General features: G+C 38.5%; 1 protein-coding gene across 1 annotated transcript; it reads left to right on the top strand.

Annotated features, from left to right (window-relative positions):
* Positions 1-22,907: 22,907 nt before the first annotated feature.
* LOC128739259 (uncharacterized) lies at positions 22,908-71,425 on the top strand. The gene is made up of 4 exons (XM_053834737.1): positions 22,908-23,052; positions 60,903-61,430; positions 61,498-61,863; positions 71,313-71,425. Exons 1-4 carry the CDS (start codon positions 22,908-22,910, stop codon positions 71,423-71,425), a joined length of 1,152 nt encoding a protein of 383 aa, XP_053690712.1.
* Positions 71,426-72,089: the final 664 nt, after the last annotated feature.

Raw genomic sequence — 72,089 nt, 5'->3', positions numbered from 1 at the left:
AGTCTTTTTTTATTATACGAAGAAAATTTCCGTTTCTGGACAACATTTCTCAAAATTAAACAAAAGCAACCTGAGCAATAACACTAAACACAGCAAGCTTAAATTGAAAAAGGAAAACAAAATATGATCAAAAGTTGAACGTAATAAATGAAATTGCAGAATGAGATCTGGGAAAATTAGGAATTAAAAAACTACAAGGTATACATCCATAAGGGTTGTACGAAATGGTGACATAGGACTATATCCGATGATCAAAGACTAATGTAAACTGTATTTCTGGCATATGTATGTTTATAAGAACCTGTGAGTGCCATTGCTTTGAAAATACGTGAACGGGGATTCATAAGTACAACACACAGTGGTACAAAAGGGCGAAAAGCGGAACTTTTTTCCTAGTGTCTTTTGCTTTCATTTTATCATATATGGTTTTCAGCACTTTTATTCGTATGAATATTCCTCTTAATCTTAAACTGTCAAAAGTTAGTCATTGCTTACTATAATGAAAATAAGCAAAAAACTTTTTTGTGTTAGGACATAGTTATAGACATATAGACATAGTTACTTCGGCAAAGTAATAATGTAAACACAAGCAACTTTGCTGAAGCAATAAAATTTCTATCTTTATAGTTTTTCATTCTTAGCTTTTGTTAGTTGCATTTTACAAGAACACATTGTTCTAGGCAATTATCGAAGCACTCAAAATACACGTTTTTGTAGAAAACCGCAAGTCTCTGGGACTTTTACTTTCTAAGTTATCGCAGTCGAGTACTATAAGCTTGTATGGGTTTCGCTTGTCCCCAACCACCCAAATGAGAGTACGGTAAGCATACGTTTTATGTGTTTTGCGTTCGCTATAAGCTCGATTCATGTCCATTTTTTGTGTTAGTGGATAGATACATAGTTTCTTTGGCAAAGTTATGGAAAATATAAAAGTAAACAACTTTGCTAAAGAAATGACATTTCTATCTCCAACGAGAGCAAAGCTATAGAGCATAGGGAAATTATTTAAAAATTAGTTTTTCATAGTTGGTTGAATTTTACAAGAGTATATGTTTCTAGGCAATTGTTGAAGGACTCAAAATACCGTGACCGCTCCTACTTCTGCGCATTTTTATTTATATAAGTATTTTTTAACATTGTGCATAACTATGATCATTGCGTTATTTTTTTATAAATGTCTGTTGAATATTACGCCATTATTCACAAACGGGCCATAATATTTGAGAGCGAAATAATTTAACGTTTAACTAAAAGTAATTTATATGGCAGAAAACATAGTCGTTAGCACCAACGCTAAGATTGTCCTTCTAGAAAATTAACAAATTTATGATCGAAATTCTTTGCAATGATCAAATTACCTAGCATAATTAGAAAGAATCATGTTTTAGACAAAAAGAGAAGAATGCGATGCAATAATGCGCAGATTCATGTTTATTCATGTTCCAAATTCTGCGCAGTAATGTATCCTACAAAGAAATCGCGAAAGAATACGCAACCTCACACAAATGGCTGAGGTATAGAGGCATAAAAATTTAAGCAGAATCTTTAACTTGTATTGATTGGAATCCTATGCTGTGTCTCGGGGTCCGAACCTACGAGCGCCAATTCATGAAACCATGTGTTCTATTTTTTTTAATGTCCTACCTCATGGGGCTGTCAGAGAGTGGGGAAGTAGTTTCTATATGAAAACACAATTTTTAGTATTAGTCTAAAGTGTAACGTTCAGTATGCAGAAAATCCGAATCAATTCGCCCTTCACGTTATCGAGAATAAAATATTTAAAATGAGGCAATCAAAATGATAACATTGTTCCTTTGCCACCCGGACAGCACAAGAAGGCCGGATCATGGAGTTAATTATGGTAATGGCTAATGCCGGATTTTTTGGTGTGCTTTCAGCGTATAAAGACATAAACAGCATGGTAGGAGTATTTATTTTCACTTTTTGGGTGCGCAGAATTAGGAGCAAACATGCGCAGAATTAGGAACATGGACAAGAAAGTGCGCAGAATTAGGCATCGTGGATAAGTTTACAAAACGAAAAATATACTCAATTGTTGGTCGACTTAGAATTCCCATATTTTTTACCAGATATTACAGACCGTAACACTACACGTTGCTGCTATCCACGTTGTTAATTTAAATCTAGAATACTTAGAATAGCGAAAGAATCATAAAAATGTCTTAACTGAGCAGAATATGGTACGTTCACGGTGACGGTACACATTTTTGCAGAAGACTGCAAATCTCTAAGACCTTTTCTTACAAAGTTATCGTTTTTGGCTCGTGAAGTTAGGGAAAAATAAAGCTTAAATAAATGATAACTTTGAAAGGAAAGGTCCTAGAGATTTGCAACCTTCTGCAAAAACATGAGTTTTTGAGTTCTTCAATAATCGCCTAGAACCATATACTCTTGTAAAATTAAACCAACATAAGCTAAGTATGAAAAAGTTTTTTTAAAAAATTTCCAATGAAAATGCTCTATTGCTCTGCCCTCGATAGAAATAAAAATGTCATTTCTTTAACAAAGTTATTTGCTTTTATATTTTTTATATTAACTTTGCGAAGAAACCATGTGTCTATCTACTAATACAAAAAAATGGCCGGGTATCGAGCCTATAGCGAACGCGAAACACATAAGACGTACGCTAGCCGTGCCCTCATTTGGTTGGTTGGGGACAACCGGAACCCATATATATTTATAGTACTCGACTTCAGCTTTTAGAGGAAATGCTGATTTCATAAATCCGCTTGCCCCATTTTACCCCATGGACTCGTGAAGCTATGGAAATTTAAAGTTTGAATATGCGATAACTTAGCAAGTAAAGGTCCACGAGATTTACGGTCTTCTGCAAAAACGTGTATTTTGAGCGCTTCGATAATTGTCTAGAACATTGTATTCTTGAAAAATGCAGCTAAGAAAAGCTTAGCATAAAAAAACCTACACTCAAGTACTTTTTTACACGGTTTAGTTTTTTGAGTATTAAGAACGGGGTAACTTAGAGACCATTCATTTATTTCTCAATACATTTGGGAGTAGCTCGACATTCCTCACGTAGATTATAAATAATTCCTTAGCTGCACCGTTTTCGAGTAATCGAAAAAAACAAACCGTGTAAAAAAAGACTTGAGTGTATTTTTAAAGAAGTTTTAAAGAATATGCCCTCTAGTTCAGCACTCGATGAAGATAGAAATTTTATTTCTTCAGCAAAGTTGCTTGTTTTTATATTGTTTACAACTTTGCCTTAAAAATTATGTCTATATTTCCTAGCACAAAAAAGTCATTTTTTTATTTTCATTAGGCCATTGTAAATCATTTTTAAAGTTTTTGTGAACCCCTCCCCCCCTTGGAAATTGGCTTGAAAAATCGGGGTGCAACAAAATAATTTGTAGGATACGAGTCAAATTTTTTTTATAAAATCAATTGTCTGTGGGCTCTACAGTCTGAAAACCCCGAAAAATGAGTGTACGAGTTGAGTTAACGCTTCTAGCATGAAACGGAAATGGAATTTCCGAAAATCGTCAAAAAAATTTTCCTTTGTTTTTGTCTATTGTCTTTTTTTCGTAGAATTTTGCATGGAAAATAATAACGTATATATTATAAGCAAGAATAGATTCGGTTTTCACGCTTAAACTTTAAATAAAAATGCTTAAACCCATGCTTTTTTTTTGCTCGATTAAAAAATTCACTTTGTTTTTTTTCGCCCCCCCCCCCCCTTCAGTGGCCGAACACCGGAAGGACAAAAACTTTATAAAATATTTGTAATGGTCTTATAGCAAATGATAAAATGGAAACAAAAGACACGAAGAAAAAAGAGAAAATACAAAAGTTCCACATTTCGCCTTTTTGGACTACTGTGAGCTGCTCAGTTGGTTTCGAGGTACGATACTGGTCTAACAGGCCAGTCGTTGTATGTTCGAATCTCGGCTAGGCCGTGCTGCTAGAAAGAGTCAGTAGGATTGTTGCACTAGCCACGTAACTGTCCGGCCATAGCCGGCTGTGAAATATGTCGATAAAGAAGGGTCAAGTCTTAGAAAGCCGTTTAAGCAAGGTCCTTACAGGAAGCCATTGTTTTGTGACTAGAATCGCACTTCGCTCCCCACACGCTTTTCATGAAACTGAAACTAATCCAAATTCACCTAAGCTTAGCTGGTGCGTACGCTTCACGATTACTCCCATATCCGTGGCAAGGTTCGTTGTGGGCTCGAAACAGTGTTGCGAAGCCCGCACTCGTGCGATCTAATTTTCTCACACACGCGTACTCATTCTAACGAACACACCGGCATGAACATGCCTTTAAAACTCCCGCTCTTATTTCTATATGCAGTGCAACGAGTTTTTACGCGTTTGTGTTTAGCTAACCGCTACAGTTGTCGCTCGTCGTTCGTCGTTGCAGCCCGATCTGCTGATGCCGATTACACGCGAGGGCTCGCGCTCCCCATGATTCCCCACGAGTTTTTTGCCTCGGGAATAAGTCATGCAGGAAGACGATGTGTAGATGAGCGTACGCGAGTGTGTGGGTTACAAAATATCTCGCACAGCACCGGCGGCTGTTTCTTTTTACGCCAGCGTTTGCGGCGTAAGTGTTGAATGCTATTTTTCTGATACTCTTTCGCGTGTGAGTAGGCATGGTTGTAATAAAAATGCTTTCCTGCCATACAATTCAAATATGTTATAACCATTGGCGTAACTAGGGGGGGGGGCTAGGGGGGGCTAAGCCCCCCCTAGAAGACATTTAGCCCCCCCTAGAAAAATTAAGCTGGACTTTTAAATTTAAGAAAAAACTATAGTTAGATAACTTTACATGATAAAAACTTGAGAATAATTTTTATATGCATCACAACTTAAAGTTCCTATGCATCAAAGTACATTTAATTTTAATATGCCAAGGAAATAAAATGGTCGAAAAAATGCCGGGGGCCATAGCCCCCCCCCTAGAAACGAGCGCTAGTTCCGCCAATGGTTATAACTATTTTCTCAATACTGTAAGTAGTCTACTGTTTCTTGACCAAACTTCGTGATTTTGATTTCAAAAAATATTACTATTTCTTATTGAAAGAACGCCAAAACCACCTGTTGCCACAGGCCGGAAAAATAGACGCAATCGCTTAATGGACCGAAAATACCCTCCCGTGCCTAGGGTGTCTAGGGGGAAAAAGGCATTGATTCTTTTGACGTAGGACTACGTCTTTCAGGAAGGTAGCTGGCATAGGGTGATATTCAAAAAAAATCTTTCTCGAAAAGTGGTCAGGTTTTGAACGCTAATAGCTTAGTGGTTTCCCGAACGATTTTCAATATTCTTACACCAATCGATTGGAAAATCTTCTAAGAATAGGCCCAAATGACGAAAAGTATGGATTCTTGATGTTGAACTATTGAAAAATTGAAAATAATGAACCTTGTTTTACCAGAATTCTCGCGTCGTGATTGGTTGGAAGATTCTTTACGATGATCTAAACCTATACCAATTTGATATCTGTGCTTGGGAAGTAAGCCAAAACAAGTGACAAAGTTTCCTCATTTCAACAAGATTTCTTAACACCGTGGTTAAACCTAGACCATTTTGATGTCCTTGCTTGGGAAGTACACCAGAAATAGTGACAAAGCCCCCTCGTGCCAACTAATTTCTTACGAACGCGATTAAACCTAGTCCAATTTGATGCCTGTGTTAGGGAAGTGTGTCAGAAAAAATGTCACAAGTTCGTTGTCCCAACAGATCGCAAATTCTTTACTGCGAGACGATTAAACCTAGGCGAATTTGATATCTGTGTTGGAATATGTGCTACAGCTGTAGTGTTCGGTTATAATATGACTCTGTATGAATATGCATGCTTGCCGTTTCATTAGAAATGTAGTGAAAAAATTTGCTGTTGATAAAATAGGATTGAGTTGGTAGAATCCCTTCAACGTGGGGAACCATGGGTAATAAAACAATCTTGAATTTCTGTAAGGTAGCAGGAAAGCAATAGTTTGTGTTCTTGATTTTGTTAAATTATTTCCAAATGCACATAGAAATAACTGAGGATTGAACGTATGCAATGTTACTACTTTGATAAATGTTACATACAACGCATGTAGCGGCATATATACATGAAGAATCGAATGATCACAAGCATGAATACATGCTACTATCACTACAAAGAGGCTTACGTAGTCCTGCGTCACCTATATATGCGGTCATGTCTTGTACACAACCCCTCTAATTTTTTTTAATATCCAGGTTTCGTATTCTACTAAGACGCTCCAAAAACTTAGAAACAGCCTAGAAACAGCCAGCGAAAGATACGTTATCAAACGCGCCCTCAATATCCAAAAAAGTTCCTAAGCAAGATTCCTTTTGTGAAAAAGCAACCTCAATTTTATTCACCACAACATGTAATAAAGTGGTTGTAGACTTGCCACTTTGACAGCATGTTGTGCTGAATAAAGAGAAACTTCTACTAACCTTATTTCGCGGATGTGGTTATCAACAATCCGCTCAAGTGATTTAAGCAAGAAAGACGTTAGACTGATTGCTCTAAAACTTTTTGCTTGCTCGTATGTCGCGCGTCCGCCTCTAGGAATAAACTTAATGGTTATTTTACACCATTGAGTTGGGATGTACCCAATGGCAATACTACACACAAACATCCTTCTTAGAATGTGTTTGAAGTACTCGAATCCTTTCTGCAGTAGAATAGGGTATATTCCATCTGTTCCAGGAGATTTGTATGGAGAGAAGCTGTTCACGGTCCACTCAATCGCTTCAGTTGTGACAAGTCTCCGAGCAAAAGCTCATATGAGTCTAAGCCACCTAAAACGATTTGTAGATCGTTTCGCACTTCAGGTTCCACACAGCCCGGAAAGTGACTATAAAAGAGACATTCCAGGATTTCATTGTCATTTGAACAGTATTCGCCATTCGAGCTTCGAATGTTATTACCTGATAATCTTTCGATTTGACAGTATTTTATTAAGTCGATTTGCCTCGCCGAAACTGGAAACGTTGCTGCAGAACCTGTGCCAGCTCGTGCGTGCAGAGGATCGTAGAGCCTTTGCATAGGCTTTCCGGGCCTGCTTGAAAAGCTCCACGCCATCCCTCCGACGTCTATTCCAGGCTCTCCTGCATCATTTCTTTAGTTCCGCGAGATGAGAATTCCACCATGTTGTTCCTCTAGCCGTTTTAATAGTTTTTAGCGGGCAAGCTACTTCAAAAGCTTCCGCAATAAAAGATGTTGTGACATCTACAGCCACATCCAAGTCGATCGATGACTCAATCGTCGGTTCGAATCCTTGAAATTTCGTCGCCAGTTCCTCCTCAAAGAGTTCCCAGTCAGAAAATCTCGGATTGCGAAAGGTTGCAGCGTTCAAGGAGACACCCAAATGATCAAAATATATAAAGCAGTGATCAGATATTGGTGTCTCATTTGAAACATGCCATTGTGCCAACTCATGACTGATCCTGTTAGAGCAGAGTGTTATATCTAACACTTCCTCTCTACCAGCTCGTATGAAAGTTGGACAATTGCCAATGTGGAGTATTCCAAGGTTGGTACTACTCAAATATTCCATCAAATCAGAGCCTCTCAGATTGATATCCAAACTGCCCCAAATGATGTGATGGGCATTGGTATCACTGCCTTCAATGAGCGGAAGCCCATTCGATTGGCAGTATCTCACCACATTTCTGAAATCGTCGCTGGAGACGGTTCATCGTGTGGTAAGTATGCAGAACAGTAGACATAGCGCCTATGGACATCATCCACGACGAGTTCTACTGTGACTGCACAAATATCTCGAGTAGTCAACTCAGAGATGAGGCATTGACCTATGCAACAATATGCATGCCCTGGGCATCACACGAGAATTTGTTATACCAGTTTTGCTGAAAACAGCAAAGTGCTGGTTTCCAATATCCGTCGAATGAAAGTACCCCTTGCGAAAATATGGCTCCTGAACCAGAGCCAATAAAAAGTTTTACGCATAAATAAAAATTTGCTGCCCGTTTGTGTTGAAGATTTATTTGTGCAACTCTAACTATTTGACTAGCGGAGTATATGCACAAACAATCTCCAATACAGATCAGACAGCAAATTGTAAACGAAGCCAAATTAGTTGGCCAGAACGCAATTGGTGTAATATCCATAAGGGAAATTGGGTAGGACTCCTATGTTGTTCCCACGAGACGCAAGGGACAACAAAAATCGACCGTACCAGAGCCCCGCATGGCACAGTAGGGGCAAGATGCCCAAAGCACTCCGTTCGCGACTGGCATGTTTTCACCCCTCCATGACCAGGTGCGCAACTTTGGCTGCCGTACCCCAGCCGGCCTAAAAAGCCTCATGAAGTACGAGATTTAAAAGAAATTTTTAGTAACGAAACGGAATTTAACTAGCTAGCTAGCATAGTTTTTGTACCAGAGCTAATTTAAGGTAAAACGAACCGAAAACTAAAAATGTTTAATAACTGTGTAACGATTGAGATTTTACTATATGCGTAGGAAGATTTTTTTCTTCAATTGTGATCACCTACTGAAACATCTGCACTAAGCTTCCCAACACCCTGTATAACTTTTCCAAATTTTGCTTAACTGAGACGGTACTGTGAAATAAATCAAAATTGACTCAAACTTATTTATTTTCTACCTACGACGCATTGTTTACAATCGGTTAATATTTATCGACCCTGCTTGTAGGGAAATACAAGCAAAAATCATTTTTTGGGCTATGTTATATCCGCTAATAAAGTTTCTGAAATCCCTTATAGAAAACATTATCAAATTTTTCGCCGCTTATTCATGCAAAAAGTTTGCACTTGCCATACATTTACCCTCCCATAAGCAGCAGCACTCCCATTCGCTATCGCCGGTATAAGCATATTGCCAATTGCGGCATGATAATGCCGTCCTCCGTACAACAGAAATTTAATAAAAACATTGCTGCTACTTACGCACAACAATGGCAGCAACAACATCGAAAACCCGGTCGCTGTTATCGGATTGCCAAGAACCCTCGAGCGACCGGGTGGGGTGGGATGGGGCGACGCTTTTTCCACGGAACCCGCTGAAGTGTGCTCGCTAGGGCTTCCGCATTTCGCTTTCGCGGCAGGCAGGCAAGCGAGCGAATCGAAACAAACAATCATGTGACGATACTGTCGAGAAAGAATATTAGCAAATAATATCGACGTTTCGTTCGATGATGCCGTCGTTAGCAGGGATCATCAACGGGTAGAGCAATGAAATTGCGGTTTTTAGCATATTTTCAAAGAATCGAGACGACGCATCTGCTGACCCAGAATGAGCTATATTTAGCGCGGGTAATCCCGATTCGGTGGAAAATTAGCACCTGTCCAAGCAGCAAAATGCTTCACTCACCGAAGAAACGCCGCCGGTGCTAACGATGATGATGATGATATTTACAATGAACGGAGAGTATATTGAGTGTGGTCCAGGTTTCCAGTCGATTCAAGCGAAACTGGTTCGCTGGCTGCGTACAACCGGAAAACTCACTCGGCTGTGTTTAATATTTAATATCTACAGCGGTAGAGTAGCCGGCAGTATTTCAGTCAAATGGATGACGTAATCCCATTGTAACGGTAGATAATTGGGCAAGAATCACTTACAGCGACCCTGAATGACGTGCACTTTCAATTTGATGGAAGATTTTTCCATTGAGCTTAGGAGGGATCTGCCAGAGATTTTACAATTTTCATATTTCATTATTTCTGAATTTCATCCTCTCAGTCACTTGTATGGTTGTAATTTTCAGCTAAACCTGCATGTTTCATTCAGTAAGCAAACAAAGGCTTTAATCCGAATATTTTGTGAACATTTTTGAAAGGTTTACATACTTCACGATGAGCTCGTTTAAAATCATCGCATCGAGAATTCCAATCAGCCCGAACTAAATTAGTGAATGTTCGTGAAAATTTCTTAGTCGACAATGTTTCCAAATTTCAACCCATCACGAGCTTTCCCGACACATCCGGCAGGCTAATGCAAAACCATAATATAATCCATCCACTTATGGGGCCAAAGTAGCAATTTCCGTCGTCCCTGTGCAGCACGGCGAGGCGAGTGAAGAGTCAATTTCACTGCACAAAGCTCCCGGCCCGGCCCGGCCCGGTCTTGGGTCGGCCGGCTTGGATCCGGACTTGGAAACGGCCAGCCCCAGCAATCATAGATGCAAAACAGCCGAGGGAACACGAACACGAGCGAATGACAAATATCGCCCGGCTAAGCTTTTCCGGAGAGCGAGCAAATCTTCATACCCACCTCTCCCCTCCTCCCCTTTTCACTCCCCACATCAGTTTGCCTTTTCGTCACTACTCGTTGGCCGCAATTTCCCAGCTGGATTTCGGTAACACGATGTCGTCTGCCAACGGCGACCTTTCACTCCAGCTATAGGGATAGGATGCTGCTCGGCTACACATTATGTGATGAGCATTTGCATGCATTTAAGGTGGAGGATATTGTATTCGGTATTCCATCCTGGCGAGGGTAAACATTGTTTCTGTTTTTGTGATAGCAAATCGGGTTAAACAATTATTCAGGTATTTTTAATTGCTTTCCGTGTTTTTCGACGGAACGGCACCACGTTGAGCTGTTCATTGTTGTGCTCAACTTCATCTATGTTGTGGGAATTTTTTAATATTCACCCCGAACGACATATGAATGAAGATCTTTGCAACTGTGGAATTTGTTTAGAAGCTACTGACTTACTGTAATCCCAGTAAGTGTTGTGGCAGAAAGCATCCTGGACATGATTTGATAGTTACCTCGAGCAAGATATATAAATGATATTTTTGATTACCAATGTTAAATGTGAACAATGTGAAGGGGAAAATCTTTCCAAATTACATAAAGCTTACGGGGAAGTTCTACGATAGCTTCCGTGAAAAAGTTTGTTTTAACCTTTGTCATACTATAGAACAAAGGTTTTGACTCTGGTCGAAAAATGCGAAACAGAAACGAGGCCAGGACGGTCGTCGTCGTTTCGGTTGCGTTTCGATCAAAAGTTAGAAGCGAAAATGTGAAAATTACGTGACAAGATTTCTCCGGAACCACGCAACCGATTTCAACAATTTTAGTATCAAATGAAAGGTGTTGCTACTGCAAAGTTTTTGAGGCAGTTTCGTTGTAAATCAAAAAGCAGCTCAAAAGTTCTGGTTAAAAATGTGTTTTGACTAGGTGTCAATTAGTCGACCGTTTCTCAGAGATGGCCGAACCGAATTATGCACTATTAGTCTTGTTTGAAAGGTAATATAGCCTTAAATATCACTATAGACAAGTTTCTGGAATTTATGATTTAAAATCTTGTAAAAGCACATTAACAGTTACAAAAATTTGATTTTAACCGACGTAATTCATGCTAACTATTTCAATAATTTTAGTATTAAACGAGGAATCTTAACGCTACTAATATAACAACTAAAGTTCATAACAATCAGTCCCTACTGGTCAAAAGTTATTTAAGAAAACTATTTGAGATACCGAAAAACGGTTACATAACAATTTTACATAGTTCATTTCCACATGCTGAAAAAAAATTTCAGTCAAATCGGTCTATTAAATACGGAGATATAGATATTTACCGCCAGCTGTATAAACATGGTTACAAGGAAAACGCGCCTGAAATTTCGTACAGCGATGCACTTCCACTGAGACCCCATAATGTTTGCTGTGACTTTTCAACGAGATCAGGTAGCAAAAAAATCCATTTGGCATAACATTTCTGAAGGTATAAGCCTCCCAAAAATGCAAAAGAAAAAAAATCGATTTTTTCGACTTTCCAGAATGGGGCTCCCCCTTAAAAATGCATACCCTTTGAAACACTGAATTGATTTTTATTATTTTTGGTGTCAAATGAAAGCTATTATAATGAGCTTTTCAGAAATAATGTGTGTTCTAAAGCACAAAGTTTTCAGTGATTGAGTAAACATTAAAAATGTGTGTGGTTTCGTCTTTTCACGCTGTGTAGACTAAAATAATTGTCTCAAGTTTTTGGAGCGTCTTAGTAGAATAATACGAACCTTAGAAAACAGACACTGATGAAGCCTGCATGTCGTAGGCGAAATACGTATCTGTTGCGAAGAAATATAGGAAAATGTCATCGTTGTTGGGCCATCTTTAGGTCCACAAATCTCATTTCAAAAGAAACCTTGGAAATTTAACAAAGGTCTTATAAATAGTTCGTGTTTAGACCTTTGTTAAATTTCCAAAATTTCTTTTAAAATGGAATTCATGGACCAAACGACGGCCCATCCACGACGACATTCCCCTATAGAATTTAATTGGAAAAGTTTTCTTTTTTATATCATTTCAGGTAACATAATTGTAGTACAGTGGTTTACCGATTCTATCTACCCCTCCGAAAATTTTTGATAGATATATTTGGAGAGTAGACAAATTTGGGAACAAAATTACTCTAAAATAATTTAAATAAACAAAAAATATTGTTGATATTCATCATTTTCTTCAACTATGTATTATTTCAATGTAATTTTACGCTTAGGACTCATTTTATTCATATCAGCTGTTAACTCAGCAATTTTATGAAAACAGATATATCGAAATTTAAAATTGCTTCGATTTGATTCAAATTTTGTGTACTTATTCCTTTGCAGTACATTTTAGACTCGTATTTCTATTTGGCACTGAGGGTGCTCCTTTATGATTCAGGATGGTCCCAAAAATTACCATTTTTATCCACCTTTCTCTCTTTTTCTTCCTCACAACTCCTGAAGCACTGAACCGATTTACGTGATCCCAATAACAAATGGAAAACAATTCAATGAGCTACTCACAAAAAAACACCGCACTGAGGTCCTTTATAATCGCAAAAACATTGAAAATATTTGCTTTTTGGGTTTTCATGGTGAGTAGAATACAATGGAAACGCATGGTTTCTATTTTTACTTGTCATTGAAGGGACACTTTTGGCAAAAAAATGCGTAGGTAAAAACAAAACACCATGCGAATTCAATGCATTTTCGCAACTTTATTTCTTAAAAAAGTTATCTCAAAAACTCAAAATGTTACATATCTGTTCTTTGATATTCGTCGAACCAACTACCCGCATAAACGAAAACAATTTTGAAAATGGCCATAACCATAATAATAATCTTTATAATCACCGTAAGATCAAAGGTTACAGTACATTCCAAAAGCAGAATTTTTCAACGACGATACTATTTATATTATGGTTCAACCCTTATCATTATGTTCTTCATATCCTACGCTTCAAAAAGCAGTAGGGAAAATTACTCGTTTTCGTATGGTTAACATTCTTAACGACCTATTGTTTTTTATGGTTACTTGAAGAATAACCATAGCTAATATACTTGATATTATACCAGGAAACAGTTTAGATACGGTACCCAATCATTTCATAAATGGTCTTAGATTGGAAGATAGAAGATAATATTTCTGGTTAAAGTACGGTTCCAATCAATACGGGTACCGTTTGAAGGCCCTATTAAAAAAGCAAATTAATAAATAAATTTTTTGATATCTTAGGTAAACAACTAGCCTTCCATTGAAAAGATAACGAAAACACAAAAAAACGAATATTGTGAAGCGGGTTAAGTGATTCAAGACTCCTACAAAAAATATATTTGCGATCATAAAAAAAACTGAACCTCAGTCCAACGTTTCCTCTCAAAAGGCCATCAAAATACTTTTCTCTTGGCAACAGAATAATTGAAATGGGCTCAATGGTTCAAGAGCACTAAACCTTTAAGAACCTTTAAGGCCAAACCATAGTTCCCAGCGGCAAGGGGGTGTGCCCGTTAGTCTTACGGTATAGAAAAATCTCACAAAGGATCATTATAAAATATTAAAAATCTGCATTGCAAAATAAATAGATATTACTTTACGTATTTGTTACTACCGTGACCGCTCCTAATTCTGCGCAGCTCCTAATTCTGCGTATTTTTCTTTATATAAGTATTTTTTAACATTGTGCATAACTATGATCATTGCGTTATTTTTTTATAAATGTCTGTTGAATATTACGCCATTATTCACAAAACGGGCCATAATATTTGAGAGCGAAATAATTTAACGTGAAACTAAAAGTATTTTGTATGGAAGAAAACATCGTCGTTAGCACCAACGCTAAGATTGTCCTTCTAGAAAATTAACAAATTTATGATCGAAACTCTTTTCAATGATCAAATTACCCAGTATAATTAAAAAGAATAATTAGTTTTAGTCATGTTTTAGATAAAAAGAGTGATTGCATGCATTGATTTCCTTAGAAAAATGCGATGCAATAATGCGCAGATTTAGGCACAGATTTTTTATTCATGTTCCAAATTCTGCGCAGTAATGTATCCTACGAAGAAATCGCGAAAGAATACGCAACCTCACCCCAATGGCTGAGGTATAGATGCATGAAAATTCAAGTAGAATCTTTAACTTGCATTGATTGGCATCCTGTGCTGTGTCTCGGGGTCCGAACCTACGAGCGCCAATTCATGAAACCATGTCTTCTATTTTTTTAATGTCCAACTTCATGGGACTGTCAGAGCGTGGGGAAATGGTTTCTATATGAAAACACAATTTTTAGTATTAGTCTACAGTGTAATGAAAACCCGAATCAATTCGCCTTTCACGTTATCGAGAATAAAATATTTGAAATGAGGCAATCAAAATGATAACAATGTTCCTTTGCCACCCGGACAGCACAAGAAGGCCGGATCATGGATTTAATTATGGTAATGGCTAATGCCGGATTTTTTGGTGTGCTTTCAGCGTATAAAGACATAAACAGCATGGCTGGAGTATTTATTTTCACTTTTTGGGCGCGCAGAATTAGGAGCAAACATGCGCAGAATTAGGAATATGGGCAAGAAAGTGCGCAGAATTAGGCACCGTGGATAAGTTTACAAAACGAAAAATATACTAAATTGTTGGTCGACCTATAATTCCCATATTTTTTACTAGATATTATAGACCGTACCACTACACGTTGCTGCTATCCACGTTGTTAATTTAAATCTAGAATACTTAGAATAGCGGAAGAATCATAAAAATATCTTGACTGCGCAGAATATGGTACGTTCACGGTAGTATTTTTACGCCAATTCTGTGTATAATTACACACCACAGATGCAATAAAGTTAACTATAAAGTACACAGAAACATTCTTTGTTATGCATAAATTCATGAAACCTTTAGAATATTCAGAATTTGCGCCATGGTTGAAATGAAAAAAGGTAGATAAAAACGGGTGCAAATGGTAGACAAAATCGGGGGTACCTAAAATCGGGTGTAGATTAAAACAGGTGTAGATATAATCGGTATACCACTGTAATCATCCCATTACGTTACACTCACAATAATCCACACGTTCTTCTCTACAGGGAGTTACGTGATTTCCAGTTGATTGTTTTTGGAAAAAAATACACTGAAGCAGGGCTTCAGCCGATCCTTTTTTCTAGCGCATTCACACCACAGCGCACTCAAATTCACACGTGTTTACACCGTCTGGTTAGTGGTGGAATACGAACGCTATGCATAACGCCACTACCAGCTTGCTCAGTCATGCCGCTGTTTTGAACGGTAGAACGAATGCATTTTAACGGGAAATAAGCAGTCATTAACTTTTCGTCGGAGAGCCCAATTTCGGAAGCAGTTTTTGGGTCCAAAAGCTGGATTCTCTTTATAAAAATGTAAATACTACATTCTTCTTGCCAATCTGAATACAGCGAATGTATTTTCATGTCTAAAATTTAAAACTTCAGTCATATTTTCTTAAACAGAATTTTTGTTTCAAGCAAAAAAAAAACTGCTCTTGAAATTGGCAGAATCGATGACGACTAATTTCACCTTAAGCCTTTTTGAACATTTTCGTTTCGATCAAGTTACCTTTACCGTTTGGAGCAGCGAATGACTGCAAAACAGTCAAGTGACTGGCAGTCACCACACTGACTAACTATTATGCCTATAGTCCATTATGCCTAACATCCATTACGCCTAACGTCTATTAGGCCTATCGTCCGTATGCCTAATGGGGTACTCTCCCTCTGTACCTCATTGGTTGGGCATTGTTGCGACTCGACGCTCGGCGCGACTCACGGTAGCACAGCAACCCTGCGCGCAGCACGCAAAGCAGCAGATATTTTTATGGGGCAGCTCTCGGTGGGTCACTGTCATCATAAATTCGATAAAAATTAAAGAAAAGAATCAGAAGTGCAGATGTGGTGGCGAGATAAATAATCATTATTACAGCTTATTATCTACATTAAATTAAACTTAAACTATATACAAGTGTTCCTTAAATCTAAAGTGAGCTTAAACTAGGCTGACCAGACGTCCCGGATTATGCGGGACTGTCCCAGATTTGAATGGCTTGTCCCGGATTACTAAGCGTCCCGGAAAGTGTCCCGCATTGATTATTTTTTTACTCGAAAAAGTTTCTACGGTTGAAACATAAAAAATTATGTTACATTGCATGAAAAAACCTACTGCTGACACCGCACGTCAGCAGGCGCATACCCTCCCCCGCCACGGCTCCGGCCAGCCGGCACCTCGAGCTCCTCATCTGACCAATGTCGCTGATGACTGTTCGCTTCATCTTCAGTTTTCGCTTCATTATTCCCCAGTATTTCAATACCGGGTGAACCCGGGGACAATTTGGTGCACTCAGCTCTTTTGAGATGAACTGAAGTCCATTGTCCATAGTAGCATGCATGCTGAAACTGCGGCAAAATCCGCCTGGTGGGGCACCTACCCCTGTGTATCTCCGAATTCTTATCGGTCATAAAACACTAGTTTTCACACGGACGCCAATGAAACAGATCACTTGCCATGCCATGATCTTTTATCACGAGCCCACCCCCAAAACCAATCTCGAATCTGGTCACTTCAGCTTAAACTAATACTACATCTAATTATCAGGTAGGATAAAATATTATAAACATTTGGTCTCGATTAGTTCTTACCCTAACCTTAAAATTAGATTATAAGTTGCACACTCACGACAGTGAATAGCGAGAAGGATAGATTGAAGTAAATTGAAGACGATAGTTAAAAGCAGGTGAAATTCTGAAGATAGAAAAGATAGATACAAGAGTCATCAGAAGAAAATAAAAGTTGAAAGGAATAAGTGTACAACGTAAGTAAAATACTTAGGGTGCTACTTACTTACTCTATTTAATAACTTATGTGCATTGCAAGAAATTTTTAATCCTGGTAAATAAAACTTGATTATAAATTCGGAATCTGATTTGTTCCTGGTTGGCGTTGCCAACAGGCATAATCCAGTCAATGGACAACAGCTTGCCCGAAAAATGTATTTCCAGGATTTACTTGCGAAATGCAATCTTTTGATGGAAACGACACAATTGGTACATCTTTTATGATTCAAATGATATGCAAACCATAGAAATATGTTCACGACTGACTGATCTATAAAGCGTTCAAAATCTTTCATTTTTTCATGTCACCCTAATAAAGCAAGACGTAGTCCCGCATCAAAAAGCTGATTTGTTTAGTGGCGCCCCACCCTACATAATTTGAAAACGTTCCTTCAAACTAGGGCTGGTCCATTCTTTGTGCGACTATTTTACCTATTTGATTATACCACCTTATACAAGCAAAATTTCAAAAAGTTACGTATGAAATATTCATAGATATATTTATTATCTTTTATGTTGCTGAATTACGTATTGTTTCAGCTTTCGTATTTACGGTGCATTTCTGGTTCACACCAGAACTAGGCCAAGCTGAGGCCATCCTCACGTAGGTATGAAAACCCCATCATCTTTACATGAACCTCTTCTGCACTCGTTCAATTCGTAAATTCCAGGTTAGTTGATATGGAGTCCAGATAGGACACGCGTTTTCCAATAGAGGTCTCACCAGGTAACAGAACAAAGCCTTCAAGCAGTATGGTTCCTTAAAATCTCGTCCAATTTTCGAAATTAAGCCGAGCTGCCGAGTTGCTGTAGAGATAATAGCCGAGCGATTTAGATTGAAGTTAAGTTTTGCATCGAGAAAAACGCCAAGATCATTAACATGTTCAACTCTTTCAAGTGCTTGACCATCAATGTTGTATTCGAAAATAACAGGGTTAGCAATGTGTTGGAAAGTCATAACCTTACATTTTGTAATACTAACGATCAACCAGTTCTTGCAACACCAATTCACGAAAATATCCAGCAGCTTTTGCAGAGTACGACAATCTTCAATTGACCGTACAACAAGATAACTAACTAACACTAACTTCCCAGCAAACATTTTGGTCTGTATAACTTAATTCTAAATGAGATAAACGTCAGCATATAAGGTTTATCAAATCATATATCATGCGCAGAAACGGCATATACATGCAAAAGTGGAGGCGATATACATGATTTAGTTCTTCAGAATAATTGAAATGCCGACAAAACAAAACAGTTTATACGACTGAGCCGATTGACTGGATTGCATTTCGACACAGTTACGATAATATTTCTACTCTACCCTTCGCCTTCCCCCATGTGGTAAATGGCAAGTGTCAAAAATTGCATACAGAGCAGGCTATTTATAGCTAAATATTCGCCCTGAAAGTCAATGAGACAAAAAGTGAAAAAGCTTTGCTGAAAGCTTTTTTTCATAAGCTTCCAGATATTATCGACCTGTCACAATATTTAACTTTTTTGTTTATATCATTTAAAACAAAGCTGTACTCACCTGGTTTAGAACCAAGAACCACCCGTACCGCAGTATTTGTTCATTACCTTTAAGCTACTGGTACATCAGTACCTCAATGATATTTTTGCACATCTTAAACCGAAGTCATCGTACATGTAAGCAATGAAATCCTATCTGATGCATTGAACATGTAAGTACGGATTTGATTTATTCTCATCCGACATACGAGTTTGTGTCAATTGTGACTGAATTAAAGTGTCGTAAATAAGTTTGCATTTGATCGTTAATTTTAATGATAATGCTGACTTCATGGAATGATATGCACTACCTTTGTTAGCATTCCGTGGTACAGATTGTTCTAAATATACATTAGAATACGTTATATGCATATTCATATTTGATTACATAGAAATAATATTATTAAAGCTCAAACATTTTTGTATGTTGTCTGTTATTTCAGAAGCTCTTAAAAAGAAATTAAAAGTTATTTAAAATAGAATGCTGAACATTTAGATGCTATAGGACAGCTCAAAATTTCTTACAACAATAAGCATCAAACATTATTTTTTACTGTACCAGTTTAATGCTGAATGTCTTTTTCCAATTCCACTTAGCATTTGCATTTCTTCTGAAAAGCCATAAGATGCACTGATATTAAGGCATTTAGATTAGCGGAATGGATCATAATCTAGACTTGTCCAGTTCTGAGAAATACTCTCCTTAGTAAATTTTAAGATTTCCGTTCGTTCACTTACCTATCAGAGAAATATCTAAAAAATTATGAGTTTCTATTTTTAACATTTTTAATTTTTAAAACGTTACGTTATGTGATTTTAATACGCCAAAAAACAATCAAACTCCTCAAAGAGTGCTTTTTCAAAAAGATCTTTTATTGTCTTGTCAGTATGACTTAATCATTATATGCTTGCTGCTTAATATTTAGGCGGGCTTATTTGAATTATTAACATTTTAAAATAGTTAAAAAGGTAATTGTAAAAGTTTTTCAAAACCAGATAATAGTTTTTTGAATATTCCGCCACAATAAAAATAAGTTCAATGCACCCTTACACACAAGTTTAATGCACCTAAAATCTCATGATTATCACTGCTTGTATATAAATCTAAAACGATGTCATATAAGACATTTTGCAAAACATAATCCGATGAAAACTGTAATTAAATACGATTACATCTTCATGATAGCCATTGTTGGTAACTAAATCTAAGAAATCGTCATGTGCGATATTCGCTAAGCATAACCCGATTATCTTTCGACCTATTTACGATTTTTACTATTAATTCGTATATCAATCATCGTGTGCATTACATACGATGAAATTTACACAATGTGCTTACAACATGTGTACATTTATACGAGTCCGATGTGATATCCATTTATATAAGATTAAATCTCGACATGAATATACGATATCTGGTTTGCTGGGTTACAACCGTCACCCAGAAGCAAAGCGATGTCATTGAAGTACAGAGAGAAAAGTAATGGACCCATATTGCTGCCTTGTGGTACGCCCGATTTATTTGAAAATGGGGTGGATAAACAGGAATTGAGCTGTACACGTAGAGTTCGTCCGCATAACCACTCAGTAAAGTTTTGTGATGCACCAAGTCGAGAAAGTTTTCGTAAAAGTATTCAATGGTTAATACGGTCAAACGTTGCCTTTAAATCGGTGTACACTACATCGAGTTGGACCTTCTGTTCCATGTACGAGATACAAGTCGACGTATAATCCATAAGGTTAGTGCGGGTATAAACAATGGCAGGAATCCCATCCGGACCCGCAGAAAAAGAAGCTTTCAGTTTTTTTAGCGGCCTGCATAATCATTTCGGGAGTAACTTCGAAGGTGGTCAAATCAATCAGATCAAGCGGTAAAAAAGTCATCAAATACTCACTCAATCTCCTATAGTACAAGCAAATGTTACACGATTATATACGACTAAAGTTTTCGGAGCGTCTTAGTAGAATACGAAACCTGAAATTCAATAAAAAGAAAACTTAGCTTTAGTTCGAAAACAGACACTGATAAAACCTGCAAGCCGTAGGCGAAATACGTATCTGTCGTGAATAAATATGCATAGTACAATTTAATTGGAAAGTTTTCTTTTTTATTTAATTCCAGGATTACATTCGCTTTAGCAAAACGTTGTCATTGTCTGGATTTAATACACCTAAATGTGTATACTGCATTGTATTAATTACTAGCTGAGTGCCCAATCTTACTCTTACTTACTGTTCCACATACATTATAATATGGGTTCAAATATAGAATTTGAAATTTTGATCCTTTGGTTTGCAAGTGCGTGGAATGTGTTTAAAGAAAGCACTGCATGCAATCACTTTTTTTTATCTAAAACATGACTAAAACTAATTATTCTTACTATTATATTATATCTTTATATTATTTCGCTGTCAAATATTATGGCCCTTTTGTGAATAATGGCGTAATATTCAACAGACATTTGAACAGACATAACCCAACCCACCAGATGGTGGAGTTTGCAGGTACATCGCGCGCTTAATAAGAGGGGTTGTGCAGTCTCCTTCTATCCAGCGCCTCTGTGATTCAAAGGAACATTAGTACCGGCGAGCCACATGCCCTGCCCGGTGTTGTGGGTTCGAATCCGGTTATAATCTCAGATTATAGCTTGGTTCGACCCATGCACCTTCCAGCATTGGACCAAAGGTAGCAGTCACGTCGACTACTTGTTAAGCGCAGCTACTAATAACCCCCCCTCCCCCTCTCACCTTTCCGCTCTTTCTCTTTCACTCTAAAATCTCATTACTTCCTTCTACCGTCCCTTCGTCAATTGTCAAAGAACTACTGTTTCGAAAAATATTTGAGCCGTTCCGAATTATAATGGTCTATTGACCATTTTTATCAAAAAAGCGATGTTTGCATAAATCGACAAATCGTACCTTTTTCCATCTAAATTTCTGCAAATCTCAAACAAATTTTGCGCATATTGGAATGCTCATTTTACCATGAAGAACTGGCACTGCCAAAATGATGATTTTTATGCATCTATAAGTATGGTAATAGCACTGCGCAGGGATGTTTGGATCACTTTGACACAATTTTGATTCATTCGATAGTACCGTCTCAACCGAGCAAAGTTTGACAAAGTTATGTATAAGACATTTGTAGAACTAGTTATTATCTACAATTTTGCTAAATAAAGTTTTGCTGTATCTTTTGTAGTTACGCTGCTACAATGCCAGTAGCCCATCAGTATCTAAGTGAACGTTCACCTTGCGCCTCTCAGAGCAATACGGTTCGTGGATACTGATCTAGATATAAAACCATATTGAACTTTCTGTACTCAAATAAAATTAGCTTACTTACGGTCAGGGAATGTAAATTCTTTTGAGCCTAACCATATCCCTAACTATCAGCCATGAGAAAACCATAACCGTACAAAACCAAGAAAGCTTCCAGCCAAATAAGCGAAACCAGCTGGCCGAGAGAAAGAGGGATAGAATTTTTTTAACGAATAGTATAAAGGATATTATGATTACATTTCATCGCTGCACCGCCTCGGGATGGGCTGCCGGCGGCAGCTATCACTGATCTGCACCAACGTTTCACCGACTAGACGAGACGAGACGAGACGACCGCTCGAAGCAGCAAGGGGACACAATTTGATTAGCCATCGTTATTCCCGGTTGTTTCTGGTTTCGAAATTCCGGCACCGACCACACAAGCACACTGCGTTCCGAGACAGAAACGGGTGGAAACAAATTTGCGATTATAAGTTGGCGGAAAATTGAAATTCTTCCTCGATCGGATCTCGTTGTAACGAAAACAATTTAAATGCGAGATTATGATCTCTCTTTTTTCTGCTTTCTTTCCGACGAGTAATTTTAATCATTGTCCTCTTGTTGCTAACCTGTTGCTTTTTATTAGGTTACGTTTCTGATGAAATTCCCTGCCCGCATTCACCACCCACCGTCATCATCAACGTCTAAATCAGTGTAAGCGATATCGAAGTGAACAATAAAACCAAAACAGATTGTGATAACATCGACATCGCATCGCCCCGAACGGTAGCAGTTCTCCAGGAGCACATACGTATACCAGAGCAGACATATATCAAAAGTGACATCACAGTGAAAGCAAAGCGAGCTCAAAGAAGCCCGAGAAATAACCGAGAGTTTAGTGCCAGTGTAGTGTGCCGGGCTGGGACGCCTGGTGAGTAACTGCCGTGGGCGGTAACCGGGAGACGCCCGCCGAGTGGCAGCGAGCCGCTGTGGATGCAAAATTTAATTTAATGCCGAACAAAGCGAAGAAACTTCATCCTCGCCGGCGTCGTCAGCGTGGCTGTCCCGGTTCACAGCAAACGTTTCGAAGTCAAGCCGGCGGAATAACGATGAGGAGCTTCATCGGAATGCTTTTGGGATTACTTACAATATCAGGTAATTTGAGAAATGCTTTTGTCTACTATTGTCAGGGGTGGTACACGGGAATGGGCGCTGGCGCAAGGCAGACGGGCAGAAAAGGTGCTCTGACAATTCATATTGTTTATTGGCCGCTAGGAGCTATTTGATGTCATGAGGAGGGAAATTTACAACATCGCAGAAGTAAGGTGGTAGACCCGAGCGAAGGGAAGGGTAGCTTACAAAATTGATGCTATAATCAAACAGTGGGACACTCTGGGCAAACGTCAAAAGGTGGTTACCGCGGCAGGCAGCCGTAACGGAATGGAACGGAACACGACACGGAATCGGATCTTGTTGCGAATTTCCACGACGAACGCCTTGTGGAATTGAAATTTTAGCATTAATTCTTCACTCGATGTGAGATCCGTTTCAGTTACAGAGCTTCACTATGAAATATGTGGGAGCATTCTCTGGTTGTTTGCCGGTACAAGCACTTGTTTTAAGGCTTTTGGAATTGCCTAAAGCGGAACGCTTTCCATATTTCGAAAACTGAACTATTTACTGGTAATTGAGAGATTTACTGACTAAATCTACTATTGGGAAATGATTATTTTAGATCATGATTTCAGACTGGAAAAACAACCATGCGCTTCCTTCTCTTTGAATCCAATGGAGGCGCCCAGTTTATCACCAGCTAACACGTACTACTTCATCGCAGTAACCTTGGTGCAAGTGGCACTTCCAATGAGTTCATAAAAAACAGCTTTATCTCATACTCTTTAATGAATAGTCTCTTCGACTAGTGTTATATACTAAATTTCGGGTTCCAGCTAAAACTGCCATCAACTTGTGTACGTTTCCCTCGTAATATTTATGAAGATAACTAAAAGTAACAAAATCGTTCCACCCACAAACGCTAGCCACAAACCAGGGAAATCCCTTCAAACGAACAAACAAACACAATCAACTAACTTTTACAGCAGCACACACTCACCATACGTTACCGCCACTTAGGTTACCCGCCATCAATCCGATTTACTGCTCATCAGGACAGTTCCGTAGGAGCAACTTATAGCAAAATACCTTTACTTTTTATTATAAAAAGCGCGCCTGTCGCTCGACGCACCCCGCGGCATCAGCAGAGCGGCTGCAGCGCGGGAAAAAACAGCGAAAACTTTTGCACCATGCAGCGATAAAACTGCCAATCTCAAATGCCATTATCCGATATTCTTCACCGTACTTACTCTTTAGTCAGTTGGTGCAACATCCTGTACCCGACCGAGGGTTCTGCACTTCTACGGCGAATGTGAACCGTACGTACCCCATCGAAATTGTCATAAAGAGGCTCCCATGGATGTGGATGAGAGCCAGCAGCAAAACACAGATTGTAAGCCGTCGTCTCCGGCTGGCGTAGGTACCATATAAGCTCCTCTCGAGTCTGATAACTCGTTAAGCGAGTGCACTCTGGAAGTTTTCTGCTTACCGCTTCCAGCTTTACTAATTTTTGCGATTCCCTTCAACCAACCGGTCCAGGACTGAGGAGGCAACACCTGACAGCCGTCCGTCTGACTGCGGTAGAAACGAGCACCAGCCAGCAGAGCGTTCGTTCGTTGGTCGGCCACCGTATGACACTGTTGCGACTCGTGACTGACATCCTGCCATCATCCTGCGGATGTACCGCCATCCCATAATAGGACAGGCAGGGGTGGAATGGTGGATATTTGTCGACCACATCGCTTGCGATAAACGTTATTAAATGTTTGCAACGTGTGTGCCACTACGTGTGTCATAACATAACAATTTTAGCGACGTGCCGCGGACAGGTATTTAATGCCTATTTTCCGACCACTTTCGTAAGCTTTTGTGTAATTTTGTGGTTTACTTTTTGGAGTGGTATTTTTTTGTGCCTTTTGCCTTATTTGTTATTCCTGACATTCCTGTGTAGGGTCATTTGCATTGTTGCATTTTTATCTCTCCCGCTTTTTGAATCTTCTCAACACTTCAAATATTTCACGCGAGTTTACAAACCGATTCGGAACAAACGTCCCCGATTGATGTTTGAGAATATAAATATTTACCTACTGCGAAAAATAAAAAAACTTATGGCTTATAGCTTATCTAAAAAATTCAAGACTTTTCAACTGAACTTTAAACTTTCTTACAGAAAATGTACGTGTTTGTGGAATTGTTTAGAAAGCGTCAAACGGTGAACAAAAAAACAATCAAAGAAAAGTAGAAGACAACATTTTTGTTATGAGAACAAACAGGACTAGAGATGATGAAAAGATAACGAAGAAAAGGTAGTAAAATAACACCGAAAAGACGACCGAAAATAAGCCACAAAATGCCAAAAACAGACTTCAAAAAACGACGAAAGTACGATAAAGAGACAACAGAAACACGACAGAGAGATGACAAAGAGATGACCTATACGAAGCAAAGGCAACAAGGAGACGACAAAAAGATGACGAAATAATGACGAAAAGACTACGAGCAGCAATAATTTGCATTAAATATAGTCGAAAACAATACCTATGCGATAAAATATTATCACACATCTTTGCGGAATGAAGCGGGGTTTATTTGTGTAAAAAGGAGCTCTAGTAGGGTATTGTCGTTATCGTCGGGCCACTGTTATGGTCGGGCCATCACGATTTTAAAGTTTTAGTAACTCGTGATATCTATGATACAACCATTGTACAACTTCTTACTGTGATAGCTAACTTTTCACAATATTTTGAGTTTTAATCCTGTATTCAAAACACCCGTACTGAATTCAATGACTAAATCTTACAAAAAAAAGTTTTCCAGGCGCAATGAACTTTTCTTCAAGAAATGATTCATGAAAGGTAATTATCAAGATAATTTTTGAAAAAAGTATGAAGTGTGTTGTGCTGCACACGAAGACTATAGAAAAATCCTCTCCAAGTGTTTGGGAAGGCTAAGGTGAAATACTAGAAAAGCGCTATTTGTAAAGGTCGGGCCACTTGAGTAGTCATGGTTGGGCCACCATAGTTTTAAGCGCAGAAGCGTAATAATCGATAGAGAATGTCAGTCACGTAAAATGTGATGAAATAAAGCAAAATTAATACGATAAATACCTAGATTTTTGTAGTTTTTTTTTTGTAGTTGTACACTTCGGAAAAGGCGATTGTAGCAATATTGATTTTACAAGATCGCCAAAATTTCACAAAAATGCAATTAAAAATAGGGTATTTGTACCTATATGAGCCGTTGTTCACGAAATTCATTCTTTTCATGCCTCTATGTAGAATTTCAATACGTATGTCGCAGATTTTCTGCGGTGGCCCAACCTGTACAACATGGCCCGACTATGACAACATTTTTTGTCTTCACGTAAATGCCTATAACTTTTTTATTTTTCAAGCAATCAGTTCAAAACTTTCCGGAAATATACCTTATTCTAAGACCTTTGCAACGATGTATTTAGATTTCCAAAATTTCTTTTGAAACGAAAGTTATGGGCGAACTCCAAAACGTGGCCCAACCACGACGACACTCCCCTATATCCAAAAACAATACACGTCTAAATTGACTTTCACTTCAGTAAAATTATCCCAAGTAACAATTCTAGATTTTAATACGTTCCTCTAGTGGTTTTCACGACCAATTTCATTAAACCGCCATTAAAACTATGAGCTTCACCAGAACTTCTGAATGACCGCTTTAGAACTGCCTTCCAACCAAGGGGACCACACTTCGGGGGTAGTTTATGACCTTTTTATGGTTAGGTAGCCTTATTACACTCTGAGAAAGCTGCGATAAAACCGATTATGCTTGTCAATGCTTGACAGCTACCGCTATAATTTAACAAGAAATTAGCTCTCATCATGTATTCATGGCTACCATGATTACTTTGAGTGTGTTAGTAAATAGGATTTAATAGCTCTTTAGTTGCAATTTTTCAAATGTTAGAAATTTGCTAGGATAAATTATTGTTGGTCTTACATTATCGATAATCTTCAATATGCAACTCAGTTCCATCGACAAAAATGTTTTTCTGACGAGAAAACTGCTTATGGGCACATGCACTTCAAAATCATCTCAGCATAGAACATAAAACATAAAACACACACACAACACTAACCTCATCGCGAATTACAATTACTGTATATCCCCAATAAGAACGCAATAGGGACCGCGTCAATGGAAACCGTATTAATGGAGTCTACGTAGCATATGGGAATTAACCTAATTGGTTCCAACATGGAAGAACTCGTTATATTGACAGTATAGAACGTTGGTGTCTTCGACAAAGTTGTTCAGCTAGCGTATATGTAATATTTAGATTACATGCTGTATCTTGCGCTGCTGATTACTTAGAATGTTTCGGTCTTCAGGAAGGTTGCTCAAACGACTACCACCTTCAAGATGGCATAGAAAATAGCGCAGAACTGACTCACTACGTGGCGCTAGTGTACATGTGATATGCTTAGACAGGCTGTATCTTGCGCTGCTGACTACTTAGAAAGTTTCGGTCTTCGGAAAGGTTGCTCAAATGACTGCCACCTTCAAGAGGGCATGAAAATTAGCGCAGAATTGACTCACTACGTGGTGCTAGGGTATGTGTAATATGCTTAGACTAGGTGTATTTTGCGCTGCTGACTATCTAGAAAGTTGCGGTCTTCGGGGAAGTTACTTAAATGACTGCCAAATGAATGCAGAATTGACTCAACGGACGGCGCTAGTGTATTTGTGATTTTTTTGTGTGTTTCCCATAACGCATGATTTTGGTAATATACAAGAAGTTGCTTTCTACGGAAAGGTTGTTTAAGTGACAGTGGTTATTTAACTAGCTGGAAGCTCGTTTTATAACATAATGCTGGTCGCTTATAAAAATTCTCAGCAAAATGCAACGTTGGCAGCCGATGAAATTCCATAGAATTTTTTCACTGCTCACATTTAACTTGCAACAGATATGAAAAATATACTGCAACACGAGAAAGCTGAATTACTAAAAGTAACATTACATATGCCGTTGATTTCACATTATTAATGCTGTGTGACATAAATGCCTATTAAGTTGTTACAAGTTTCGATTAAAAAAAAATTGTGATAAAAATGCAAAAAATATAATTGTTCATGAATCATTAAGAATGTTTAGAAAGTAGCTGGAAATGTGTTAACGTGACTGAGACTAATTGAATAAGTGAGTTCGTAGGATTTCTCTGGCTATTTAGGAAGTAGCATTAGTAGTTGGTAGATTAGCACGATAGATTTTTTTGCAGGCAGTAAATGTTGCTAGCGAATAAAATTGAACGTCAGCATCGTAAGATACTCTGTAGAGGAATACTACATATACGCGCCACGAATGAGTTCTGCGCTATTTTTCGTACCAACTTGAAGGTAGCAGTCATTTGGGCAACCTTCCCGAAGACCGAAACTTTCTAGATAGTCAGCAGCGCAAGATATAGCCTATATAAGAGTATTACATATACGCTAGGCCACGTAGTGAGACAATTTCGCAATAATATAATCCAATGAAAACCCGTTGGTGTAGGGGAAGGGCGGTAAAGACGGACACCTTAAGGTAAAGACTCAATATCTAATCAAATATTACTTTATTGTTCGCAATTGTCATACAAACTGAACCTTTAAGTCTTTCTCTAATAAAGTTACAACGCGTGGTAGAAAATTTCTTTCAAAATTTAAAGGTGTCACGCGTCTTCCAATTAAGAAAGATTAACATATTTCATCACGTATTTAGGAAAGAATTGGTTTGAGATACCCCCTTCCTGATCCCCCCCCCCACCCCTTGAGCGGATAAAATAAAATGGTTCCCTTCAATATTTTACTTGGTGACGAATTAATCGTTTCCAAAAGTTGGCCTATTCCAACTGTTATATGACTTCTGGTTACTTTTACATACATATGTAATATGTATATAAGTGTCCTATTTCCCGCAGTGTCCGTCTTTACCGCCCTTCCCCTACTGAACAACTTTGTCGAAGACACCAACCTTCTATACGGTCAGGATCACGAGTTATTCCATGTTGGAACCAATTAAGTCAATTACCATATGCTACGTTAGACTCATATAAGGAAGTTCGACCGCGTTAATGGAATCACTCTAGACCGTCCTTATTGGAAACGTTCTTATTCGAAACCGCGTTATTGGGGGGACTACTGTATTTTAAACAAAATCAGCCATTCACTTCACTTGAAATTCAGGACTTAGAAACACCTTTCTTTTACCTCTTTTTTTTTGTCGGAAGATTTGACCACTGCGACCATTATATATTTTGATCTATTGTGGTATTTCTTTTACCTCTCGCTCCGCTCGTAGTAAGCCAGTGCACAGTTGTTTGATTGCTCGGAATCGTGAACTTTTTTAATAACTCTTTTCATGGTGTTTTTTTTTTCAATATGGCGTTTTCGGAAGAATTTCTGTATATAAATAGACGCAACAACTGGTGGTTAATATAAGTTCGGAACTCAAACACAGGTGGCGCTGCAAAATTTAACTTTCTAATTTGATGATATAGAGCTATAGTACGTTCTAGAAAATTTTAAATAATCTTATTATGAAGCTTTTTGCTAAAAACATTATTCCTCTAAGTATCACAGTTTTTGAGATATTAGGCGTCTTTTAAGACAAAAATCGGAGTTTTCACTGTAGCTTCTAAATTATGTGGTCTAGGGAAAAATAATGTTCTGCAAACTTTTGCATCTATTAAAATCACGCACTTTTGCAGAACAAAGGGAACACGTATCTTCTATACAGAGCGAGTTAATGAACGATTTAGGTAAAAATTAGCCATATTTCTTACTGCTATACAATAAAAAGTTGGAAAAACTGGCAACCGAGATATAATTAAAGTGAAATTACATTCAAAACTGATCTTAAAACATACGAAGTCATTTGTCTCTTTTAGTATCTTCATCATTTAATAGTAGAGCAAATCTTTGGGTATAACCGTCTTTAAGACAATACCCTTCTTTAACGAAAGACTTCGCAGCCGGTTATTAGAGTACAGGACAATTACAGAGCAAGTGTAAGGATCCTTTTAAACTCTAGCAGTACCGCACAGCCGAGATTAGTACATACGACGACTGGCTTGTTAAATTAGCATCGTACCTTGCTGTTAACAGGGCGATGGGATATAGTAAACATTATGATATATGTCTCTAAACGACTGAGTACCACTTCTTGGAAATGCGAATTAAATTGATATACAGAAATTCTTCCGAAAACGCCATATTGAACAAAAACGCTATGAAAAGAGTTATTAAAAAAGCTCACGATTCCGAGCAATCGAGTGGTGCCATACAAAATACTAAGATTGTTGCTCTTTCGTCATGCAACGAAGAAATCTAATGGAAGATATGGCAACATTAAGTTGGGTAAGGAATACCAGCAAATTTTGTGTTAAACTCTCGCGTGACTTTAGCTGAAATGTTCATCACATGTTATACCTACAATACTTCTGTTTTTTAAAAACATTGCTCGTCAAACTGTATGTACACACACAATGCGTATGGTTATTCGTCGCTTACAGTTTCTATTCAATTCGCAAAACAATACAAATATAAAATGATGATATCCTAATGGTCACTAATTTCACCTTAATGAATCTTTTTGCTACAGAGCTATAAAGCATACAGCCTGCTCTGGTAAAAAGCGGAATCAGTCCGCCAGCTTTAACTTGAAAATACATCCGTGAGCAGAAAAGTTAAAGTTTTACTGTCAGATCAACCTGATCAATTTTACCTAAAAATAAAAAATAAGAAAACTTATCCAATTTAATTCTACTATGTGTACGTGTGTATGTGAATTAAATTGGATAAGTTTTCTTATTTTTTATTTTTAGGTTTCGTATTCTACTAAGACGCTCCAAAAACTTCAGTCTGATCAATTTTGTTTATAGCGACCGTAATAAAATGTCCCATAGAATAATTAATAAATTTTCAGCAGTCTCCGTTGGTTTGTAGCATGTGCGCATTAAATTTTATCGTAAATATTGATATTATAGGTGGATAAGATCATTAAAATTGTGCAATTTTCGAAAACTGGTTGTTTTAACAAAATAAATATAATCAGTTTATCAATCTCAATTGCTAGAAAAATCATTTTAGTTGCTTCCAGTGACAAGAAAACGGATTGATAATAACTTTCTTTCTGATAAACACTTTGCGTGGTTAAATTTTTATTTGCGAGCTAAAACAAAACACTGCAATATGGCAATATGAGCTCGCATAAAAAAATGAATTCGCTGGAGAACTCTAATATTCTTCATACTGGCAGTAATACATCTGATTGGTCTGGATGTTACCGTTTTAATCGTTCAATAAAACTAACAGTTTTATTGTGGTTCGACAAGCAACCGTAAAAAGTTCAATTTTGATTGGTGTGTCATTTTGTATTGCCACGTCCAGGGCTTGAAAAGGGATCGCAAGTTGAATGTGACTGCCGTGAATGCGAACTTTCCGCATTCAAACTCCGCTTTTTGAACGATCATTTGACTGTTTTTCTTATCCAGTCAATATGCCGCTTGCGCTGCTGCCGTCTTACAATTCATGCGGCATCTCAGCAAAAGCAAACAGTCAATCTCCCGTTTTGCTTTGCGCTTTGAGAATATAAACTGCAAACTGACTGGAAGCATACGGTGACGTATTTTTTCGTTTCTCTTTTTGTCTCCAAATCGGCTGCTCACAGTAATAGTTTGTCACCCGGACGTCGGTCCGACGCAAGCAAAATATTCGTTTGTATTGGACGGAGTCCGACCGACTTCTTCCATGCACATGTAGTGGTTGTTTTTTTGTAGTATTGAATCATACGATTGTGCGGTTGCTTTTCGTTAGCGTGGTGATTGCCAGTCATTTGACTGTTTTGCAGTCATTCGCTGCTCCAAACGGTAAAGGCAACTTGATCGAAACGAAAATGTCAAAAAGCATTAGAACGCATTCATACTGTTGCGTGCATTCGGCGTTTGACTGAGCAAACTGCCAGTTGTGTTATGCATAGCGTTCGTATTCCACCTCTAAACGGACGGTGTGAACTTAAATGCGCGTTGGTGTGACTGCGGTAGAAAAAAAGGATCGGTCGAAGCCCTGGCCACGTCACACTTATAGTAAGTTTATGAGAAACGTGGTACAGCCAACTAGATTAACCGTGGTAATATAAGCAACCACAATAAATTTGCTTTAATAACAGTTTTATTGTGATTATAAAAAAAAAAACATAATAAAACCAGTGGTAAAGATTAATACAGCAATAAAACCTTTATAAATTATAAAAGTAAAACCTAGTAGCTTTAAAATTGTTACTTGAGAACAAGCACTTTATATTAGCAAACCTTCAAATAAATCACAAATCAACCGTCATTTTATTTAAATCAAAAATTTGATTTTAATTTTAGTTGAGTTTTGCATCTTTCTTAGATTGAAACGAAGTTATAACCTTATTATATGATAAAAACCCGATTTAATTCACCTAGTGGTGAGAGGAAGCTTTGTTACACCAACTTATTTAATATGGGCATTTCCAGCTCAAATAGCAAATCGGCTTGTCTCGATTATGTTTGATTGGAATAAAGTTTTGCCGATATATTGACTACCACACAAGGATTTATTTTCCGTTAACGGGAAATTAGCAGTCATTAACTTTTCGTCGGAGGGACCAATTGCGGAAGCAGTTTTTAAGCTTAAAGGCGCGAATCTGTTTATAGAAATGAATTCACTGCGTTGTGCTTGCCAATCTGAACACAGCGAATATATTTTCACGAACAGAATTTTTGTTACAAACAAAAATAATGCTTTTGAAATCAGCAGAATCGATGACGACTAATTTAACCTTAAACTAATTTACCCGTAAAGAGGAAGACCTGAAGAAAAAGTGGATTTCCGAACAGATGAAGCTGCAGCCAGGTTGTACAAAACTTTTTGAGTGGAGTTTAGCGTAAGGTGCGAGCATACGGTTATGACATTGAAGTTGTTCGAAAGTTTATTATGAGAAATTCTTAAGAAATGAACATAATAACGCAAAACAATGCTTCAGCTTCTATTAAACAGAGAAAAAAGTTATGTTGTGGCTAAAAGAACTTAAAAGTTGAGGGTTTTCTTATACGCTCGAATGTAAAAAATCGAAAAATTTTGCATTTGAAAAAACCAAATCCCAGCCAAAAACGTATACTGCATTTAAATTTGAAAAAGGAAAGATACCGGAAAACAAAATTATATTAATTATTTTTAATTAATACATATATTAATTCAATGCAATAATTTTTACCTGTTCTTGTAAACCATTGTTCGGTGAAGATTGAATTACGTTCAAATACGTGACAAAATGGTAACGGTACGGTACTTATAATTGGTAAATCTGTTTTTAAGGAGTTCTTTTTCATGTGTCAGTTTTCTGTACCTGTACCTGACTAGAAATAGCATCCAGATGGTATCAAGCACAGAGCTGTAGACAAGCTAAGCAGTCTATCTACCCAGACCTTGCCGTAGTTGAAAATCGGCACAATCACGGAACTCGTCACCGGACATTGTCCCTCTCTTAACCATTTAAAGAGAATTGGCAAGGTCTGCAATTTAGAACTTTTAGAATTTAGAAAGTTCAGCGCACTTGCTCTGCTCCTGTGGAGCTCTTGCGTCTTCCAGGTACAGCTCAACCCCAAGAAGCTTACTGGTTTTATTAACCAACCTAATTGGAGCACAGTCTTACAACCACCTAGCTCAACTCCTTCTATGGGTATGAGCAATTCCTAAACTGTGTAGAGAAATCGGGGTCAGCTACAAACGTCGCAGTGGCATTTTGAACTCAGTGCCAATCTAATCAATCGGCGTTACAGCGAGGACATGCTGTAAAAGTACAAAAACAATGGAGTCCAGTTCACCCCAAAAGAGCTGTATCTAAAAAATATTGGGCGATAAAGATGCTGTTACAATTCTTTTTGTACACAATGAATAAATTCTTTAATACAATAGCCTTTGTTTCTTACCGGCTTGGGTCGTCTTGATTGGTCTCCTGGAAAAAACTACAAAATGGCGGACTTACAACCCACGCCAACACCAATGGTCACTGAGCGGAATAAAACTATAACGAGCAAACTTCAAAGACAAGCAAAAGGAAGTGCAAATTTAAATAAATTTACAGCTCGAAAATTACCAGACCATACATTTATTTTTTTTAAAACAAGGGTTAGTAGGTCACTTTTACTTGCGCAATTTTCGCCGGAAAACTTCCTTCTGGCACCCCGCGTGCCGGGATGGTTGCTGCTGCTGCTCGTTGGTCGACTTTGGTGACGGGTGATGCGAGGGGTGATCCAGGGGTTGAATCCACTACAGGAGGTACAAACGGACGCAGCGGCGTCCCGCTATGATGACAGGGTGCACAAAACCAATAGTCACGGCCGTGAATAAGTTTTAGCCAAGCTGGCCAAGAATTGTTTGCATCTGACGGTCAGTAATTCACCGACGGGGCACTGTAGCGTATCTAGGCCTAATAACGAACGGCCGAATCGCAACCCAGAGGCACTGCGCACAAATAAAACTGCGGATTAGCGTCCAAACTGGCGTGGGACGAATTTTCACGACACTCTTCGATCGGTCCTTTGACCTTAAGCTAGTCCCCTTTGCAAATTCAACACTGGCTCACTAGCTACGGCTCGTACTGTTCGGGTAGGCTATCGGTGGGCTTAGCGTTCGCACGACACTGTATTTGGCCTGATTCGGTGGGTCCCTTGACCTCGCGCACTGTATACCTCCGGGTTCACGGTCTAATTACAAGATTTCTCGCGCCGGCAGTTGCGGGTGCTTTTAACCATCCTCGGTCCGCTTTCCGCCCTGAACCCCCCTTGCATTTCATCCCGCTGCCCCGTTGTTTTTCCTACGGCTGCTGATGGTACTAAATCTATGACAATTTTTATCGTTTTTTGTTGGTGTCCCGATCAAACTTTAACTGTATGATAATTTTAAAGTAACGTTGCATGCAAAATATTTATTTAATCTATCCCTAACCATAAAATTGAATCCTAAATAATATCAAGCAAAACTAAACTAACCAAAAAATATAGCATGCAACAAATAAATAACAAAAAAAAGGAAAATAATTTAAATAAATAACAGGGAAAACAATTTTTAATGAATAATATTCGAGGACACCAACTTGGGCTATTAAACATAAAATAAACGTCTCTCAAACATGCAAGCACAGAGAACTGACATTTATTTTACATTCAGTCATTTACTTACAATATTTACAAAAAAATAACAATATAAATAAGGGTAATAATCAAGCTGGCCCAGTGACCAAAGGATTTTATTGTGACCGTGGCAAAATATGGTCACAATGCGAAAGTGAATGACGAAGGGAGTCGGTGAAACAGCTTTATGTTAAAAAAAAGTATACGAACACTACCTAAGAAAAAGTCTATTTTTTCGTTATTTATGACTCTTTATTTCGAATGAGATGTATTACAAAATTCAAATAAGCATTACGCACAGTCCAGAAAGTAGGCTCTAATTATAATGTAATTTTTTAATTATTTCAATTATTTCGTATTTTGAATTATAAGTACACAATTAAATAATTACGCCTTATGTTTCATTTTCCAAAGATCACTACCGCGTGGTTCACCCAACTTACGATTTACGCTGCGCAACTCCACCTGAACACCCCGTCCAGTGAAAGCTGCCAGTTGACGCTGGCATTCCACATGGTGATCCAGCACTAGCTGCTTCAGCTGCCGACAGTAGTGTCCAATTATAGCCAACAACGGTCGCACGTCGGAACGTCGGATCTCACGGGCATTGCGGACTGAGATCCGTTCAAGTTTAGCCAGCCAGGAAAGTGTACTGAAATCGGTCGGCATATATCTACCTACTCAAAACAATTACCTACCATCATGGATTTGGTCGTCATAATTTCCCCAACCGATTTTTATTTTTAGATCATCATTGGAAAGCTGAGAAAAAATACTACAAGAAATATTCATCAAATTAGGTGTCCAGTAGCATTAACTTAATGAAACATTTAATTATCTGCAATTTTATTCCGTCTGAATAAAACAGTTTGCTTCGCTTTTCCCGTATAATTCTTATATGGGACAGTTTGTTCTAGTCCTTTAATTCATACGGCCTAATGTCGCATTTTAAAACCAACTTTAATTCCAATTTTAACTCTAGCACCTTAATTTTACAAATAGTAGTGGTTTAAACTAAAATAAAATTGCGCTGTTGTGGAAGCACATAAATAGTATATAATATAACAAAAGTTTGTTTTTGAGCGTATTAGCAGAATACGAAAGTTAAGTGAAAGAAAAGTCAAACCTATTTTCACAATAAAATTTCACTATTAGTTTTAATTCAAGAGATACGCTTTTCACCTTCTACTTGAAGGCTTCATAAATGTCTGTTTTCGAACGGGGGTGACACTGCGATTCTCGTTTCGAGTGATTTTGGTTCGTTTCGCCCATTTGTTTAACGTGGTCGAAACGAACCAAAATCACTCGAAACGAGAACCGCAATGTCACCCCTGTTTTGTAGTTTCGATTTTTCTTTCATTCAAGAATATAATATAGTTTTTCCTAACAGTGATGCCAACTTTACAGTTTTCACTAGTATTGGAACATTATAAATCCATATCAATATTTTATATCAGTACTAGCTGACCCGACAAACTTCGTATTGCCACAAATTAACCTGTGTTGTACATAAATCATGAATCTCGGATGATCTTTGTCACAATCTCGAGTTTTGCAAGCCCCGCAGTGGGCGGCGCTTCCGACGGCGGGTCACCGGCAACACTCGCGATCGTCTCGTCCTGAATGATCTAGTGTTACTATAGATAGTTTTTGTGGTCTTGTATTGGCTAATGTTTTATGGAAGAGTCTCGAATTTCTCGAGTTCGATTAGTTTTTGAGTTTCGCAAAAATTGCTGTTTTATTTGTATGAGAGTCCATATCCCCCTACCACAGAGGTGAGAGGTCTCTAACTATCGTAAAATAAATTCAAGACTCCAAAATCTCCCACATGCCAAATTTGGTTCCATTTGCTTGATTAGTTCTCAAGTTATAAGGAAATTTGAATTTCATTTGTATGGGAGCTCCCCTCTTAAAAGGGGAAGGGGTCGTAATTCACCATAGAAAAAATTTCTGCCATCTAAAACTCCCACATGCCAAATTTGGTTCCATTTGATTGATTATTTCTCGAGATAAGAGGAAATTTGCATTTCATTTGTATGGAAGCCCACCCTCTTAAAGAGGAGATGGGCCATAACTCGCTTTCTAAAGAAGAGAGGGGCTCAATTCACTATAGAAAAAAATCTTGCGTCCAAAACCACTTACATGTCAAATTTGGTTCCATTTGCTTGATTAGTTCTCGAGTTATGAGGAAATTTGTTTTTCATTTGTATGAGAGCCCCCCTCTTAAAAAGGTAAGGGGTCCTAATTCATCATAGAAAAAATGGTTGCCTCCAAAAACACCCACATGCCAAATATGGTTCCATTTGCTTGATTAGTTCACGAATTATGAGGAAATTTGTATTTCATTTGTGTAGAAGCACCCCCTCTTAAAGTTGGGAGGGGTCCCAATTCACCATGGAAAATATTTTTGCCTCCAGAAACCTCCACATGCCAAATTTGGTTCTATTTGCTTGATTAGTTCTCGAGTTATGAGGAAATTTGAATTTCATTTGTATAGGAGCACCCCTCCTAAAGTGGGTAGGGGTCCCAATTCATCATAGAAAAAAATTTTGTCTCCAAAAAAACCCACGTGCCAAATTTGGTTCCATTTGCTTGATTAGTTCTCGAGTTATGAGGAAATTTGTATTTCGTTTGTATAGGAGCTCCCCCCTCTTAAAATTGGGAGGGGTCCTAATTTACCATAGAAAATATTCTTGCCGTCGAAAACTTTCACATGCCAAATTTGGTTCCATTTGCTTGATTAGCTCTCGAGTTATGAGGAAATTTGTATTTCATTTGTATAGGAGCCTCCCCTCCTAAAGTGAGGAGGGGTCCCAGTTCATCATAGAAAAAAATTTTGTCTCCAAAAACACCCACATGTCAAATTTGGTTCCATTTGTTTGATTAGTTCTCGAGTTATGAGGAAATTTGTATTTCGTTTGTATAGGAGCCCCCCCTGTTAAAGTGGGGAGGGGTCCCAATTCATCATAGAAAAAAATTTTGTCTCCAAAAACACCCACGTGCCAAATTTGGTTCCATTTGCTTGATTAGTTCTCGAGTTATGAGGAAATTTGTATTTGGTTTGTATAGGAGCCCCCCCTCTTAAAGTGAGGAGGGGTCCTTATTTACCATAGAAAACATTCTTGCCGTCGAAAACTTTCACATGCCAAATTCTATTCCATTTGCTTAATTAGTTCTTCAGTTATGAGGAAATGTGTGTTTCATGTGTATAGGATCCCCCCCTCCTAAAACGGGGAGGGGTCCCAATTCATCATAGAAAAAATTTTTGTCTCCAAAAACACCCGCATGCCAAATTTGGTTTCATTTGCTTAATTACTTCTCGAGTTATGAGGAAAATTGTATTGCTTTTGTACAGGAGCCCCCCCTCTTAAAGTGGGGAGGAGTCCTAATTTACTATAGAAAACATTCTTGCCCTCGAAAACCTTCACATGCCAAATTTGGTGCCATTTGCTTGATTAGTTCTCGAGTTATGAGGAAATTTGTATCGAAGCCCCCCGTCTTAAAGAGGAGAGGAGTTATAATTCCCCTTATAAAGAGGGGAGGGGTCTCAATTTACCATAGAATAAATTCTTGTCACCGAAAACACCCACATGCCAAATTTTGTTCTATTTGCTTGATTAGTTGTCGAGTTATGCAGAAATTTGTGTTTCATTTGTATGGGAGCCCCCCCTCTTAGTGGGAGGAGGGGTTTCTAACCATCACTAAAACCTTCCCTGGCCCCAGAAAACCTCTACATGCATATTTTCATGCCGATTGGTTCAGTAGTTATTGATTCTATAAGGAACATACGGACAGACAGACAGACAGAAATCCTTCTTTATAGGTATAGATTAACAGTATTAATATATTTTTATTTCTCCAAATAATTATTTCCTTGTGCCTTTTCTACTTATTTTTTGATACTTTATATGTAGTCCCTGAATTAGATTCGGAAACCGTTTTCATTATAACAGAGTTGGTACTAACAGGAATTGCAGGAACTTTTGAAGCCAAAGAAATCTTACTAGCAGCATTTCTGAATATAGAAGGAGCATTTGATAATGCTAACTATATCTCAATGGAAAATGCAATGAAAAGACATGGTTTTGCAAACTGCTTGGTTGAGTGGACTGTTGAAATGCTGTCAAAACGAGAGATACTTTCCAATCTCGGAGAATCTTCACTAAAAGTTATAGCTGTTAAAGGCTGTCCACAAGGGGAAGTTTTATCTCCACTGCTTTGGTCGTTGGTGGTAGATGGCCTTTTGAAAAACCTGGAATTGCTAGGCTTTGAAGTGATTGGTTTTGCGAACGACGTCGTCGTTATAGTCCGTGGCAAATTTGATACAACAGTCTCAGGACGAATGCAAACAGCATTAAGTTTCACCCTTTCATGATGCAAAAAAGAAGGACTGAATATAAATCCTAGTAAGACCACAATTGTACCATTTACAAAAAGAAATAAAACTAACTTCATAACTTTGCACTTAGACCAAACTCCTCTACCGTTTTCTACAGAAACTAAGTGACTTGGAATTACTCTAGATAAAAAACTCAACTGGAATACACATATCGAACAAGTGATCAACAAAGCTACTAGTGCTTTTTGGGCATGTAAAAGAATGTTCGGTAAAAAATGGAGTCTAAGGCCAAAAATGATACATTGAATTTACTCGGCTATAGTGAAACCTAGAATCACATATGCAGCATTAGTTTGGTGGCCGAAAACGAAACAAAAAACGATTCAAATTAAACGTGGAAAGCTGCAAATGCTCGCCACTATCGCTATAACAGGAGCAATGGGTACTACTCCGTCTAAAGCCCTGGATGCTCTATTAAATCTGCTGCCATTATCTCAGGTCATTCAACTAGATGCCGTTAAAAACGCGATAAGACTCAGACGAACCAAAAATCTTTTCAGTGGTGATCTAAAAGGCCACCTAAGTATCCTAAAGGAATTTGAAATTAATCCTCTTATTTTTCAAGCTGAAGATCTAATGGAAAAAAATTCGATTTTGACCATTTATTTAGCATCCATGAACCAGATCGTAGTGAATGGGAACGAGGGGGCCCCCATGTCAGAGATGGTTCAATAACTTTTTACACTGATGGTTCGAAATTGGCAGACCGAGTGGGGGCTGGCATTACTGGTCCTGGACTGAATAGGTCAGTGGCTATGGGCAAATGGCCAACCGTCTTTCAAGCCGAAATATATGCTATTCTAGAATGTACTCCGATCTGCTTGAAGAGAAAATATAGGTATGCAAATATTTGTATTTTCTCAGACAGTCAAGCAGCTCTGAAAGCTCTAAAATCTGTTGCACTTTCAAATTAGTCTGGGTAAAACTGCTTCAACACCGGGCACTGTGGTATAGAAGGTAATGAAAGAGCAGACGAGTTAGCCAGATCGGGATCTGCAATGGAATTTATAGGTCCCGAACCTTTCTGTGGGGTATCCAATAGTACGTGCAAGATGGAACTGAAAAAATGGGAAGAGAATCAGGTCATATTGAACTGGAATAATACTCTATCAGCCCGTCATGCAAAACGGTTTATTAAGCCAAATGCCTCAATCACGCAAAAGCTATTGAATTTTTCAAAAAAAAGTTTTGAGTACTTTTAGCGGAGTGGTTACTGGTCATTGTTCAAGCAATCTAGAGTGTGAAAGTGCTCATCATATACTCATTTACTCATCATTTCTTGATAAAGCACTGTTGGAGCCTTCGGAAATATGGGCTAGTTCTCCTCAGTGTTGGGATGATGCCTTCAATTAAAATAACAATTACTAAACAACATAGTAGCTGTTCATAAGTAAAGGCATACAGCAAAAGAGGACATACCACAATAGATCAAAGAACTGGTCGCAGTGGTCCAAGGTCTCCAACAAGGAAAAAACAAGAACTGCGGCATGCATAGGAATAGATGCTGCTGACAGGAAGCGATCCTTCAATATTTCCTTTTCTTCGCAACTCCGGCGAAGAACTAATTTAGTTCAAAGGAATTATATAGAAACCTAAACAATGATATATACTGCTCATTTCAATACTCAATCGTCAATACAATACAGATTTTCGATAAAAGCAATTAGGCATTGATAATGTTTTTGGCATTTTGTTTTGCGCAAGTGAATGGTATTGTTGCACAGTTGACATTGTGTCACCTCTGCTGCTAGCCATCTTACATGGTTGAAGGCATGAGAATCTAGGAATTGTTTCGTTTGACTGCGCAATGTTGCTTTAGATTAATCCAGAATAATTTTGCTTTGTTTTGTTATTTGCTTACTGCTAGGAAATTTTATTTTGTTTATGATTTTACATGAAAAATTGGGAATTGTTTGTTTCAAAACGCTATATCTCGAGAACGGGACGGAACACCTCGTGGTTTTGAGTGGTTCTTATGTAACAAAGTCTGAGGAACATGATGGTGTTGAAATTTTTGAGAGCAAATTGTACTCATTGAAAGAAAAATACAAATTTAGTTTTCAGATCGAAAATAAAAGTATTTGGAGCACTGCCCCAAAAAACTAATATTTTTTTTCAGATTCCTCTGATGATGTTCCATAAAAAATAGAACAGAGTTTTTTTTCTAAATTGAATATTTTCGAAGATATAAGCAAAAGAAAATAAGCGAATTTGACGAAATGCTTTTTGATGCTTTTTCTAATAAAAGGGGGATTTCCCAAAAATCGAGGGGTCCAATCGGCACCAAACTTGGGATTCTTGCTTCTTGACCCAAAACGAACAATCTGGCCGAGTTTGGTGAAAATCCGAGAAGGTCGATTACAAGTTTGCACTTTTTCTCGGTCACTTGACGTGTAATGACCCATATACGTTTACCATACGTACGATTGCCATACAGACGAATGCCATAATGTATGTTTGCCATAATAGACAAGAGCCATAATGTACGTTTGCCGTAATCCATATATTCAACGTTCCCTAGATGATTCGTTCGCTCCTTTCCTCAAGGTGTGTCCAATCCACTTCCACCTACGTTCACGAATTTCTGTGGCTATCGGCCGCACACATACCAGGAATAACAATATTATATGACTAGAATGAACCCAAAATGTTTCTTCACAGGGATTTAGTATATGATATACCCTTGCAGAAAAATATAAGCCCAAAATATTCTACCGGTGAAAACTTGAAAAAATCATGTTTAAAGTTTTTTTGCCGTGACATAAGTAAGACTCGTACGTTGTACGTTCGACCAAATAGTTTAAATTTACCTCCAGTGTCTCTCAGCCTCTGAATTCGTCGAAATGGTGTAAGAAAGATTTGTAGATAATAAAATTACCTATAATTTTTCCAAACATGATATTGTTCTATCTCTATGTATGATATTGTTCTATGACATGTATATTACCAGAGAAGCGAGACCTCCAGCGCATATAATATGGAAACCAATTTCTGAACCTTCATCTATTCCTTCATTGAAAAAAGCACAAATTAAACATATTCTACGAGATGTTCTAAAACATGCTCAATAAACTTGTCGGTTTGTAGTTTTTTCGCTATTTTGAATATAAAAAGTCCGCCATACAAACAATACTTACCCTATTGAAACTAAAAAAAATAAAATTTCTTCATTTAGGGTGATTCAAAAATCGTCACATTTATTGTTTGTAAAAACTCATAACTTTGAAAATTTTGGTACAATGTAACAAATTAATAAGTTTTCAAAAGCTTTCTAAAAAATATAAATAATAAGTGTACAAAATTGAGACAAAGTTACAAATATTACGTCAAGTCGTTGTATTGGCAGAGTTATTTATTTTAATCGATATTTTTTCCTGAAAGTTCAAACTACAGCAAACCAACATTCAGCAAACATGAATCTCAAAAGATTTGAATCTCATATTGCAAGAGATTGAATTTTAATCAAAATTAAATTGAATTAAATTAAATATTCCAAGAGATTGTCTATCTGACCGGCAATGACCGTACTATCAAATGATCCTACTCAAACAATTCCTCTCAGGTAAGAGTCGAACATGGAGGCTGGTTTGTTAATCTAACATCGAAATGCTAATCAAAAGCATGTTTAAGCCCTCCCTCGTGACAAAAAAAAACAAAATATCATCCTTGGGTCTAATAATATACTCATATAATTTGCTGATTGAGGATTTTTGTGTAAGAAAGCGAGGGATCGCTATATTTACGTTTTTGCCATTACAAACACGTAACCACTTTCTTTCGGGTTTCGTCAGAAATTTCGCTGCCCATGAAAAAACAGTTTAATTTTTTGATTTTCTTCAGAGTTTTAACATATCGTTTAATGGTTTAACAGCTACTCGGAATCCCATATGAAGTTATCAAGTAGGATCATTCGCCTTGTAATCATTCTGTATAAAATCACTCAGAATTTCAAGTTCCAGTTTTCTGAAGGATTACGTTACATCTACGGATTTGGTTTCATTTGTAATTGAAAAATGGCTAAATATTCACCATAAAAAATCAATCAATCTAAAATCCATGATTTGTTTTGCAGAACGTTCTGACCTTTTAGGGAAAAATAACAAATTCTATATGGCCACTAAATATTTCAACATGAAAATAACAAAATAAACGAGTTGTTAATGTGTCTGTTGCTGTTGGCAGCCATGAAAATCATCAAAATCGACCTGGAAACTAAAAAACTGTTTTTGTTTAAATAACATACGTGACTTCGCGAATAACCACGAATGGTTAAAACGTCTAACAAAAACCACGTGACGGCTTTTCGAAACGCCCTAATACCAAATAGTTCATCCTAATGACTAAATTCTCAAATTTGAAACAATTTTGAAACATTCTGCAAAAGATTGCAGCAGTTTTGATACGTGAAGTTACCGGCGAATTGTATTGAAAGTGCACGTGCATAGAAATCCATGAGATTTTAAATCCCAATATTCCCATACCTACGCAAAATATGTTTTTCATCGAAGATTTTTATATTAAAAAAATTACGAAAAACTAAAAGTCAAGAAGTCTTGTAAGCATTTGTATAGAACTTCACGAAGAAATTCATCAAAAGTTAGATTTGTGCTTTTTTCAATGTAAGGAAAAGATGAAGGTTTATAAATTAGTTTCCATCTAGAGGTCTCTCTTCCCTGGTGACATGTATATTGGAGATAGAACAATATCATGTTTCGAAAAATTATAGGTAATTTTTTATCTACAAATCATTTTGAGAGACACTGGAGGTAAATTTAAACTATTTGGTCGTCCGAACAATGCACGAGTTTTGCTTATTTGATGGAAAAACCTTTAAACATGATTTTTTCAACTTTTCATCGATAGAATATTTTGGGATTATGTTTTTCTGAAAAGGTTTATTATATACTAAAACCCTGTAAAGAAACATTTTAGGTTCAATCTAGTAAAATAATATTGTTATTCCTGGTATGCGTGGGCCGTTGATGACACCAACGATGGAGTTCCACATTGGATATCCAGTTGTCAGGCCAACAGGCACGAAGCAGTACGGATTCAATGTTTGAATTGAACATTCGGGTTTTCGTACGTAGAGTGATCTGGTTTGAGCGCCAAATGTTTCGCAGACCCGCAAAGGCAGCCCAGGCCTTCCTGATCCGTGTGGCTATATCAGGCTTGGTACCACCATCGGGCGTTGTCTGGCTACCAAGCTATTGAAAGGCGTCTACCTGTATTTTTTTCTCAGCTTTCCAATGATGATCTAAAAATAAAAATCGGCCGGGGGAATCATGACGACCAAATCCAGGATGGTAGGTATTTTTTTTGAGTAGGTAGATATTATTGAGGTAATGAGTATGTTATACCTACCGTATTGTACACGTAGACTTACGCTTTACCTACCATCATATCAATTTATCCTCGAATGCCTTAAAAGCGGAGGGCGTTCTGTAACCATTAACAGTTTGTAAGTGTTTATCTAAAGTGCTTTATACAAGATCTAATCATCATGATGTCATTTGGTGACTTGCCGCTCCATATTTATGAGAACATATTTCAACATCTCAGAGCTCGCGCTCGGATGAGTGCTTCCCTGGTATGTAAAAATTGGGAATCGGCTATAGCCCAATCGCGCATGCTTCTTGCTGATGTGTGCATACTACCGTATCGGTTGGACCAGGAGCGTAACCTGGTACTAATTGATACCGAAATAATAAGGACCAGTAACCGACGTTATCGTTGTATATTGATTGGAGATTACATCGACAAGAAGGCACAAGAATGTAAACAATTGCAGAACACGCTCAGACAGCTTGACAAGAAATTTCGCTTTCAGTCAGCTATTTTATCAGTCTTGCACGAGCCCCCAACCTGGATCGGGCGCTACCTGTCCAATCTGCAATATTTGGATATTAATTTCGCCTTCGCGGAATCTGACAATGATTGGTCTGCTGCATTTGAATTATTTTCAAACCTAACCGCACTTACTATGCGGGATTGCAAAGATAATGCTCTTCTTGCGGCAAAACAGCACTGTCGAAAGCTTACCGCATTGCATCTAATACTATACGTACACGATACACCTCTCGAGAACATTCTGAACTTTCCAGAACTCGAAGAGCTTAGAATAGACGGATTATTTCAAGGCACTGGTTATGACATCGCAAGTGGTGGAGAAACGCTGCATTTGCCAAAGCTAAAGCATCTCACTGTATTGATGAGCAGCCCCATAATACGAAGACTTCCATACGATGGCATTCTAAAGCTGAGCGCCCCCAAGTTACAAACTCTAGTAATGACGGTCTACGCTCTACGTGCCATTACCATTGCCGAACCCAGTCAAATCCGATTACTAGTGTTCGAAGCAGCTTCGCAGGATAGATTTCGCCGATACATGCCGACCGATTTCAGTACACTTTCCTGGTTGGCTAAACTTGAACGGATCTCAGTCCGCAATGCCCGTGAGATCCGACGTTCCGACGTGCGACCGTTATTGGCTATAATTGGACACTACTGTCGGCAGCTGAAGCAGCTAGTGCTGGATCACCATGTGGAATGCCAGCGTCAACTGGCAGCTTTCACTGGACGGGGTGTTCAGGTGGAGTTGCGCAGCGTAAAGCGTAAGTTGGGTGAACCACGCGGTAGTGATCTTTGGAAAATGAAACTTAAGGCGTAATTATTTAATTGTGTACTTATAATTCAAAATACGAAATAATTGAAATAATTGAAAAATTACATTATAATTAGAGCCTACTTTCTGGACTGTGCGTAATGATTATTTGAATTTTGTAATACATCTCATTCGAAATAAAGTGTCATAAATAACGAAAAATAGACTTTTTCTTAGGTAGTGTTCGTATAATTTTTTTAGCATAAAGCTGTTTCACCGACTCCCGTCATTCACTTTCGCATCTTTATCGCCCAATATTTTTTAGATACAGCTCTTTTGGGGTGAACTGCACTCCACTGTTTTTGTACTTTTATAGCATGTCCTCGTTGTAACGCCAATTGATTAGATTGGCACTGAATTCAAAATGCCACTGCGACGTTTGTAGCTGACCCCGATTTCTCTGCACAGTTTAGGAATTGCTCATACCCATTGAAGGAGTTGAGCTAGGTGGTTGTAAGACTGTGTCCCAATTAGGTTGGTTAATAAAAGCAGTAAGCTTCTTGGGGTTGAGTTTCCATACAGGGTATGGATTTAATATTTAATCCGAAGAAGCTGTACCTGGAAGACGCAAGAGCTCCACAGGAGCAGAGCAAGTGCGATGAACTTTCCAAATTCTAAAAGTTCTAAATTGCAGACCTTGCCAATTCTCTTTAAATGGTAAAGAGAGGGACAATGTCCGGTGACGAGTTCCGTGATTGTGCCGATTTTTAACTACTGCAAGGTTTGGGTAGATAGACTGCTTAGCTTGTCTACAGCTCTGTGCTTGATACCATCTGGATGCTATTTCTAGCTTTTCCTAGGTCAGTAATTCGTCTTTGACAGCGGATATGAAGGTGCCCAGATACGGTTCCGGGGCCAAAGAACTGCTGAGCTGATCCTTGTCTCGCTAGGCTGTCAGCAAGCTCATTGCCCTCGATTCCGCAGCATCCAGGTACCTAGAATAAAGAGTGTCCCACATCAAACTGCACCACGGAAGAAACGCTGTAGAAAATTACCCATGGGGTATTTTCTTTTGAAAATTTGAGTACAAGTAGTTTAGAGTGCATAATTTACGCTCTATTTTTATCGCGGTCAGTTTACCGAAAAATGAAAAAATGGCGTCACATTGTAGTGCGTTGAGAAAAAAAGACGATTGTAAATAGCGGTCATTGTCATCAGAAAAATATTAATCCATTAATGCAGTTGAATCATGATTCTTACATTTAGTAGGTAAAATTGAAATCAAATTTTTGGTTTAAATAAAACGTCGGTTAATTTGTGCCTCATTAGAAGGTTTGCTAATATAAAGTGATTGTTCCCAAGTAAAGGTACTAGGTATTACTTTAATTTTATTTAGGTTTTATTGTGGTATTAATCATTACCTTTGGTTTTATCGCAATGAGGATGAGGATGCGAGTCAAAACAAACTTTTAGCTTGCTATAAAACCGCAATAAAACTGTTAATAAGGCAAATTTATTGTGGTTGCTTATATTACCGCGTTAAATCTAGTTGGCTGCACCACGTTTCTCATAAACTTACTGTAAGTGTGACGTAGAACGATAAAAACAAACCAAACAAACCAAAATGACTCGAAACGAGAATCGCAATGTCACCCCTGTTTTGTAGTTTCGATTTTTCTTTCATTCAAGAATATAACATAGTTTTTCCTAACAGTGATGCCAACTTTACAGTTTTCACTAGTATTGAAACATTATAAATCCATATCAATATTTTATATCAGTACTAGCTGACCCGACAAACTTCGTATTGCCACAAATTAAACTGTGTTGTACATAAATCGTGAATGTCGGATGACCTTTGTCACAATCTTCAGTTTTGCAAGTTTCTGGGGAGTTCATGGGTGTTTTAATATACAAATGTTCCTCACAGTAAAGTAGAAAACAACTCCTCCCATTGCTTAGCCTGATAAAATAAAGCGGATAGCATTTAAATATTTGCCATCATTATAAACCATTTCGCCGAATACCATTTTGCGGAACACCAATTCTCGGTTGACCATAACGCGGAATATAGAATTTCGCGAAAAACTTTTCGCGGGATGTACCATTTCACGGAAAATCTTTTCGTAGAAAGTACTATTTCGGAGGGGTGACCCAACTGAAGGAAAGTAATAGAGGTCAATAGATCCAGGAAAATACATAAAGGATAGAGGTCATCTCTACGGGGGGCTATCTCCCCGCAGTGGCCGGCGAATCCAACGGCAAGTCGCCGGCAACACTCGCGGCCTGTGGCCGTCTCGCGCTGAATTAACTAATGTCACTATTGATAGTTTTTGGTGGTCTTGTTATTGATAAATGCTTTAAAAAAGTCTAAAATTTCTCGAGTTCGATTAGTTTTTGAGTTACGCAAAAATTTCTGTTTTATTTGTATGATAGTCCTTATCCCCCTACCACAGGAGTGAGGAGTCTCAAACCATCATTAAAAAAATCCTGCCTCCAAAACCGCCCTTAGAAATCCTTTTTTATAGGTATAGATTAACAGTATTAATATATTTTTATTTCTCCAAATAATTATTTCCTTGTGCCTTTTCTGCTTATTTTTTTGATACTTTATATGTAGTCCCTGAATTTGATTCGGAAACCGTTTTCATTATAACAGAGTTGGTACTTACAGGAATTGCGGCATGCATCGATCAGATACTTACCAGGAATAGATGCTGCTAACAGGAAGCGATCCTTCAATATTTCCTTTTCTTCGCAACTCCGGCTTTCATATGAATTATATAGAAACCTAAACAATGATATATACTGCTCATTTCGTCAATGCAATACAGATTTTCGATAAAAGCAATTAGGCATTGATCTTTTTTTTTTGCATTTTGCTTTGCGCAAGTGAATGGTATTGTTGCACAGTTGTCTCACATGGTTGAAGGCATGAGAATCTAGGAATTGTTTGTTTGACTCTTCGTTCACTCAATTTTCGTATTCTACTAAGACGCTCAAAAACAAACTTTTGTTGTTTACTGTTTATGTGCTTTCACAACAGCGCAATGTTGCTTTAGATTAAACCAGAATAATTTTGCTTTGTTTTGTTATTTGCTGGTTGCTAGGAAATTTTGTTTTGTTTATGATTTTACATGAAAAATTGGGAATTGTTTGTTTCAAAACGCTCTATCTCGAGAACGGGACGGAACACCTCGTGGTTTTGAGTGATTCTTATGTAAAAAAGTCTGAGGAACATGATGGTGTTGAAATTCTTGAGATCAAATTGTACTCACTGAGAGAAAAATACAAATTTAGTTTTCAGAAAATAAAAGTATTTGGCAGCACTGCCGCAAAAAACTAATATTTTTTTCGGATTCCTCAGATGATTTCCCATGAAAATGTGGAACAGAGTTTTTTTTCTAAATTGAATATTTACGAAGATATAAGCAAATGAAAATAAGCGAATTTGACGAAAATTATGCTTTTTCTAATAAAAGGGGGGTTTCCCAAAAACCGAGGTCCAGTCCAATCGGTACCAAACTTGGGGTTTTTGCTTCTTGACCCAAAACGAACAATCTGGCCGACTTTGGTGAAAATCCGAGAAGATCGATTACAAGTTTGCACTTTTTCTCGGTCACTTGACGTGTAATGACCCATATACGTTTGCCATACGTACGAATGCCATATAGACGAATGCCATAATGTATGTTTGCCATAATAGACGGGAGCCATAATGTACGTTTGCCATAATTCATATTTTTGGTATGGAGGCCCAGAACTACACTTCAACCAGTTCAAAGCTTAAAGGACCAGCGCGACCAAGTCGCAAGAGGCCTAATTGAGTCAGTTTAAAAAAAAGCGGCTTTGCCGCTTTTCGTTTTATAAAGAGTATCTCGATGCAAGGACTAGGGAAAACTAACTAGAGGACGGTAAACCTAGGAAAACGAATAGACCTAGATAGATGTGATTTATGCAGGGGGCTGACCCCCCCCCCCGTAGTTGCCGATGCTTCCGACGGCGGGTCACCGGCGAACACTCGCCGTTGCCTGCGGCCGGCTCGCCCTGAATCATCTAGGAAACGTTGAATATATGGATTATGGCAAACGTACATTATGGCTTCCGTCCATTATGGCATCCGTGTGTATGGCTCCCGTCCATTTTGACAAACATATATTATGGCAATTGTCTATATGGCATTCGTACGTATGGCAACCATCCGTATGGCTCTCGTCCGGTCACCGAGCGCAAGGTGCAAATAGACGTGATATGTACTGATTTAAAAGCTGCCTTCGACTAGGTGTTTCGCAACAGTTTGTTACATGGTTACGCTCATATTTGTGCGACAGAGTTTTACAAGTGAAACTTGGCTCGAAGGTATCGTTCCCGTTCACGAATCAATCTGGTGTCCCACAAGGCAGTAACTTAGGATCATTTTTATTCGTGTTATTCTTTAACGATGCTACCTCTACCCTTAAAAGAGGATGCAAACTGGCTTATGCTGATGATTTTAAAATCTACTTGACGATTTGTTGCATCGAGGATTGTTATCGCCTTCAACTTCTTTTAAACACCTTTGTAAATTGGTGCAAAGCGAATAACAAGACTATCAGCTTTCCTAAATGTGAGGTTATGACGTTTCACAGAATCAAATCGCCTATAGTTTTCGACTACAAAATTGACGAACAGGTTCTAAAAAGGGTTGAGCATATGAATGACCTTGGTTTGATTCTCGATCCGAAACTAACTTTCGAGCGTCACTGTACAAGGATAATCTCAAAAGTGACTCGCCAATTGGGATTTACTGCAAAAATTGATATTTTTTGAAACGATAGTTCTTTTACAATTGACGAAGGGACGGTAGAAGAAGGTAATGAAAATAATGAAGAAGAAAGAGCGGAAAGGTGGGAGGGGGGGGGTTATTAGCTACACTTAACAAGTAGTTGTTGCAACTCCTACTTTTTGTTCAATGCTGGAAGGTGCACGGGTCGAACCAAACTATAATCTGGGATTAAAACCGGGTTCGAACCCGACTACTTGTTAAGCGTAGCTACTAATAACCTCCCTCTCTCTCACCTTTCCACTCTTTCGCCTTCATGCTAAATTTCATTACTTTCTTCTACCGTCCCTTCGTTAATTGTAAAAGAACTACCGTTTCAAAAAATATTAATTTATATGCCTGAACGCATTTCAAAGTCAAGACAAAAACACGAAGTTGGTGCAAAAATTGGACAAGACCGGCACTGCCTTAAAGCCCCTGTATTAGTTCGTCCCCTTCTCGAAAATGCGTGCCTACTTTGGACTCCCCATCAACTCTTTTGGAACCCTCGAATTGAACGAATGCTGAGGAGGTTCACAAGATTGACCCTGCGTAGTTTGCCTTGTCGTGACCGGGAAAATCTTCCTCCGTCTACCATAGAACGTCGTCGCATCGCAACATCCAACAAGCTTTGTTTGTGGCAAAACTGTTACATGGCGAGATTGATTCGCCGCAATTACTATCGCTGGTGAATTTTCGCGCAGTACAAAGGACCCTGCGACTATCCTCACTGCTGACCAACCGCTTTCACCGCACTGAATTTGACCGCAATGAACCGATTGCATCGTGTACTAGAACGTTTAGTCGTGTTGAACAATATTTCGCATTTGGTGAACCTTTGCATATATATATAAGCGAATGATTACAAGCTCTAGCTTATTATAGCTTATTTCGTATTGTCGAAAGCGCCTTCAATGTAAAGAAAAGCACAAAGTGCAGACTCTTGATATTGGAGTGACTTTTCAAACAGCGTAACTAGGCAGTGAAGTGCGGTTTCCGTAGATTTACCGCGGTGGCAAGCATGTTGATTGCCTTGAGAGGAGAGCTCTTTAAGAACTCATTACGGATGTGACAGGCACTTCGTACTATAAATTTCTCCGTTCACGGCCAGTCCGGAGCGAAAGAAGAGCGGCTTTGACATTCCCTTCTCACTGATTGTCAACTTCACCTCGGAGCTCACTTCCTTCGTGGGGGAAGTAAAGTACGGAGTGCCCTGCCAGTCGTTGCCATCCAGGGTGAAGTAGGTCTCGTCGTCCATCACCACCACGTCGCAATTCGCCGGGAAATCCTCTTGACCAAATAATTCAGCCGTTGCCGCTGCGTCATTGCCTGCAGCTGCGAGACCAGTGGACGGGACTGCCGCTTCCTGACATGTATGGCATTATTTTGTTTGTGTGTGTATATCCTATCTATCTCCTACTGTCCGGCAGTGATATTATGAAAAAAAGGTACCGTGAATTCGGGTGAAATTGATCACTTTTTCGAGTATTTTTTAAATATCTTTGAATAGAAACATATTTAGGAAGATGATTCAATTTTAAAATAAGTACTGTAGTGCTGGCTACACGACAGTATCATCTATATCTTATATAAATAGTTTTATTTTAGATAAAACTTAATGTAATCGTGAAATTGGAAATTTACAAATAACGGGTGAAATTGATCACGTAGAAATCAAGACGATATTGCTATTAAACCATACGCTCTGACAGCAATAACCAAACGTGCAGTATAAAATCTGGCGTAATCGAGATATTGCCTGTATGTAGGCAACAATGTCGCGTACAGCAACTAGCACAAAAATCAAACAGTCAGCTCTACATTAGCATGGTTGATGCATCTGCTAAATAAATATGAACGATAAAAAAGATATTAAGCCAATTTTAGCATCGTTATCATTTGTTTTTGTTTAAACATTGCTGTATATATGTGTAAATGTACGATTTTCGTATACAATCTTCATCAATCTAGTGAAACAAATAATTTAATTCTCCTCATATACGGGAGCTTGACTGTCTCTTTGAATGTGTAGTTGCATTTCGCTATGTAAGCACAAACCGATCTCTTGCACTCTCATGCAACTGCCATATGGAGCGTTTGTAAAATTTGTGCGAAGTATTGTCTGTCTTTTGCACCCTTTTATAAATCTCCATTCTGCTTCACAGAAAGAATAAACTTTCGCAGGTGGCAGCTCCATTTCGCACCCATAGCGATCTAGAAATCTATGTTGCCTCAGTTCATGATGTTATCAATCGTTTTATTTCGTAAAAGGTCAAATCAAACAATTTCTGTCGCATAATTTTATTCATGGAAATTATCAAAGCACAGCCAGATAATTAGAGAATCGAATTAGTTCTATCAAAATTTCCTTCTGCAACGAAATTTGTGTTAACAGCAAGGAGTTTTATCGGGCATGTTGAAAATTGCGATTCGATCAAAATAGTAAATTTTAAAAAAATCAAGCCATTTACAAGATCAATCTTGCTGAAAGCCAAATGACTTTGACCTGTAACTCAATCTTTATATGGATGGGTGCATATTCAGTTTTATGAATCAGTATAAACGTAGAATAAAGAGTTTTTTACTCGTTGGTCCAAGGTGATCAATTTCACCCGACTGATCAATTTCGCCCGAATCGACGGTAGCTGCAGTGATGGTTAGTCCATGCAATTATCTTAGTTTCGGGTTATATATGGTGTTAGCTCTACTGACTATCCAAAGACCCAAATAGCACATTTTTGTCCCATTTTGTTTCTGCAACCTATTTATGACTAAAATTGGTGATAAATGGGTTACAGTAACTTAATAAGATAGCGTGTGCTACTTGGGGACCCATGAAGAATGACTGAGTACTTGCAGAGCATTCCGGAATCATTTTCTAGTTAGCATACAGTGATGCCAGATCTACGGATTTATCCGTAGTTCTACGGATTTAGGAATTTTCTACGGACCTACGGATCAAGTGCTCAAATCTACGGATTGTAAGTTTCATTTAGTGACAAAAGGTACGTGTACGCTACATGCAATGAGTAATATCCTGAAAAGCATAATTTTATTCTTTCTGAGAGAAAGAAGCGAATAGAATACTTTTCTTTAATGAGAAGTGTATTAAAAAAATGGTAGATTTACTTTATTGCTGTTAATAAAAACTAGCAATATTCGCTTCGACGGCAGATATTTATAGTAATACTGATATTTTTCTGGTTGAAGCGGTAAAATGGCTAAATATTTTCATTTTCTTTTTTCCCACATTTTGGCAGCTGTGTAATTTGATTTCTGTAGTGCAACAGAACTTCAAAATCAAACGAATAAGGTTGTTGTTTTTAATCAAGTAGATGGAATCCTTGTTCAATATGCATTAATGTTCAATATGTTTTTTTACGCGACAAATAAAAACTCTTGGACCTTCAGAAAGCGATGAACAGATGACTAAAATAAATAGAAAAGACAACGAAAAGCCGGCAAAAGTCCGCGAAATGTTGCAGAAAATGTGAATAGAAGTCAATGGAACTGTGATGAAAAGATGGCAAAAATACGTTAAAAAGATAACAAAAAATGGGAAAGCGACATTTAAAAATTGTCAAACAGTCGATAAACCATACAAAAAAGACTACAAAAAGATAGCCAATATACGTCATCAAAAAACGCCGAAAGAACAACGAAAAGACCAGAAAAATACAACAATTCTGTTGTCTTAGTAACAAACAGGACGAGAGATGATAAAAAGATGACAATGAAAACGAAGAAAAGGCGGCAAAATGTCATAAAACGAAAATACGTTGGAAAGATGGCAAAAAACCATGAAAAGACGATAAAAATATAACAGAGAAATGGCAATGAGATGACGAATACGGAGAAAAGGCAATAAGGAGATTACAAAAAGACGGTATGCTTCCGAAAAAGCAACGATAATATGACGAACAGACAATGCAAGGTAGCGAAAAGACGATGAAAGAACGAAGAAATGACAACGAATAGGCAGTGAAAAGCCTGCGAAAAGATATGACGAAGAAGTGAAGACAAGTTGAAAGACGACAAAAATTTGGCTAAAAGACGCCAAAAACATTACAAACAGCGACAAAATTGACAAAAAAGCCATACAAAACGACAAAAAGACTGTAAATAGATGTAGCCTTTAGCTAAAGGTATTAGAGAAACAATTAAAAGTCTGCTAAACAGTGACAGGCTATGCCAAAAAAGTCACTAATGACGATGCCTTCAAACCAAAAACGCCACAAAAAGCAATAAAAAATGACAAACAAATCACTGAAAAGAGTGTAGTGGTTAGCATTCACATCTCTCACGTCGAGGACTCGGGTTCGAATTCCAGTCCCACAGAAACCACGAATGACCCAAGCTGTTAAAGTGACTATAATTACATTAAAACAAACAGAAAACGACAAGAAGATGACAATAACGGCGGAAAAGTTGACGGAGTACACTTAGCAAAACAAAAAATGAAAAATTATAGACAAAATACAAAATAACCAAACGACGAAAAATGAAAGAATTCGGAAAAATAAAGGCTAAAGGCGAATGACGAACGTCAAGATTATGCGTTCTTATTCAAGAGGAAACTTGAAATGTATCATAAACTAATTCGATGCAAAAAAAGTATTAATTTGATTCAAATGCAATCAAGAATACCTATGCGATAAAAACTGTCACTTTTTAGCAAAACTGAGAAACACTTTATATGAAGCACGAATGTCGGTTAAACTTCCATTTAAATCAAAAGTATGACTCAAAATTTGATTTAGTTTTATAATTTATACCCCTTTCTTCAGTGATTAAAACACAGATGGCATAACTACGGATTCTAATACTAATACTAGAATCATATGGGTTTTACTATTACATTCGGACTTTCAACTCGCTTGGTATGTTATTACCAAAAGACCAAAAGTATATGGTAACTTGTGAAAAAATTCGACTTGAAACGATCCAAAATACCAAATTGCTGATTGAGTCAATATAACATTTTCTTACTTATCGCGTCATTTGAGTTGCCATCAGTGCATCTAATAGTCAATATATAATTAATTTTTCCTTCTTTCCATGTGCATTATTTAAACTTAGTACGGCCAAAATTTTACTGTATAGGTGCTTGTTGAACTAAAACGAAACAAATAATTGAATTAAAATAACATATTAAGCTTACCCGATAACAAGACCGTGCGGCTCAACCGTTCGCCCAAAATCTCAGTTTTGAGATTAGGCAGCTGTGAGCCACGCAGCATCGCACCTTCTAGCTTAGGTACTTAATAGAGTATTATCGGGTATGGTCGCGTGGAGGCACTAGGTAGGAGCTTGGGCTGGCGAAAGCGCTGTTGGACGCTTTCTCGTTTGCCTACCTCATTTCATACCCCTGACATGTATGGCATTATTTTAGCTTAAAAATCAAAGCATTTTTCACCTACCCAATGGAGTGAACTGGACTCCATTGTCTTTGTACCTTTATAGGTATCTGTGTACCTTTGCTGTAACGCTATACGTAATTGAACCGTCATGGGACTTAACAAAGGACAAATTTATACGCCATTAGTGTCGTTTGAAAAGTAGCCTCAAGATCACTACTAAGTTGTTTTTGATTGGACGTTTAGTTTGAAAATTATGTGCAATCATGTATAACTTGTTGTACCATCCGTACTCTACCCTAACCATGCACAACATCATGTAAATAAATATTATGCAACAAGCAAAACAAAACAGACAACTCCGATCGTATTGAGACACACGGCGGGCACCGAACGCAAGCACCAGCGCCATGCATACACTTCACAAGTGCACGCATTTTGCTGAGCTAGCTCTCCGACCTGTCGGTGGCCTATGTGACTCGGTGTAAGGACTCGAATTACAATTCCAGAACCGAATGTATCGAACAAAGAATCTTTCTGTCCCAGTAGTCTATCTCTTTTTAACTTTAAGAATGCATTTAGAATAAGGAAAATATCGATATGCATTACCGATATTTTCCACCAAAATTTAGCTATAAAAGCAAACCTTTCGGATAATAAACCAAGCCATTTCGACTTCAGACTTTGTGCGTTTAATGCGACCCCAATCGGGCTATCGCTAACAAAAGAACTTAGTCCCGCAAGCAACCCCGAGATCAGTTGATCTACCACGGGCTATTGCTTAAAGTCCAAAGGCTAAAGTATACTTCAATAAACCGTCCGCGCCAACAGTGCTGTTATATGGCGACCGTGACGCTTAACTTGCAATTTTCGGATACAAGTGCGTGATGTTGCTGATTCATGCAAGGGAACCAGCCAAGACCTCACTCACGATACGACAACAGAAAAACGACACCACACGACCGAAACCACTGCAGGCGCGATAATTACAACAGGAGAAATAACCCTCCTTGGCTGCAATGAAATATAACACGACATTGGACAGTTGTTTCTGTATGAACAACTTTCGTGACATGGAGTAACTGGACCCTGTACAACAACAACAAACACGATAGTCGATTCAGCCAAATCATCAGCTGATACACATATAGGCAAATTCATCATTCTGGTTACAACCACGAATTAACTATAAGACAACAACATGAACCCGGAAGAAGAAGAAGTCTACGCGGAGCTAGGAAAACTCCTCGAAGACATACTAGACGAGCTTGGAAAAGAGAATCCAAAGCAGCAATCATGGACCAACACAGAACCGGCACACGACAAAGCACACGAGTGAATATGAATTATGCGTGAGTGAAATTCTTCTTATTATTGTATAAATTTTTTTTATATCTAAACTTTTTTTAATTAAATGGATTAAAGTGAATTAAAATTAAAGTAATTTGTTTAAGAGTATAGATATTTAATTTTTATAAAGAAATTTTTTTATTAAAGTTTGAATTTTGAATTTTTATCAAATGAATTAAAATAAATTAAAAAGCTAAAATAATAAATAATTAAATTTGTAGCACACAAGTGCCTTGAAAAAAAACGAGACTTATATTTTTGCAATATGATTGATTAAATAAAATACAATTACATATGAAAAATATTAAGTGGCCTAAATCATGAGTGACCCAGATTAGCTCAGCGAATGCATAAATTTTACTAAAAATTTTTTTCAGCTTACATAATTTTTAATTGAAAGCATAACATACAATTTAATTTATAAATGGTTAACACTAGAACCATTTACAATTTTTATAATGGATAACAATAGAACCATTGACACGAAGGAAATTCTCAGTAAGCCAGAATGCAATTTGCAATTAAGTTAGCCAGAAGGATTTCCCGAAATATTAATGTACAACCACTAACGTGGATTTCCCTAAAACTCTCCTTGCACATTAATAAGGAAATTGCAAAAATTTCTGATCCCAGTGCGGAGACAGTCCTAATTATTTAACCAATCCACCTTACTGCACGCTATAAGGAAATCGTAAAATTACCATTTCCAGTGCAAAGGTCGATTTATTTATCCTACCCAACAAACAATTCCATTCCCCGTACTTGATGCACATAAAAAGGAAATCGTCACAGTACCATTACCAGTGCCAAGACACTTAATAATAGCTGAGCGAACAGGCTAAAAATCCTCAGCATTCCCCTAACCACCTTTTAAGCCTTATTTTATTATTTTATTACTCCACAACTTTTTATTTTAAAGAGCTACGCAAATAAGCCAAGCCTGCCTTGTCATGCGAAAAGGCTAAAAATCCATGACAAAGGCATAGATTATAAGAAAACGAAAAATAAACAATTTATACCTGGGAGCATATATGATGAGAAAAATATTGGCTCATACTACGGTATCGAAGCATAACTAAGAAGTGAATAATAAAATTTTAGCCCCAGATGCCCGGGATATAACAATCAACGCTGACATTAGTGTCCGTTGGAAAATATTGTTAAATACTAGTTAAGGCACAGGCTCTAGCGCTCGTGACCTATAATGGAGTTTTTTTCCCCGGATGCCTGGCACACAGATGACCAGATGTATTAAAATATAATGGAAGTCAATCAAGGTTGCTCTTCTGAAGAAATCGCAAAGAAAGATTGCTATCTCTGTAGACCTCTAAAATGAGGCCAAAACTAATTTGCCGAAATAGTAAATTGTTTTAATTCAAAAAGCTACTGGGTACGATGATATAAGGTTTTCATTATTATTCGTCAAGAAATAAATTGTATTAAATAAAAATTTATATTTTATCATACATTAATTTTTTTCAATCGATTACAATCGTTGGTCAAAACAATGTTAGTAATTAGTTCTAAGAAGTAGTAAAAATCCAAAATTGCGAATACTGTACACAAAATAGGTTAATTAAAATGTGAATAATAACAACTACTTTTATATAGTGACATCATACTTAATCAAATTGTTTTTTAGCAAATTTTTTTTAGAAATACCTTATAATATTTTTTTTTTATCAATTATAATTATCTCATAGTGACAAGCAAAACATATTATAAAAACAAAAAAAAAAATCAAGAACAAAAAACATTTCAAAACTCATACTCGATTTTAACCAACATAATGTGTTTTTAGTGTCAATTTGTTGAATACCGAACGGGAGGTGTGAATAGTCCTGCGAAATTTGATGAGAGTTGATTTTACGAATGAAAAGTTATTAAATTGATAAAATTTATTCAAGAAAGCTTGATATAAGTTAAACAGAATGGCATAAACCAAAAATCTATAAACTGAATCGTTAACAGACTATGTAGTTATTAAAGATTAAAACTTACTTTTACTTGTACTTCTCAAACTAATAACAACTTACTTGTACTTACTCAGCGATGTCATTAAACATGGATGCATCAAAATTGAAAAGTGCTCCGATGCTGTTCAAATTTTGTCGATTTATTTATTTTCAAAAAATTTCTCTCTCTCTTTCTCTCGTGCTGCAATAATTTTAAAGTAATGATAGATGCAGTTTGCACAGTCATTTAAAAGCTGACCATGCATTTTTAGGTCCCACTTGCCTAGGCCCTAGGGGTACCTTATATTTAAAAGACCTTTAAATGAGGTTTCGAGGACGCATCGATTTCTGCGTACAAAAATATTTGTTCTGCAATGCTTGATTCAAGAGTTATTTTTGAAATTAGTAAGAGAAAATCGAAACATCTCCTTTGAAAATGTCTGGAAAAGGGAAAGTTAAAATTTTTCAATGATGTTTTTATCACATGTTCTTTAAATGTTCTTGTACACAAAATAAATTCTGGGACCCATTGCCCTAATTGTCAAAATAAATAAATTTGAATGTCAGTAGCGCATCACTAAAGTTAAAACGCAGATTTTCCAGGGCTTGGAGAACATCTCAGTTAAAGTCACTATTGCATTGATATGCTTTAATAGGACGATGGTTAATAACCTAACAGGGCGTGTATGTGATGTAAAACAAATTATCATTCAAGCTCACGACGTCAAAGAGAAAACTACAAGCCTCCTGGATTATAAATAGCCTCACCATCCAGGCTGCAGTCATCAATATACTACTCATGCTACTGTTTCTAATTTCAACGAACATTTATTTTCCATTCCCCAGCATCATATCCTGCTGGAATCGACATCGAATACCTCTTTCTGCAATGCCGGCAAGTTCCGGTGCGGCGACTGACACCATCCCAGCTACGAAAGAACATCATTAAAACCGATCTTCACTTCCATGTTTCCGCTCGCGCTCGATGGCAGCAGCGTAAGCATACCAACACGCACACACACACACACACACACACACACACACACACACACACACACACACACACACACACACACACACACACACACACACACACACACACACACACACACATACATATCCATCTTCGGTCTCACTCCGCCAACAGCGCCAGGGGAAAAATAAACGAAATCTTTTCAGCAGCTGCAAAGCGCAATGATTAATGGCCTACTTTAAAATCTCCTCTATTCTGTTTCCGTTTCCGATTTCTCCAGAATCGCTGGCCCTCCGGTTGACGACGGTTCGCATCCCGAGCTACAAATTTCGCGGCGAATCAGCCCTGCTCGAGTGTCAGTACGAACTGAGCGGACAACGGCCGGCCATTGACACCGCCAGCTACGGCCAGCATCGCCAGCAGAGACAACCGGCATCGACACGCAGTCGAACGCGGAACGACTCCTTCGGGGGTGGCCGCTATCACAGTCTTATTGCCAGCTTCGGCGACTACGACAGCGACTCGGACTTCGGCTTCGCCGACGAACGGGACGACGATCAGGAGCGGTTGTACTCCATCAAGTGGTACAAGGACAACGAAGAGTTCTACCGGTACGTGCCCTCAGCGAAGCAGCCAATCAAGAGCTACAAAATCGACGGCATCCGTGTGGATCCAAACTATTCCGACGGTTCCAAGGTTCTGCTTAAGGCCCTGTCGCTCAAATCGTCCGGTGTGTATCGGTGTGAAATTTCCGCCGAAGCTCCCAACTTCGATTCGGTTCAAGGCGAAGGCCGGATGGATGTGATTTGTAAGTTTCAATGTCATATAAATTCTTTTTTTGTTTTTTATTTTTTATTAACTGGAAATTCTCACAGATGTTCCCAAGGATGGGCCACACATCAACGGTAGCGAGCGGAGGTCCTACCACATCGGTGAAACGATGGAACTTAACTGCACCTCAGGGCGATCCTATCCAGGTTCGACACTGCAGTGGTACCTTAACGACCAGCTGGTGACGGACGCCGGCAGCATCGTGCACTATCCGCGGCTGGTCAATCAGCACGGTCTGGTCACGAGCTTCCTGGGGCTCGCCATGGTCGTCCAGCCGAGGCACTACATCGACGGGCTGATGCGAATCAAATGTGTGGCCAGCCTGTCGCCGGTGCTGTGGCGAAACGGCAAAGAAAGCATCGTCCAGTGGGAGCAACCGACGATCGATAACCGGGTGGCAATGCTGCTGGGTGAGTATCTTTTTTTCTCAAACCTCCCACCTACTCCTGCAGCGGGCAGAGCACACACAGGTAACGGAAGAAGAGGATTCACATTTCAGGCGGTGCATTTACAGCATCGTTGCCGATGCAGCCGGCAAAAGTTGTGTAAATTGTTGTGGTGAAATTTTAGCAATAACCGATGCGGTTTGGCGAGTTTATAGGATATTTGCTAAACAATTGAAAGTGTGTTGGTTGTTGTTTATTGCTACTAATATCAAAAAAACAACCTGTTAAATATTTTTTCAGCAGTTTTCCAGGTGGCTTATCAAACATTTATTGTTTTAATATGTACATGTTACTTTTATGGAGGCGCACGGTGTCTTACTAATGCTGAAATAAATCGAGTGTGTCCATGGTTACGTAAAACAAACATCACAAGAAGTGATTTCACACAGTTTCTTATGAAAATATAGCTAAATTTCCGTAGTATATTCACAGATGGATTACCGAAATATCTAGAGGTAGTCCGTCTCCTGCTACTCTCCAGAAAAAAGAAACAAAAAAAGGAAAAATGAGACGGAAGGAGAAAAATAAAACAGAACACGAAGGAAAACGGTTAGGTTATGTCAAATTAGGTAAACTGCCCGTAGTTGCACTCCGTGTTTGAACGAATTAGTATGATTGCTCCAAGAACCAATTGAATGGTGCTTGGGAGTAGCCAGGCATTTTCATTGTGCAAATTCTAGAGATTGAATGCTTTGAAAATTGATCAACAACGAAGCCGGCCACGACCAAAAAGCTGTACTACATGGGAAAAGAGAGGAATATTAGTCCGATTCTTGTGGTTGCCATAGACCGCGGGTTGCACTGCAACTCCACAAGTATCACGGGAAAGGATTTGTGCTAGTAGGGGAAGGTACAGATCAGGATTCATCTTGGTGGATGATATGATCCAACGAAACAACGTAACCGAACGTAAATCATTTCTGGTTAAAGGTGGAGGAGCGTTTAGTGAGGAAGAATGGTAGACTGGATGATACTGGCAAACTTCGATGTGAGGCCAAAAATATATTGCGTAGTTCAATTACTGAGTGGGATTCTAGCCCCTAACACTCTCGGTTTGCGCCAAAGTGTTTTGACAGGTGGAGCGTATGGTGTGTGCGTACGAATAGTTATACTGGAACGACTGAAACTAGATGTGAGATTATCTAATATAGGGTGTCGTGTACTGATAGTTTAATTGTCAAAACACTTGGGCGCAAACCGAGAGAGCGTGAGTTAGAGTCCCAGTCAGTAATTGAAGTGCGCAATATATTTTTGGCCCCAAATCGAAGTTTCGCAATAACAGCTATTCTACCATTCTTCCTCACCAAACGCCACCCCCTATTTAATAACAAAAGATTTTGTTATCTAAGTTTTTGCAACGACCGAGGCAATAAAGCAAGCTAGGCTGATCCCTTGCCATAAAATACTCAAAACCTGAACAACTCAACACCATTAACGAAAATTGAGGATAATAATTTGCTTTATGAATGATTAGAACAAAATTAAATTAAAAACATTAACCATTGCGTTACAACTTCAAATTCTTGGTGATTTTTATGAGGACGTAGATAATGACGCATTGCTAATTGACTCATAATACCTGACAGTAATTCGAATCTCGACTGGTAGAGGCTGTTAGAGTCAATAGGATCGTAGCTACTGGCCCTGCAATTGTCTTGAGTCAATAGGATCGTAGCTACTGGCCCTGCAATTGTCTTGTACTCTAACAGCTGGCTGCGAAGTCTGTCGTATAGAAACAGAAGTTCAGGTTTCGAGAACGGAATGTAGCACGTAGGCACGTAGGTAAAGATAACAATTCTAAGGCCGATTAGTTTTACTTGAATTATATAAAGGTTTAATTGCGGTATCAATCAATACCTCTGGTTTTATTATGGTATTGCGCAATACCAAGAGGATACTTACGAGTCTGTTAAAACTGTTAATAAAATAAATTTATTGTGGTTGCTTATATTACCACATTAAAACTTGTTGGCTGTACCACCGCTCTTTTAAACTTATCATAAGTGTGACGTAGCAATACAAAATTTTATTGCTGCTTTAAGCAGAGCGTGATACAACTACTTGAGGTAATAACCTGATTCCTATCGAGGTTATGAAAACATGCTGAGGAGTGGGCCACTGATCAGAAAGCAGTTTTATAGCGGTCATCAGAAAGTTCTGATGGAGCTCATAGTTTTATTAGCGGTATTAAAAAATTGGTTTTTTTATTGGGGTAAATATTCGATCACATAAAACACTTAAGCGTAACTATTCTATATCATATTGTGTGTCTATATTCATTATATTCATTATATTCTATAATCACAAGTGGTGACTTTTCAACACTATTAGAATTGCATTATATACTATTATTATGATTTCTTATGATTTGTTACGACAATTAAGATTATTTAACAGTAGGGATTAAAACCAACATGTAAGGAAAAATATATAAAATCTTAACATAAAACTAGCCTAGCTAACTTATCTTACATATAAGTCTGTCTGTCTGTCTGTCTGTCTGTCTGTCTGTCTGTCTGTCTGTCTGTCTGTCTGTCTGTCTGTCTGTCTGTCTGTCTGTCTGTCTGTCTGTCTGTCTGTCTGTCTGTCTGTCTGTCTGTCTGTCTGTCTGTCTGTCTGTCTGTCTGTCTGTCTGTCTGTCTGTCTGTCTGTCTGTCTGTCTGTCTGTCTGTCTGTCTGTCTGTCTGTCTGTCTGTCTGTCTGTCTGTCTGTCTGTCTGTCTGTCTGTCTGTCTGTCTGTCTGTCTGTCTGTCTGTCTGTCTGTCTGTCTGTCTGTCTGTCTGTCTGTCTGTCTGTCTGTCTGTCTGTCTGTCTGTCTGTCTGTCTGTCTGTCTGTCTGTCTGTCTGTCTGTCTGTCTGTCTGTCTGTCTGTCTGTCTGTCTGTCTGTCTGTCTGTCTGTCTGTCTGTCTGTCTGTCTGTCTGTCTGTCTGTCTGTCTGTCTGTCTGTCTGTCTGTCTGTCTGTCTGTCTGTCTGTCTGTCTGTCTGTCTGTCTGTCTGTCTGTCTGTCTGTCTGTCTGTCTGTCTGTCTGTCTGTCTGTCTGTCTGTCTGTCTGTCTGTCTGTCTGTCTGTCTGTCTGTCTGTCTGTCTGTCTGTCTGTCTGTCTGTCTGTCTGTCTGTCTGTCTGTCTGTCTGTCTGTCTGTCTGTCTGTCTGTCTGTCTGTCTGTCTGTCTGTCTGTCTGTCTGTCTGTCTGTCTGTCTGTCTGTCTGTCTGTCTGTCTGTCTGTCTGTCTGTCTGTCTGTCTGTCTGTCTGTCTGTCTGTCTGTCTGTCTGTCTGTCTGTCTGTCTGTCTGTCTGTCTGTCTGTCTGTCTGTCTGTCTGTCTGTCTGTCTGTCTGTCTGTCTGTCTGTCTGTCTGTCTGTCTGTCTGTCTGTCTGTCTGTCTGTCTGTCTGTCTGTCTGTCTGTCTGTCTGTCTGTCTGTCTGTCTGTCTGTCTGTCTGTCTGTCTGTCTGTCTGTCTGTCTGTCTGTCTGTCTGTCTGTCTGTCTGTCTGTCTGTCTGTCTGTCTGTCTGTCTGTCTGTCTGTCTGTCTGTCTGTCTGTCTGTCTGTCTGTCTGTCTGTCTGTCTGTCTGTCTGTCTGTCTGTCTGTCTGTCTGTCTGTCTGTCTGTCTGTCTGTCTGTCTGTCTGTCTGTCTGTCTGTCTGTCTGTCTGTCTGTCTGTCTGTCTGTCTGTCTGTCTGTCTGTCTGTCTGTCTGTCTGTCTGTCTGTCTGTCTGTCTGTCTGTCTGTCTGTCTGTCTGTCTGTCTGTCTGTCTGTCTGTCTGTCTGTCTGTCTGTCTGTCTGTCTGTCTGTCTGTCTGTCTGTCTGTCTGTCTGTCTGTCTGTCTGTCTGTCTGTCTGTCTGTCTGTCTGTCTGTCTGTCTGTCTGTCTGTCTGTCTGTCTGTCTGTCTGTCTGTCTGTCTGTCTGTCTGTCTGTCTGTCTGTCTGTCTGTCTGTCTGTCTGTCTGTCTGTCTGTCTGTCTGTCTGTCTGTCTGTCTGTCTGTCTGTCTGTCTGTCTGTCTGTCTGTCTGTCTGTCTGTCTGTCTGTCTGTCTGTCTGTCTGTCTGTCTGTCTGTCTGTCTGTCTGTCTGTCTGTCTGTCTGTCTGTCTGTCTGTCTGTCTGTCTGTCTGTCTGTCTGTCTGTCTGTCTGTCTGTCTGTCTGTCTGTCTGTCTGTCTGTCTGTCTGTCTGTCTGTCTGTCTGTCTGTCTGTCTGTCTGTCTGTCTGTCTGTCTGTCTGTCTGTCTGTCTGTCTGTCTGTCTGTCTGTCTGTCTGTCTGTCTGTCTGTCTGTCTGTCTGTCTGTCTGTCTGTCTGTCTGTCTGTCTGTCTGTCTGTCTGTCTGTCTGTCTGTCTGTCTGTCTGTCTGTCTGTCTGTCTGTCTGTCTGTCTGTCTGTCTGTCTGTCTGTCTGTCTGTCTGTCTGTCTGTCTGTCTGTCTGTCTGTCTGTCTGTCTGTCTGTCTGTCTGTCTGTCTGTCTGTCTGTCTGTCTGTCTGTCTGTCTGTCTGTCTGTCTGTCTGTCTGTCTGTCTGTCTGTCTGTCTGTCTGTCTGTCTGTCTGTCTGTCTGTCTGTCTGTCTGTCTGTCTGTCTGTCTGTCTGTCTGTCTGTCTGTCTGTCTGTCTGTCTGTCTGTCTGTCTGTCTGTCTGTCTGTCTGTCTGTCTGTCTGTCTGTCTGTCTGTCTGTCTGTCTGTCTGTCTGTCTGTCTGTCTGTCTGTCTGTCTGTCTGTCTGTCTGTCTGTCTGTCTGTCTGTCTGTCTGTCTGTCTGTCTGTCTGTCTGTCTGTCTGTCTGTCTGTCTGTCTGTCTGTCTGTCTGTCTGTCTGTCTGTCTGTCTGTCTGTCTGTCTGTCTGTCTGTCTGTCTGTCTGTCTGTCTGTCTGTCTGTCTGTCTGTCTGTCTGTCTGTCTGTCTGTCTGTCTGTCTGTCTGTCTGTCTGTCTGTCTGTCTGTCTGTCTGTCTGTCTGTCTGTCTGTCTGTCTGTCTGTCTGTCTGTCTGTCTGTCTGTCTGTCTGTCTGTCTGTCTGTCTGTCTGTCTGTCAGTCTGAATTTCCGAAAATCGGCCATAAAAATTTCCTTTCGTTTTTGTCTTTTTTTCGTAGATTTTTGCATGGAAATTAACAATGTATATATTAAAAGCAAGAATAGATTTGGCTTTCACGTTTAAACTTATAATAAAAATGCCTAAAATCCATATTTTTTTGCTGGATTAAAAATTTCTCTTTGTTTTTTTTGCCCCCCCCCCCCCCCTTCAGTGGCCCAACACCGGAGGGACAAAAACTTTTTTAAATATTTGTAATGGCCTAATTTGCAATGGTCACTAACTGGCATAACAAAAACGACAACGAAAGAATAATTGTGACAGAATGGGAGGGAAAACGAAACATTAAAATAGAAAAAAGTTAAAACGATGAAAATGGGAGAGAAACGATAGAAAACGAAGCAAAGATTCCTCGTTCTTCGCTTGACAGAAAAAGATGAAAAACGGAAGAGAAAAGAAGAAAAATTTAAGAAAAGAAGGGAAACTCATAAAGAATGCGAAGTAGATGAGGTTATTCTGGACAGAAAACGAGTAAAACAGGATAAGAAAGGGGACTGGAAAGAAAAACAAAAAAGCAGAAAATGCAGGGGCGTAAAAACCGAGAAACGAGAACAGAAATACAGAGAAAAACTGAAATCAAAAGACAAAAAGCATGAAACGGAAAAAGAAAACAGAACGTGTCAGAAACGGGACAGAAAACAGGACATAATAAGAGAACGGAACAGACGAAAATGAAAAACGGAATAGAAAGGGAGTTAAATAGCGAAACCAGTCGAACATTGGGACCGAATAAAAGAAAAAGGTCGAAAGTCGGACAGAAAATGACAGAAAAGAAGAATAACGGATGAAAAAAGAACAAGAAAACGAAACGGAGGAAAAGCAGGGAACCGGAAATGGGCAAAAACTAAACAGAAAAGAAAAGGAACAGAGAAAGAGAAAACGGCGAACAGGAAAAAGAAAAAGGAAGAGTGAAAAAGAGGGAAAAGGGGACAAGAAAGGGAATACAGAATAGAAAACGAGAGAAATCAAAAGGCACCGAAAAAATATCGAGTGAAAAAAAACGATAGAGGGAACTAGGTAAAATGTCATTCATTTGTCACCATGAAAATAACTTTTCTAGGACGAAAAAGGACAAATTTTATCAGAGCGGAACCCGGAATGTTACATTTCTTCGCGTCGAGAAAATTATGGTTAAACGTCCTTCTTTTGGCTAAAACTGCCAAAGATGCGTGCCATGAATAAGCACCAGATCTCTGGAATCCTTACAAAAATAACTTTCTTTTGACGTCAAAACATTGAATTGAACCTAACTCAGTGGAGTTTTGAGCGCTAATGGACTTTTTTTCGAAGTCCACACTGTGGGTGGAATGGGAGAATAAACAGGACATAAGATAAGTAAAAAGTGGAAAAAAGGAAATGGAAAAGAAACGGAGGAAAAACAAGCAAAAAACAAGGAGACTGGACAGAAAAAGAAGAAGCACGAAAGAGAAGAAACTTAACAGAAAAGGATAGAAAACGAAACAAAAAAGGAAAAACATGGGATAGCAAAGAAAAAAATATTGGAGTATGGAAAGAAAACAGAAAAAAGGAACAAAGCCAGAAAACGATTAAAAACAGAGAAAAAATGTACAAAGAAAAGTCAAGGTTTACGAAAAGGCAGAAAAGAAAGAGAATACTTAACAGAAAACAAGGGAAATCAAATGGAAAAAGAAGAAAAGCGAGAGAGAAAAAAGAAAATCGTTAGAGGAAACGAAGAAAATGGGAAAAAGGTATCTAACGGGACCTAAAAGGAGAAAGTTGGGACATACAATGGGAGAGAAAGTAGAAAAGTAAAACAAAAAAAAACGCACTAAAGAAGAAGGTAACACGAAAAAGAAAAAGACGAAAAAACTTGACAGATAAGACGGGAAAACGGGACATCAAAAAGAGGATAAACGGAACAGTCGAAGACGGGAACGGGAACGAGAAGGAAAGATAGAACGGGAACGGGAACGAGAAGGTAGATAGGAATGACAATTGGATACACAACCGTCGATGAGAAATCGTGATGAACGCTTTAGAAAAATCCAGTAATAGGAGAAGCGCATTCTGCTTTCTATCGACTGCGACGATAATATCATCATACACTCACAATAGAGCAGTGCTAACTCCTTGACCCTCTCTAAAACCCGCTTGTCGATCTGTCAGTAGATTACGTCGTTTTAGGGGAACACATATTTGACCCTACAAAAGCTTTTCGAATGCTTTCGATAATCCACTCAATAAGGAGGTTGTCTATGGAATTCACATTCTTTTTCTTTTGCAATGGTATTATTTTGGCATCGTTCCAAGAGTTGTTGTTGAACAGGATAGGAAATGTGATCAAGAACAAGTGCAGTGATTATCTTTACGAATTTCATTGATATTCCATTGACAATAGCAGCGTTTAATTTTAGTTTAATAATAGCGTTAACAATTTCAAATAGTTGTACGAATTAGTGTTCTGACTTAGGTTCCTGTGCAACAAATGTAACTTCACCTGATGTGAAATTTTTGGCAAAGGTCGGCAAACTTGTTGTTTCTGCTTTCCACTCCCAAGATTTTTTCGTTTTTTCCAGAGTAAAAAGCCAAGCCATGGGTTTATACCGTCTTTAGACATTACCCTTCTTTATCGACAGACTTCGCAGCCGGCTGTTAGAGTACAGGAAAATTACGGGGCCAGTGCAACAATCCTACTGACTCTAACTAGCAAGCACCGCCTAGCCGAGATTCGAACATACGACGACTGGCTTGTTAGACCAGCATCGTACCTCGAAGCTAGCTGGGCGGTGTAGTTTTCTAGAGTACGCTTGATGGATTGCAAGCAGCAATGAGCCTGTACCTGCTATCCTGTTTGCTACGTCAGACGAGAAGAGTTACATTATTACGAAGCCTGCAGAACGTTTGCTTCTTGGAATCTTTCTACTCAGCAGACGAAACTTTTCAATCCTTATACGCCAATTCCCGCTCGACGATTGCTTTACGTATCTCGTCATTGAACCAGGTGTTGTGAGCTCTACGTTGCCTCACTTGGCGAATCGGAATGCACGATTTGTGGGCATACATTTCTTATGACTGTTGAGAAACACCGTAAGCTCGTCTACATCGTCCATAACATGGAAGTGCTGGCATGGAGGACAATTGGATAGTGCGACATTTGAATTGTGGAACAATTGGAAAGTGTGACAATGGGTCAATTGAATAGCGAGACCAATAAAGAGTGAACTTGGATAGTGGGGTAATTGGAAAATGGAACTGTCAGACAATGGTCAGACAATTGGTTAATGGGACACATGGATAGTCGGACAATTGGAATTTGGGACAGTTAAACAATGGGAAAAATGGTTAATGGGACAATTGGATAAAGGTACCAGTGGATAGTGGGTTAATTGGATAATGGGTCAGTGTGATAGCGGGACATCTGGATATTTCAACAATTGGATAGTGGGACAATTGGATAATGGGCCCTATTCTAACAGTCACCTCACTCACCTCCCTTCTTTCACACGCCCTATTCTTACAGTTACCCTCACCTCATCTTACAGGCCCCATTTGATTTATGCAGTCACTCAGGTGAGTAGAGTCACCTAAGTGACCTTCAGAATCGTAAATTGTGCTCTTAAATGAGCTTAAAAATTTGGTAAGTTCACTGTTAGAATAGTGCCCAATAGGACTATTGAAAAGTCCGACAATCGAATACTGGGACAATTGGATAGTGGGACAATTGAATTGTGGGACAATTGGATTATGGGACAATTGGATAGTGAGACAATTGAATTATAGGACTGGCTAAGAAAAATATTCTTGTTCGACGCTATAACAGACAGCAGCTGCAATGACAAAATAATCCTGTTTAATTAGAATCTCAAAATGTTGGTACTAATTTCCCGAAGAATTTAATTTCGAATTGAATCGTTTCCAAAAAATCGATTCATTTTCTTCATTAAAATCCTAAACTTTCTAGAGGCAAATAAACCAAACTTATTCTCTCGATCAACGTATTTTCTACGTATCAACCTCATCTAGGCTCCATCATGTAGCACTGAATTGAAACAGAAAAAGTGCTCAACCTTCGAGCGCACAAGCTTGAACAATCTACCACTAACTTTTCCGGAACATCCTTCAACTAAAATCAGATTAGGACTCAATCTCCCACCACCACTCGTGAAACAAAGTTAAACCAAAACTATCTACCCCCGGTTGAGCAGAACCGTCGTCGTCGTCGTCGTCGCGTCGCCCGCCAGCTCTCGTATGAGGAAGCAGCATGTTCATAAATTGATTTTTCCGAAAAGCTTCTCCTGTGGCGAAGCATTGTATGAGCATTTTTTCTACCCTTTCACTCTTTCCCTCTTTTCTGTGTCCTTTCTTTCGCAGTGAAAAGCAGCAGCTGCCGGTGGCTACCCAGCACGGGTCTCCTAATGCTTTGTTCCACTCTGCTGCTGTACTGTATCATCTGCATGGAATGCCGAAGCAGCTGGAGTGGATGATGCTGCTGAGGGTAAGCAAAGAAGCCATCAGCCCACAAGCGTAGAAGTAAAACTCGGTTAAGGTTAGGATTTACCAAAGTGTTACAGTTTTTACATCGGTCCATGCGAGAAGAAGAAGTTTTGTGAGAACTAAATCAAAAGTAGGGTTACGGAAAACTGCATTCTGCAGAAGGCAGAATGGATAAAAGTGTAAGATTAGTGTAATTCAACGAAAATAGAAAGGGAAAAAACCCCAAATAATCGAACTAGAGAAAAGAAACAAGTGGAGAAGTGCGATGACTTACATTATTTACTGCAATCCGGCGGACAGACAACCTATATGAAGAGCTTTTTATTCGAAATAAGTTCCCACCCAGTAGTGAGTTTCGTTGACATTCGCGTTGTGTACAGCCAGAGGACAAACGTTAGGCCAACCGTAGCCGGCATTGTACATAAAGACCGTGTAAGTTCTCAGTAGCAAAAAAAATATTTAAGAGTGATTCTGTGAATTTGTTAATTTTTTTGTATATAACAGTTAGCTGGAAAACATTCCTAGAGTAAATATTTTGCTTGAACCTATTGGTTGGAAACGACTGAACTCGATCAATCCGAAAGCTCCCAACTGCTCTCTGTTCTTATCGGTTTTGTAGATTAGTTGCGTATCACGAAGTAGACAAAATTGCAA

The sequence above is a fragment of the Sabethes cyaneus genome, chromosome 3 (genome assembly GCF_943734655.1).
Source record: "Sabethes cyaneus chromosome 3, idSabCyanKW18_F2, whole genome shotgun sequence".
In the NCBI taxonomy this organism is placed as follows: domain Eukaryota; kingdom Metazoa; phylum Arthropoda; class Insecta; order Diptera; family Culicidae; genus Sabethes; species Sabethes cyaneus.
Note: the sequence above shows the minus strand (reverse complement) of the source record. Positions and strands in the feature narration are given on the sequence as shown.

What these genes read in the sequence shown, in the direction of transcription:
- LOC128739259 (XM_053834737.1), top strand. Translation starts at nt 22,908, where the DNA reads ATGCCGAACAAAGCGAAGAAACTTCATCCTCGCCGGCGTCGTCAGCGT. An exon ending in GGGATTACTTACAATATCAG is followed by an intron (nt 23,053 to 60,902) that starts GTAATTTGAGAA and finishes CGATTTCTCCAG; the next exon opens with AATCGCTGGCCCTCCGGTTG. An exon ending in CCGGGTGGCAATGCTGCTGG is followed by an intron (nt 61,864 to 71,312) that starts GTGAGTATCTTT and finishes TTTCTTTCGCAG; the next exon opens with TGAAAAGCAGCAGCTGCCGG.